The sequence below is a fragment of the Durio zibethinus genome, chromosome 11 (genome assembly GCF_047325235.1).
Source record: "Durio zibethinus cultivar Kanyao isolate XHJ-2024 chromosome 11, ASM4732523v1, whole genome shotgun sequence".
In the NCBI taxonomy this organism is placed as follows: Eukaryota; Viridiplantae; Streptophyta; class Magnoliopsida; order Malvales; family Malvaceae; genus Durio; species Durio zibethinus.
Genome location: NC_143172.1, coordinates 19,696,473 through 19,768,561, shown reverse-complemented (window position 1 = coordinate 19,768,561; position 72,089 = coordinate 19,696,473). Strand labels below are relative to the sequence as shown.

The 72,089-nt window shown below is 29.2% G+C and overlaps 1 protein-coding gene, 1 long non-coding RNA gene and 3 pseudogenes across 5 annotated transcripts; 2 read left to right on the top strand and 3 right to left on the bottom strand.

Annotated features, from left to right (window-relative positions):
• The first annotated feature begins 3,835 nt into the window (after window positions 1-3,835).
• Window positions 3,836-5,523, top strand: LOC111290944 (protein DMR6-LIKE OXYGENASE 2-like). The gene is made up of 3 exons (XM_089768804.1): window positions 3,836-4,140; window positions 4,240-4,561; window positions 5,246-5,523. The coding sequence occupies exons 1-3, from the start codon at window positions 3,842-3,844 to the stop codon at window positions 5,486-5,488; spliced, it is 864 nt and encodes a 287-aa protein (XP_089624930.1). The 5' UTR covers window positions 3,836-3,841; the 3' UTR covers window positions 5,489-5,523.
• Window positions 5,524-14,085: 8,562 nt separating this feature from the next.
• On the top strand, window positions 14,086-16,393 carry LOC111290238 (caffeic acid 3-O-methyltransferase 1-like; annotated as a pseudogene).
• Window positions 16,394-16,560: 167 nt separating this feature from the next.
• On the bottom strand, window positions 16,561-19,316 carry LOC111290663 (metal tolerance protein A2 pseudogene; annotated as a pseudogene). The gene is made up of 2 exons (XR_016346461.1): window positions 19,147-19,316; window positions 16,561-18,030 (listed from the first exon to the last, which is right to left on the bottom strand). The product of XR_016346461.1 is annotated as a metal tolerance protein A2 pseudogene (transcript).
• An 18,321-nt stretch (window positions 19,317-37,637) lies between these two features.
• On the bottom strand, window positions 37,638-51,273 carry LOC111290237 (uncharacterized; annotated as a pseudogene). The gene is made up of 5 exons (XR_016346653.1): window positions 50,822-51,273; window positions 50,290-50,466; window positions 49,620-49,752; window positions 38,302-41,401; window positions 37,638-38,191 (listed from the first exon to the last, which is right to left on the bottom strand). The product of XR_016346653.1 is annotated as an uncharacterized LOC111290237 (transcript).
• Window positions 51,274-64,953: 13,680 nt separating this feature from the next.
• On the bottom strand, window positions 64,954-67,820 carry LOC111290668 (uncharacterized). 2 transcript variants are annotated; one of them, XR_016346695.1, is made up of 3 exons: window positions 67,376-67,820; window positions 67,173-67,273; window positions 64,954-67,022 (listed from the first exon to the last, which is right to left on the bottom strand). It is a non-coding gene; the product is annotated as an uncharacterized LOC111290668 (long non-coding RNA). The 2 variants fall into 2 exon arrangements; XR_016346694.1 differs by having other exon boundaries at window positions 64,954-65,431; window positions 67,102-67,273; window positions 67,376-67,772.
• Between the last annotated feature and the right edge of the window lie 4,269 nt (window positions 67,821-72,089).

The window sequence follows — 72,089 nt, the reverse complement described above, 5'->3', positions numbered from 1 at the left end:
TAGTGGTATCAACGGTTGGCTTTTTGGGTATCGATGGTTTTTAGGATAAATTATTTTACGATAGTTAAATTTTTTGATTGGTAGCTTTTGAAAACTAAAAACTAAGTTTGTTGAATAAAATTTATAGAGAAAAAGAAAGAAAGAAAACCAGGTGGAGAAAGAGGAAAAAAAAAGAAAATAAAAAAAAAGTGCATTTTTTTAATAGGTTGAAACAATTACGTTTTGAAAGACAGGTTTAATTTTACTCACGTGTTAACTCATATATTGATTTAATTATGACTTAACCTATTTGCATTGAAAATATTTTTTTATATTTTATTTTACTTATTTTAAGTCAGATCCTAAATTCGATAATTATGTGATGTATAAAAATCAAATTTAAATACATTAAGATAAAATAATTAATTTACTAATTGATCAAAACATAAGGATTGATAGTATAAGTTGAAACAAGTTGACGTGAAAAAAATGTTAATTGCCTCGTCATTATCTTTGACAATATGGACTTAACATATCAACGAAATCAATGGTTACATAAATAAAAATATCGTATCATCAATTTAAACAAAAAAAATTTGAATCATTAATAAATTGATCAAATTCAAAAATTAATTGAAGTATAGAGATTCAATTTGAATACATTAAATTAGAGAGATTAATTCGATCATTTGACCAAAGTATATGAAAGTACTATACAATTTGATTTTAATTTAATGAGTAAATTATAAATAAAAATAATTATAAATTTTAATTATTACTTATAAATAAATTTAATAATTTTAAATATAATAATATAATACAAAAATAATACAAAAATAATATAAAAGCTTCACGATTTAAAATTAAAAATTTTATATATAAATTTTTAAAAAATTAAAAAATATTTATCGAACAACACTTATTTTTATAAATTAAACACCTATTGTAACATAATAATTTTTATATTTTATAAATATTTAATATAAAATAAATACAATATTAATATCCAAATTATTAAAGTCTAATTATAAAACTTCAATCCTTATCTCTCTTGATCATCCTTTTTATCGACCAACACCTAAATCTTTATCGCTCATTCCTAAAGTTCGGCGGCCTCGTTGCCTTTATTGGTTTATTATGTAAAATTGTCACCATCCGTCATTTTTTTTTTTGTTTTCTGTTTCTTGAGAAGTGCCTTGCCATTTCAAATTCATCAAGCTAATTTTGACTTCTTGTGATTAAGAGCTCTTTTTTTCTTTCTTTAATTTTCTAAGGTTTGAAATAACAAAACAACTTTCATTAATCATTAATCATTAAAATCGCCCACACAGTACAATTTAGACGCATGCCTAAACTTAGAAAGGATAAAACAACGTTCATTAATCGTTAATCAGCTTCTTTTTCGCTATGGAAAACAAATCAACTTCACTGTTTTGCCAATTGACTAGTAAGTTGCGATGTTGTTCTATAATATAAAATAGTTATACCGATATGATCAGGTAGAAATTACAATCAAAGCCTAATGAGTTATCAAAATTTTCAAACTTTGAACCTTGATTAATAAAATTAAAATTTTAATATTTTATAAATAAATTATATAACTGTTGAAATATATTTAATATTGAATATTTTTGTCTGATTTCAAGCATTTTTTGTTGTGCTAGAGAAATGGTTAAAATCACTTAATTAAGTAGTACAAAATCATCTTGCATCTTCCATCAATTTAAATAAATTATCTAAAATATTTAGAAGTTTAACAATTTCAAATTCACTCAACTCATCCGAATTTGTTAAAAAATGAATGAATTATAGTTATTTTTTTCAAAAGGTTTAATGTCATAAATGACACTCAAATATTTATAGTAAAATATTTAATATGATAATTAAATTTTATAAATATTTAATATAATATATGAATTATAAATTTATTAATTAATGTAATACTTGAAAAATTATTTATCTGTCATTTATCATCAATTAAAATTAATTGTATTAAATGTAAGTATAACATTAATTAACAAATTATGTATAGTTTAAATTTAAATATTATATTAAATATTTTTTTATAATTTAAAAATTATTTATGACATTAATCCTTTTCAAAATTTGTTGGCAAGCAGATATCATCTTATAGATTGGATTTTTTTTTTCTATAACGCTGCAAAATCTTGTGAATTTCAAGAAGTGAATTAAGGTCCACAGCCACATGGCAACAACCATGATCCCATGCGAAAATCAGACCAATATAAAATGGCATGGAATTCAGTCTTGAGAACAATAACCCAATCAAGTTTTCTAGTGAAACCAAACAATCAATGACCACTTTCATTTCTACATAAAACCACCAAGCACTAGGTTCCCAGGAGTCGAACTAGCCACGCCATCAACATTTATTTTCACAAAATTGGCAGGAGGCCGGGCCTGTCAAACAATAAACCGCAACTGCTTTGAAACAAATTAAAAATCCTTTGCAAAACAAAATACTGCCAATAATCCCTTATTGCAGCATTGACCGAATTAACTGAATTATTAGGCAACAAAAAATACAATTTTGCTTCCATACTTCCAAATGCACCAATAAGTAAACCCAAAACATGAAAGCCAAGAAACACCTCCCTCCACAAACACATTCTTTCTATTAAGATTAAAGCTAGCTAATCCAATCTCTCAAAGGTAAGGCACCTAGATCAGATTCCCCATGAAGATTGGCAAGCTCTAAGCATATATATGTAAAATAATTTCAACCTCACCATTACACCTAGGACACCTAGACGTGTTACCAATCCTCCCTTTAAAACAATTCTCTCTAGTTAGAATCCTATCATGAGCAGCTAACCAGATAAGAAATTTTTTAAAGATCAATAATTGCCATTTCCAAATTCTAATTAAGAATATTAAACCATCCACATTGCGTAAGCAGTGACAGTTCTCATGAAGACATTTATGTAAAATAAATTACTGCCTTTTTTTTTATCTGCAGGCGCATGGCATCTTTTAAACAGACTTGTTTACCAACAGCATTGTTTGCTCACTAAAATTTCTACCTAGCTCTACCAAAGCTATAGACATTAGGTTCCCGACTCCCAACTCTTGATATTTTTCATATTAATTTCGCTAGCATTTTACTGCCGTAATAATTGACTTGTATGTTAGAAATAATTTATTTTTTAATTTTAAATATGCCTTTTTTTGGGGTTTTTTTTTAATATTTTAAGTTATTCAAACCATTGAAAATAAAAAAATTCAATATTTTATTATCAAATCACACCAATAATGATAAAAAATTAAAAGCATGTGAGGTCAAATTAATATGGCATACCTCAACCGCTCAGCATATAGTAATTAGCTTTTTTGTCTAATCATCAAGGAATCATACACGTTTCGAAGGACATGTCAGTTTATTCACATGGGAACCAATTAACACTCCTGCCTAAATTCCAAGGCTTCATTTTTATTTTCAATTTCATTTCACGTGACATAGCTAAGGTGCCTGGGATGACCACTACGATGGAAACTGCAAACAAAATTGTGATGCTGTAAAAGCTGTCAAATCATTGTCAGAACCTGCAGAAACAGAAGAGAAAAACTACAATAATGCTACAACTACCAATACTACTAATAGATTTCTATTTTTTTTAGTATTTTTTCTCAAAATTTTTAGTAATTTTTTCGTTGTTAAAATTCATAGAAATTGTCAAAATCCACGTGTAGTACTAACACTCCGGATGACGTGAATCTTCTGATGTCAAACAGGCAATGTCATCCTCTTTTAATATCGTCAGTAATGAGTGTATAAATGGGTGCAGAAACTACAAAGTTCTGCAAAGTAAGAACTTCAGGATCCCTGCATATTTCGTTTCCCATGGCCTCCACCAAGCTATTACTGGCAGACCTCGCATCTACAGTTAAACAGGTGCCTTCCAATTACATCAGACCAATCTCCGACCGTCCAAATCCCTCTGATGTTCAGGTATCAGATGTTTCCATTCCTCTTATCGACCTGCAGAGTCAAGATGACGACCCTTTCAAGGCCAACCGGTTGTCAACTAGTTTCAATGTTAAGACGGAGAAGTTTGCCAACTGGAGGGATTTTCTGAGACTCCATTGCTACCCTCTTGAAGATCACATACACGAATGGCCTTCAAATCCGCCATCCTTCAGGTTAATAATCATGACAGACCATGCTAATTATCGAGTGCGAAAACCAAATTTTCATCGTTTTAACGGGGATTGAATATGTCAATATTTGCTTCTTGACAGGGAGGATGTGGCTGAGTATTGCAATTGTGTTAGAGGTTTAGCGCTAAGACTGCTTGAGGCCATATCAGAAAGCTTAGGCCTGAAGAGGGATCATATAGATAAGATAATAAGCAAGCATGGGCAACACATGGTTTTAAACTACTATCCGCCCTGTCCAGAGCCAGAACTTACTTATGGGTTGCCAGGCCATACTGATCCTAATTTAATAACCATTCTTCTTCAGGATGACGTGCCAGGATTACAGGTTTTAAGAAATGGCAAGTGGATTGCCGTCAATCCTATTCCCAACACCTTCATTGTCAACATAGGTGATCAAATGCAGGTGAATTTTACAATTCCTTGTTTGTCAAAAAAAAAAAAAAAAAATAGTGGCCAAAATTGGATTTAGACTGAAAGTTAATGGAAATGAACTTGCTGACTGCAAATACACTTACATCAGCCTGGGAGTGTATAAGTTTCCCCTTGATCTAAGCTCTAGTACAATGAATACTATAGTTTGATTGTCCTTATGTCAAGGAAAATTCACACAACAGTTTTTATTATATTGCAATCGCCAAAAGAGATTAGACTCTCCGACTCATGCAAAGAATGTCAAACCTTTTTTTACTTTTTGTCCTTCCAAGTCAAACGTCAAGTACATGATTTTGGGCTTTTGGCCTAGCAGCATTTAAAGTATCCCTGCTTTTGGTGCATATTATAGCTTGTGGGTTAAAATTTTGCCCAATTCTTTTATAAAGATTAAGTACACTTGGTCTAATCTAAGCGAAGAAAACAGAGTTTAACTGTTGATGAACTTGGAATTTTGACACTTTTTTTGAAGAGGTACTATTACTGCGAGTTGAAGTTCAAGATATTTTCACCTAACCATGTATTTGTTTCAGTGTTTGGAGGTAATAACACAATTGGTAGATGCAGGAGATAAGGGGTCAATTGTGATTTTGACTTTAGAGCGACCGCTGTCCTGGAAGAGCATAAAGCACTAACGAAGTTTTAATTTTTGTAACAGGTCGTTAGCGATGATCGCTACAAAAGTGTGCTCCATCGAGCCGTTGTGAACTGCAATAAAGAAAGAATATCTATTCCTACCTTCTACTGTCCATCACCTGATGCTTTGATAGGTCCGGCAACGGAGTTGATCGACGATGGGCACCCTGCAGTCTATCAAAGTTTTACCTATGACGAATACTATGAGAAATTTTGGAAGAAAGGACTTGCAACAGAATGCTGCCTGGACATGTTCAAAACTTGAATAGCTTAATGTATTGTGATCAAGATTTCATATTTCACATTAAAGTTGAGATTCCAATGGATTGTATTTCTGTTGGTAGTTTAGAATGTGATGAATCTCATATTGAGTAAAAAAATCATTTATATATGGTTTAAAAGAAATCACTTATGTTATTTAAGTAATTGAGCTAAATGTTGGAGTGGGTCAAGTCATTTGGGTTTGTTAAGAGTTTTCCTAATAGATCAGACAATTTTAAAAATCAATGATGGGCACTTGGACACTTGGGATATTTAGGTTTATTTGATAAATAGATTTAATTATTTAAATCTTTATTATTATTATTATTATTATTATTATTATTATTATTATTTATTTCGAAATATTCTTGATTCTGAATAAATATGTTTGAACAGTGAAAAATATGATGGTACAAATAAACATATCTAAACAGAAAAACATGATTCTTTAAATAAAGTTTATTTAAACAATAAAACATGACCATACAAAATGTCATGATTTTTTGAATTGGCTTGATTGGTGACTGTTTATTTATTATAAATAAATATTTCTGCCTGATCAATTTTACTACTTCTGATTTAGAGAGTTTTAAGGCTTTGTTATATCTTATAGGCATAATTGCCTTTAAGATAGTGTTATTCACGCCTTAAAGCCATATTTTCTTCATTCTTACTATTTTTGTTTTTCTTATTTTACCAACAATTTAAAAGCAATTATGGATATTACATCTATTGTTGTCCCTACTGCTACTATGGATTTGGAATCAAGCATAAAGGTTCATTTCAAAATCAAGATGTAATCAGACTTGATTGTTTTAATGGATTAAACTACACTAGGTGAAAGGACAAAATGGTTTTTCTATTGACTGCATTGAAGATGTTTTATGTACTTGATCCAAATTTGAAACCAATTTCAAAACTAACTCCCGAAGATTCTAATGTTATTAAGGCAATAAGAAGCAAACGTGAATAAGATGAACTAGTCTGTCGAGGTTATATTTTGAATTCATTATTTGACCGTCTATATGACCTATACAGAAATATGAAAACACCAAAAAAGATATGGAATGCTCTTGAACACAAATACATGAATGAAAAGAAAAGTACGGATAAGTTTTTGGCTTTAAAATTCTTTGAATTTTCAATAACTGATGATAAACCAATCATGGACAAAGTGCATGAGCTGTAAATTCTAGTTTCTATGTTAAGTGAGCTAGAAATTAAGGTTCTTGATTTACTTCAAGTTGGAGCTATTTTGTCAAAACTTCCTTCTTCTTGGAATGGATATAAGAAGAAAGTTTTGTCTTTAACAGATACTTTCTTTATTGAAGAATTTCATACTCACATACAGATTGAAGTAGAAAATCGTGCAAGAGATACCCTCTTTCTTGGAGGTTACAATGTGAATTATGTGAGTGGACAAAATTCTAGAAAAGCTCACAAGTCTTCTAGTAAATTTCAAAACAATTTTAAAGTCAAGAAGAATGGATTTAAGAAATCCAAATTTAACAAGAATAAAATGTGTTTCCATTATGGAAAGAAAGGACATTTGATTAAAGATTGCAGATTTAAAAATGATGGAATTAAGATTGGTTCTAGTTTTGAAAGCAAGGCAAATCTGGTTGAGCAAGAAATTAATGAACTTGTTGCAATGGTGATTGACATGCAAATTGAAATGATCATCAAAATTCATATGGCTACTGCAAATAAGTCATCTAATTAATGATTAGATTCTAGTGCAACAATTCATGTTTGCAACAACAAAGAGCAGTTCAAGACTTATGAAGAATGCAAGAGACCAGAAAACATCCTTACGGGAAATCATGTTCCTGTCAAAGTGATTGGAAAAGAAATGGTTGAACTGAATTCACCTCAGGACAGAAACTAACTTTATTTAATGTTTTTTATGTTCCTGAGATTAGAAAGAACATTGTATATACAAATCTATTATGTAAGAAAGGCTTTAAGATTGTACTAGAGTCTGATAAAGTTATAGTCTCCAAAAATGGTGTATTCATTAGAAAAATATATTCCAATGATGGTATGTTTAAACTAAGCATTGATGAAATAAATAATGTTTTTTTTTATATTGTTGAGCATTCTTCTTTTTTATGGCATGCTAGATTAGGACATTTAAATTAACAATATATGAATTATATGACTAAGCATGGTTATATAACATACCAAAAAAATCATGACATTAAATGTGAAATCTTTGTCCAAGCAAAAATGACTAAGAAATCTTTTCCTAAAGCTGAAAGAAATATAAAATTATTAGAACTCGTATATTCTAATATTTGTAAGTTAAATGGTTTATTAACAAGGGGAGGAAAAGTGTATTTTATAACATTTATAGATGATAGTTCTCATTATACTTTTGTATATCTAATGAGAACAAAAAATAAAGCTTTTGATAAATTCAAAGAATATAAATCAGCTGTTGAAAATTAAAGGGAGAAAAAAATCAAAATTATTCGACTTGATAGGGGTGGCAAATATTTGCCAGATTCATTTTCTCTTTTTTGTGAAGATAATGAAATTATTCATCAAAAGACAACCCTTTATGCACTCTAACAAAATGGTTTAGCCGAAAGGAAAAATAGAACCTTGGTTGATATGGTAAATAGTATGTTGTTAAATGCTAAATTACCTCTAAATCTTTGAGGAGAAGCACTTTTAATAGCATGTCATATACATAATAGAATTCTTTCAAAGAAATTCTTAAAGACACCATATGAACTTTGGAATCATGGTAGAAAATCAAACTTGGATTATTTTAAAGTGTGCGGGTGCATTGCCTTTTATAAAATACCTTATCCTCATAAATCAAAATTAGGACCTAGAGGTATTAAATGTATTTTTGTTGGTTATGCACAGAATTCAAAAGCATATAGACTTCTTGATTTAAATACTAATGTTATTGTCGAATCTATTCATGTAGAATTTTTTGAAAATAAGTTTATATGTGATACTAAAATTGATATGGAGAAACAAATTAAAATGATTCCTACGACTGAAAATAAAAGAAAAGAAAGTAATGATTCTATTAAAATTAGAATGAACAAAAAAACTAGAAAAGAGAATCTTTTGTCTTCTGATTTTGTTTCTCCATATTCTATAGTATTCCTAGTAGAAAAAAATAGAACCAAAGTGCTTAAGAAAACACCAATTTTACTAAATGTAGATGAAAACCCTAAAACATTTAATGAAACTATGACTTTAAGAGATGTTGCTTTTTGGAAAGAAGCTATTAATGATGAAATAGACTCAATCATGTCCAATAATACATGAGTCTTGGTAGATTACCTCCATGTTTTAAACCTATGGAATGTAGATGGGTGTTTAGAAAGAAATATAATACAGATGGTTCTGTACAAACCTTTAAAGTAAGATTAGTTGTAAAAGGTTTTAAACAAAAAAAAGACAGATTTTTTTGACACATATGCTCAAGTAGCTAGAATAACATCCATTAGAGTTCTTATAGCTTTGGCTTCCATTTATAAATTACATGTGCATCAAATGAATGTTAAGACAACCTTTTTAAATGGTGACTTAAAGAAAGAAGTATTCATGGAATAACCAGAAGGTTTTATTCTTCCATGTAATAAGAATAAAGTTTGTAAATTAATTAAGTCACTTTATGGGCTAAAGCAAGCTCCTAAACAATGGCATGAAAAGTTTGATTCAATCATAGTAGCTAATGGTCTTAAACACAATGAAGCAAATAAGTGCATTTACTCAAAATTTACTAAAGAATATAGAGTTATAATATGTCTCTATTTGGATGATATGTTAATTTTTAGTACTAATATGATTGGCATAAATGAAACCAAAAGTTATCTGATTTTTAATTTCAAAATGAAAGATTTAAATGAAGTTGATACCATTTTGAGAATTAAAGTTAAGAGATATAATAAGGGTTTCGTACTTAATCAAAGTCATTATTTTAAGAAACTGCTTAATAAGTTTAAGTTTCTCTATATAAAAGAAGCCAATACTCCACATGATACAAGTATAAAATTAACAAAAAATTAAGATTATATAATTGCACAACTTGAATATGCTAGTGTTATTGGAAGTATTATGTATGCTATGCATTGTACTAAGCCAGATATAGCTTTTGTTATTTGCAAGTTATCGAGATATACAAGTAGCGTAGTATAAGTCATTGGAAAGCCATAAGAAGAGTTCTAGGTTATCTTAAAAGAACTAAAGATTTTGGCTTATTTTATTTCGGAGATCCAGCTGTTTTGGAAGGATATTCAGATGCAAGTTGGATCACTAGTATAAGTAATAATAAATCCACTTCAGGATGGATGTTTACCCTTGAAGGTGGTGCAATTAGTTAGGCATCTAAAAAACAAACTTGCATTTCACATTCAACTATGGAATTTGAATTTATAGCTTTAGTTGCAGCAGGCAAGGAAGCTAAATGGCTAAGAAATTTATTAATGGATATAGCGTTGTGGCCACAACCAATGACAACCATTTCCTTATACTATGATAGTGAAGCTACTATGTCTAGAGCTTATAGTGAAATTTATAATGGAAAATCTAGACATATTAGTCTAAGACATAGTTATATTAGAGAATTGATAAAAAATGAGGTAATTATCATCATATATGTTAAACCTACTAGCAATTTAGTAGATCCTCTTACCAATGCCATAACTAGAAATTTGGTAAGAAACACCACAAGTGGAATGGGTTTAAAATTCCTTTTAAACACTAATAAAGGTAAACTAACTTTGAATTAGTAGCCTCTAATTGCAAAGTTTAATAGGTAACAATAAGTTATTGTTATGTGTCTATAAACATTAGTCAACCCATTCTAAATATTTGGAATACTAGTGTAAGCCATTGTTTAAATGGAGGATGAGATTGAACTCTTAATGGAGTTTATAATTAAATGTCTATAGCAATGGAGACATAAATAAGAAACTCTACTTATATAAACATAGAAGTGGTATCACTTCAACAAGAAAATTAAAAACTTTCTTGTAAATGTTTATAAATAAGGATAAGCAAATGATCATAATAGTGTTAAAGCGGTTATAAACCTCTGACAGAATATTAAATAAGTATTATATATCTTCAATTTTAACATTAGGAGTTGAGGTTTAATCTGCGAACACTATCAACTTTGTTAGAATTCTAAGGTATATACACTAATTGAAGGTTTAAATCAAAAGATACTTTCTTGTATTCATAATATTTATTTATGTGAAAAAGTTAAAAATTAAGCACCAACATTCCAAATACTTCAATAGAAGCCCAGTTAGAGGATCCTTGTCTCCTTTTCTAGACTTGTATCAGGACAAAGCCGTTATAGATGTCTGGTAAAACACTTTGAGAATGCTTATTGCCTCCATTTTTTTTCATTACGACTTAACATGTCATGATTTCACTTTCCCAAAAATTTCATGGTTAATTCAAAACATGTACCAATTGAAGGATGTAGTTCATGAAAGCTTCCATTTAACAGGGCACATGGGATGAGTACCGTTGAGTAGTGGTCAAGGATGTGAGGTTTTAGGAAATCTTCAAGAGCTCTATAATAGATTACAACAATATGTTTGTGGAAGATATGCTAAAAAGTTACGAAGGTTTTGAAGGGTTGAATTCCTGTAATAACGGTGTTTTGGGATGTTTGACTAAAAATTTTGGAAAATCGAATAAAATAAGAGAAGTCGTAATCAATCTTTTTTTATTAAGTGTAATTGATCAACTAAAAAATTTATCTTTTTAATAAAATAATAAAACAAGATTTAAAATTTATCAAAAAGATAAATTTTAGTTTACGAAAATAAAGTTGGGTTCAGGAATATGGTTATATATGAGAAAGGATTAGCATTCCAGAGTGCCTGTTTAAAAACGGTACTAATTAATCATACGTTATCTTTTGATATTGGATAAAAATGGTTTTAATTTGAACTTTAATAATAATCTCCTTCACTTTTTTTTAAAACAAAATCGATTTTATTAGTCATTTATATAAGAATATTACAAAAATCTTTAAGTAAAAGAATTAACTTAAAATTCTTCAATATCTAGATAAAATTTAAAAATAATTCTTTTTACCTAAGATTTATTACAACATTCTTTAAAAATGAGAATGACATTCTTTGTAGAAGATAAGTGTTAGTGACCTTTTAACATTTAGACAGAGCACCAAAAATTATTTATCCAGAGTGTTATTTTTGTTTTATTTTATACTGTCATATTTTTAAATTACATTCTAAAAAATAATTTTATGCAAAAAAGCTAGTGATAGTATAATTAGCTAACAAACAATAATTAAAGGCATAAATATGCGAAATAAGTACAAATAATAATAAATAGATGCATGTATGCCAATGGATGCTATGCATGAAAATAAAATACAATTTTGACATCGGGTCCTTAGATATAATGAGACTACATTGAATTTTCAACATTTAGGTAAAGTTTAGGTGTGATTATTTATATTTAAAATCTTTTTTTTAATTTTTTTTTGTTTAATCTTATTATTATTTAGGATTAAGGAATCATACAAAAATTTTTAAAAAATAAAATTTCCTAAATACCCTATCCTCTAAGTGGTATTTGGGAACAGACTACTTCATAGAAGATTTTCATACAAATTCTTGGAATTTTGTGATGGTTTTAGGGTATGGCCATAAGTCATGGTTTTCAGGGTCTCGTTTTAAGGTTTTAGGGTTTTAGGGTTTAAGGTTTTTAAGGCTTCGAGTTTTAGGGTTTCGAGTATTTTTTGGTTTCAAAGATTCGATTTTTAAGGTTTCAAGTTTTAAGATTTTGAGGTTTTAATATTTCGAGTGTTTTAAGGTTTCAAATTTTTTTCCTATGAGAAAAATAAAAATTGTCGATAACTTGAACTTCTTCAATTATCTCCGCATGTAAGCAGACTTTTGAAAGAAGTTCAATTTTTATTCTTTTTTTTCCTTAGCAATTTTATATTGATGCAATATGAAACAAATAAATTATACAAATGATAGCTGAAAATTAGAACAATCAATTTTCATATTTTATTCCCATTTACTTATTATCATTTCCTTCCTAAAAATTAAAAATAAAATAAACTTTATTTGTTATATGATTTACTTATGAAAATTTATTTTCTTTATATTTTAAATTTTAATTTAATCTAACTTAATTAATTTTTTTTTATTTTTGATTTTTTAATTCCACATATTTAAGCGAAATTAAAATTTTAAAACACAATTTTGAATTCCTTCCAAATCTAGGCAAGGTTTTCATGATCATTTTTTTCATAAAAATATTGTTTATTTTATTCCTAAAATTTCCTTTTCAAAACACATTTTAAAATTACAAAATTAGTTTAATTTATTTTTATTTAAGAATTTATACATAATTTTTTTATCAAGTTAATCATCCACAAATAAATTTACTTTTAAGAGTATTTATTAATACTTTTTCATTTTTGATTTTTTAATTCCACATATTTAAGCGAAATTAAATTTTTAAAACACAATTTTGAATTCCCTCCAACATCTAGGCAGGGTTTTCATGATCATTTTTTTTCATAAAAATATTGTTTATTTTATTCCTAAAATTTCCTTTTCAAAAAACATTTTAAAATTACAAAATTAGTTTAATTTATTTTTATTTAAGAATTTATACATAATTTTTTTATCAAGTTAATCATCCACAAATAAATTTACTTTTAAGAGTATACAACATTAAATATATGCATGTAATACCATAATAAAATAAAATGAGAGCAAAATATACTCAAATAGTCTTTTGAGCTTAAACTCAATATGATTCAAAATAAGAGAGGAGCTTAATTGGAGGATTTGGAACAAGCTTGAATGGAACTAGTGGGCTAAATCAGGTGAATAGATTGGGTCTGGAGAGGCTAGGTCACGAGTCGAGCCAATTAGGTCTAGGTCGGGTCTTGGTCCAACTGGTTTACTTAGGTTTTTTTTTTTTTTTTTATATATATATTATAAAGTCTCAAGATTTTTTTTAACTCATTCTATCTTCATTTTTTTCAAAAATCCTTTATCTTTTTCAACAAACCAAAGCCCAATTTCTAGCTAGAAAACCTGCCCCTACCATCTTCCCTTTGTCGTCGTCAATGCTGCAGTCAATCAGTGGCCTTTCCTTCCAAAATTTAAGCCATGGTTTCCTTTCTTCATCTTCTTCACAAATCCAACCTTCGTTTTTCCAAAAACAGCCCCAGCAAACTCTATATTTGAGTTGAAATTGGGTAGTTTCAAAATTCAAAAACACCTATCCTCTGCTTCTAAACGGCCTAGGCTTTCAATATGTTCTTTGTCTTCCTTTAGCTTTCCCTACCCCTAAATTTGAACACCTAAACCTATGTAGAAGCCATAAAACCCAAAACACCCCTCCACGGTCACCTCTTATTTCACCACCTTAGGTAGTTTCTTCTTCTTCCTTTCCCTAAGATTTGAAACCCTAAATCCTTATGAACATAACCCTAGCCGAAACGTTACCCCCTCATTTTTTTTTTTGTTAGGTTCCTCACAAATTGTGAGGACTGTGATTATTATTATTATTGTTATTATTATTATTATTATTATTTGTGATTTGGGCTTTTTAGATGCTGATAGAATGGGTGTTCGATGGTAGGTCGGTAATCCTTAAGCTTGGTAATACGGGTGTTGGTGGTAGACAGTGGAAAAAGGGCTGTTTAATGGTGTTTTCAATTTTTTTTATTAGGTGAGAGGTGATGAATGTTGACAATCTTGGTAGCTTGGTATAGACAGAATGAAAGTTAGAATTTTCTTCTATTACTTGTTGTTTAGGTGTTTCAAGGGGGAGGCTCGAGTCTATGGTAATAGTTGTAATGGCAATGGGGCTAATCAGATGGTGATGATGGTGGTAACAACCTTCTCGGTGGTTGTCTCGAGTGGGTATGGTCTTGGCTTTAAGCAGTGGTGGGTATTGGGGCTTTGGTGTTTTGTGTGGGGATTAGGGATGGGTGATGGTTGAAAGTGTGAAGGCGAAGGGCCTTGGGTAGTGTCTGCTTTGAGGGTTTGATGGAAAATGGTTAAAAAAAAATAGGAATAAGGTGTGTCCTTAGTGGTGTCGATTGGTGTTTTGTGGTGTTGTTGGTTTTTTTTTTTTTTTTTTTTGCTATATGTTGAAGGTTAAGGATGGTGAGTATGGAAGAAAATATTGCTCAAATTATTTTTGGTTATTGAGCCCTTTTTTTTTTACTATAAATTCTTTTAGGATTTTATCAAGAATCCCCTAAAAGATTTTCACCCTTTTACCGGTGAATTCATGTTTTTTAAAAAAAAAGATTGAGATTTTTGATTTGATATTGCAGCAATGGCCACTGTAATTCTTGGTTGATGGGTTTAAATAATTCATTGTAAAGGTGCTATAGGTGAAAATTGAAGGGATAAAATAGATTAATTGAAAATTAAATTGGCAATTTAGGAGGAAGAAAAAACAATTCGAGAAAAAGGGAAAGTGAGTGGAGGCTGTTATCATAGCAGCCAACCCTTTGATCTTTCTTTTTTTTAAAAGTAAATGTGTTTGGTTTTTGGGCTTATAAAAACAAATGTGAGTTTTTGTTAACATTTGAGCCTTTTTAAGCCTAATATGAGCACTCAACCTAATATTAAATTGGGCCTTCAAATTGAAATAGACCTAAAATTAAATTTTGGATTTGAAAAATCTAATTTAGATTTTTATTAGGCTCTCTGGCCAACCAATGTAAAACTGAATTGATTTCGAATTTTAGTACGTAATTAATACGAGCTCAATCAAATCAAAATGCTTGAATTGTTTTAACATGATATATTCAAGCCAAAATCGTATATTTTTTTTTAATCAAACTTTCGGACAAAATAAGCGCTTACAAGTCCTTGGTAGATGAAGCGGCGGTGGTGGTTCTATTCTACACTGGATTGTTTCCAAGTACCGTGCCATTAAGGGTATTAATTAATTTTGATTTGCCACACATTATTGAGAAGTCTCCCTCCCATCCAGGTATAATCGTTATTCAAGTTACAAATAGTGAGATGTTAGCACTGCATAGAGCAAATAATATTTTGGCCTTGGTCTGAACAACTGCTTCTTTTCCTTCAAGCAGCTTTTTTCAAAACATTTAATAGCACCTTTAAGTCATTTCCCCTGCTTATTTACATATGCCACATCAACTTCCCTTTAAGGAGTCTGAGACTCCGTTGAGCTCCTTGAACACCTCAGTTACTTGGCTATGAATGGAGCTACAGGAATTAAAAGAAAAAAAAAGGGTAATACTCACTATTAAAATTAACAATTCATAACGCCTGATATTCATTTGCTAAAGTTGTCAAGTTGAAAACTGTTCTACCTCCTTGGCATTCATAAATTTATTTGTGTTGTAGGAATTGAGCATGTGGCAGGAGATATGTTAAAGAGTGTACCAATCGGAGACGCCATTTACTTGATGGTTAGGCAATAGAAATTACAGAATACCCATCAGTCCTCTGGCAATGATCTTTGCCCTTCACTTACATCGTACTTCACATAACTAAAATGTAAAAAGCCAAGTTGATTGATATCACTTTTAGCAATCCAAGGATTTCGTGATTAACACTGGATCTTTGCTGCAGAAAAATGCAGTGGATACTCCATACGTGGACGATAAGCAATGCATAGAGTTACTTAACAACCGCTATGAAGCATTACCGGTCAATGGGAAAGTGATAGTAGTGGATTCTGTAATCCCTGAAAGCCAGGATACCAATCTAAGTTAAACGCGTGTATCAGTTTGATTTGTTCATGATTAACTTAAAACGGAAGAGGTAAGGAAACGACAGAAAAAGAATTCCAGAGCTAGGCAAAAGAAGCAGTCTTTTTTCGTGTTGGAGTGGCATGCTGTGCCAACGGTTTTTCAATCGTTGAGTTTTACAAAAACATGTGAGATATGATTGTGCGTTGTTACTAAATAGTGGACATGATGAATAGCTAGAGTTCGACTTTAAAGCATCAAACTACAAAAGGCTCATCATACTTCTTTACATCTACATTTTGTATTACTGAATCTCAATCATTAAGCTCTATTCTCACTGGAATTTACTCACTTTGCTGTATATGTAAACTTTGTTTTCTATCTAAAATAAAGGGTTTCAAAAAAAAAAAAAAGTTGGCAGAAGAAGATCACCTAGCCTCCCCTTTGGGATGATATAACGAGCTTGCTACGTGATGGGAGATTTGCAAACACAAGCAACATAGACAAGGGTAGCTAGAAATCTTAAAAATAAACCAGCCAAGAACAGTAAAATTACAAAATTTATTGCGCCATGGATTTACTGGCGCTCTATCTGAATAGTCACATGACTGATATTGTATTCTCTCCTGATATGATCTATAACCTTGTTCAATACCATGTCAGCATCAGCTTCACGCTTAATTAAGACATGGCAAGCTAATAACACCTTGCCAACAGTTATAGCCCAAATGTGCAGTTCATGCATGGCAACAACCTCATCCATCTCACATAAACCCTTCTCAAGCCTTGTGGCATCAATTTCTCGGGGTGTGCTCTCCATAAGAACTTCCAAAATGTTCCTTAGCATCCTGATGGTTGTTCCCAGCACAATAATAGAGAATACAAGGGTGCATATCAGATCAATTATTTTCCACTCAGGCTTGTACCAAATAATTGCTCCACCAATCATCACTCCATCTTTGAATGGAATCCCCTAGGACATGAAGATAAGCCCCTTGAACATTGATGTTTCTTTCCTTCTTCCGAGGTGCTCCACTTTCTGAATTTTTTTCACAATCTGAGTAGCTCTTAAGCAGAGGCTCTAGGTGGTCAGCTTCTTGAGTATGATGATGTTCATCATCTAGTTCAGAATTTGAGCCATGATGACGGTGGTGATGATGAGAAGTTATAATTAATCCATGATTATGTGGTTCCTTGTCATGGCTATAACTATGATCGTGGTGGTCATGATCATTCCCACCATGGTGATGACTATGGTCATGGCCATGGTGATGCCCATGATCATGACCCAACAAGAGAGCCATAGCAATATTAACTACTAGACCAAATGCAGAAACCACAAACATGAGAAAGCCTTGGACTTCACCTGTATGGTGGATAAGTCTAGCTATGGCTTCATAAACAAGGATGCCAGCTAGAAGCCATATCATCTGGATGGAAACAAGGGCACCAAGAATTTCAATTCTAAAGAATCCATAAGATTGACGTGGAGTTGCCTCCCACCCTGATGCCCAAAGAGAGAACAAGGAGATTGCAAATGCGGCAACATCTGACAAGAGATGAGCTGCATCAGTTAAGATTGCAAGACTGTTGGCTTTAATTCCTCCACCTACTTCTATGATCATAAAGACAATGCAGAGCACTACCGCCATCAAAAGTTTCCGCGTTGAGGCTGTGCGTTCCTTTGCATCTTTAGAACTGGTTTGAGCATCAGAAAACCCACACACTGCACCTCCACAAATCTTACTTCCACCCAGGCTTGTCTCTGCAGCTGGCACATCTCCACATATTTCAATTATATGCCTTTGTTCAGAATTTTGCACTTCCATCTGAAAACAGCATAAACAACCACAAGGAAGAATAATTTATTAAATTCACAAAGACTAGAACAAAATTGCATAACGGGGGGTGAATTAACAAATTAATTAAGACAGATTAAAAATCTTGTGTCAACAAAATACTGCATTATTTTCACTTCTACAATACTTTTCCATTTCTCTCATCAAGCATGCCATTTTCTCTTAAGCGTTCTCCTTTCCCACTCTTTCCCATCATATGATAAAATGGTACCTTGACCACAACATATAGATGCCTAATAAAAGTTTCAGCGTGTCACCATTTCTTTAACCAAAATGCACAGCTACGTAAACCTTAGATTACTAAATACTTTATTATGCTTCTTATACCTACTTGCTTCAGCATACAAATTTGCAACACACATCTCGACACAACTTTATTAAAATGTGGTAAAATTTGCAATCCTAGCAAGTAATTTATGTGTTGGAGGAATCAAGAAACAACAAAAATAACATCTTCAGCATCAACTGATTGTAAATATTAAAGTTGAGATGCAGGTGATAGACAAAGGGGGCACCATTGATAGGAGGGTTGCATGTCACAATGCAGATAATTTTCAATAATGGAGTTGCCTAATAAGGGCATTAGCCTGTATGCCTGACTTCCCTCTATCTGATTACATATTGCATTGGTGTTTCTCTTTCACTTAAAAGAGGGCCATACGTATTTAGCCTTGAAACCCTTATATTAAAAAGGGGACAAATAACAGGAAAGAAAATACTAAAGAATAAAAAACAAACTCTGCAGCATACAGTACAATTGCAGCCCATATCTTATTTGGATCAGAAAAAACTTCACAAGGCAATTCACAACACATATGTTTACATACATGCAAGCATACATACGCCCATAATAAACTTGTATGTATTCATGTATACAAATACATATATACATGCATGTATATATGATTGTAGCATGTATATATGATTGTAGCAGTTTTAAATTCTAGAATCAAATAAAGATAAGCAGAAACTCAAAGGTGATTATTCAGAATCAATTTCAACGAAAAAATTTACTCATTACTACATTACAATAAAGAATTTTCAGAAGAATCAATTGACTAATTAAATAAAAGAGTATCCAATTACCTTCGTTCTCGCTTTTGATTACTGCAACCTTCTCCTAAGACTACTAAATCCGTAAACGCAAGGTAAAAAAGTTAATTTTCTAAATATTATACAGTTTTATATTAAGGAGAAACGATAATGATAAGAATGAAAAATCAGGATTTCCTAATATTATACAGTTTTATATTGGTTTTGTAAGAAAAACCATATTACCTGGAGACATCGAAAAAAACTTGCCTTTAACACAATGGGTTTTTTAGGATCTGGGAAAAGCAGGGAAAAAAAAATCCAGATTACAAATATTCAATGGAATAAGAACAAATTTTAAAAGAGAGAAAAAAAAAAAAAACACCTTTGATTGGAGGAATCTTTGAGATTGTGAAAGTAGCAGTCGCAATGACTCCACCAGATTAAGAGGTTATTTGCAATAAAAACAAAAGACAGAGTTAAGAGTCTTCATAAATTTGCTGTTATTTTTTTATATAATGTTTGGGGTTTATGGCAAAAGAAATTGTTTTTCTTTCCATCCTTTAGTATTCAATTCTTTTGTTTTGTAGCCATTCGTTGCCAATCATGAACTCTGCCATTCTATGCACAGCGCAGGTAATACGCCAGGGCTCTGGTAACTTATGCCTTCAGTTCCGGTAGTTTTTTCATCTTTTCGTGTCGACATGTTTTTGGTAAAGCATATTCGTTTTCTTAAAGAATAGTGTCCCATTTGATATCTGAATTATTGTAATTTATTAGATTTGAAACCTAAAAAAAAAATTTTTAATCAAGTATTTAAATTATATTTTTGTGTGTTAATTTTTTTAACCGTTAACATCATTAATTTTAAATCCTAATATGGTATAAATACTTAATAAAATATTAATATATATAAAAGTTTAATCAATGTTACATTATTAATGTTATATCAATATTAAAAAAAATTTTCAAAATAATCTAAAAAATTCAAAAAAATTCTATAAAATTTATGATAAAAATAAGTTAAGGAAATATTTTTCATTGAATGCTTGCTAGGAAAATTCATACTAACAAAGCTTAGATGAAGACAAAACTTGAAGTGTTAAACTACCTTTTAAGTGCTATATTAACATTTTTAACAGAACATAACAAAGTGTTCCAACAGTTGCATCAACAGAAGTATCATTTAATAGAACAGCCTTTACAACCTAGATAAATGCAATAGTCTCCAAATTTAAAAAAAGAGCAACTATTTTTTCTAAAACAAAAAAGCATAATAATTGTGAAGAAAGCAAAAACAAACTTGAAATTCTCTTTTAATAGAATAATGATCCAAAATCTAGTATTATAAAAAGGTTATGGAGAAAGGTTTTTGTTTTCCTAGGTAGTAGATATAGTAATCATCATAAAATAAATTTTAGGAACAAGTCGGACACGGAGTAATACATACAGCTTCTAGGAATTGAAACTTCTTTGATGGCAAACCAACTACTGCTGCTATTGAATATACTTCTTTATCTTCTTGTTAGGATCTACACCAAAAACTTAAACCTGATTATTATCAGCATATAGTGTTCAAGATTAAGGCCTGCATCAATGCCAATCTTCAATACTTTTTTAGCCTTTCCTTTTAGTTTCCAAAAAATTTGTGACTTGTAACCTACAATCTTGAGTTCTTGACATATAACAAAATGAGCCATAACTCATAACACATTCCATACATTAAAAAAAGAAAAAAAATCACATTCCTAAAAGGGAAACCACATAACAATAGCCAAACAAAAAAAATTTTAACATTGAAATTGAGATTCAAGTTTGAGTGTTTGTGATGGTTTTTAGGCTAGATCTTTGGAAAGTAAGAGGACTTTTAGGAACGAAACAAATTGTAAAAGATTAGGGGTTATCGGAGAAGCGAAAACCAACAAAAAATTTTTTTTGATCAAATCTTTGAGGTCGATCTAGGCTTCTATGGGTTGTTTTTAAAAAAACTAAGATTAGAACGTGAAAGATGAGGTCAAAAGAAATCGACAAGTGAAATCTAGGTTTAAATTGATACTGGCAATCTATAGTTGACGACGATGGACAACAATCGACGTGGTGGCGAGCCACCAGTTACTGGGTTTGGAAATGGCTAGTAATCTTGGGGGTTAAGAGTGTTTGAAGTTTTTTTTAGAGAAATTTTTTAAATGAATTGAAAAAAAACTTGTTTTTATATATTTTTTAATTTTTTAAAATTTTTTTTAGATTTTTTTGAAAAATTTCTTTTAATGCTGACATGAAATTGATAATGTGGCGTTGATTGGACGTTTTTGACATGTGTCAATATTTTATTAGATGTTTATACCAAGTGTTTAGAGTTAACAGTGTTAATGGTTGGAGTAAATTAACACACGAAAATGTAGTTTAGGTACCTGATTATAAATTTTTTTTTTGTTTAGATATCAAATCTAATAAATTACAATAGTTCATAAGTCAAATGGGATATTATCTTTTTTTTTTTAAAGATGTAAGGTCATGTTTGTAATATAATATTATGATAAGATAAAATGATACTATGAATAAGATTAGATTAAATAATGTCATCCTATCTTATATTTGATATGTAAAAAAATTAAAATAAGATAATTTATTTATTGGATAAAATTATCTTTTCTCAAAATTTATATAATTTAAATTATTGATATAATTTTAAAGAATATAATAGGATATATAAATTTAATTTTGTGAATTAAAAATAATTCTCTCAACTTTGAGAGAATTGAATAATTTTATATCAGTCTGATGATAATTTTTTTATAATTTTATCTCTTTCAATTAAATATAAATGAAATATAATATAAAATAATTATAATATTATTTTATTTATTATTTTATATATATCAAATAAGATCAATAATATTCATTTTAACATATTAATATTGTTGATGCCCATACCAAACGAAGTATTACTATTAATTACTAATTAATTAGGTAGCAAAGATGTATCAACTTCGTATCAGAATGAAAATATAAAACATTATCAGCATGAGACAAGAAGAAATCGTCAAAACAAAATTATGAAAAATTTGAAGCTTCTTAGGTGGCTGACAAAATCACCAGACATTAGATGACTAATGTGGTTAATAAAGTGACAAGTGACATCAATCATGACATGACAAATGCTGCTGACATAGTGACAACTGACACCAATCACCACAAAATATTTCACTTATATTTTTTTATCTTTTTTTTATATTTATTCAATTATAATAAAAAATTATGTATATCACATGTAATATTAAATTTCATATAAAATTTTAATTTAGTTATATAATATTAAATTATAATTAATTAAATATAATACAATTATAATATATATGTTTTCAATCCGACATGTAGTCTGAGAAAATGCTTTGTTGTCACATTTTCCACGTGGCTAGTGTTTTATCATAAAGGCACTATATGGTCAATATCTTAAATTGATGTGGCTAGTTAAATTGCTAATTCCACTATCTAAGATATTTGTTTAGCACTAAGAAAGTTTTTAAAGAATTCTTTATTAGTTATTTATATGGAGAGTTTGGTATAAAATGGTGGAAACGTGGATCCCAATGCCAAGTTACAAAATTGCCCGATGGCTTGTGGAATGACTATCTTAAATGTTGAAAGGACATGCATGAGGCATACAAGTAATTGTAGCAAAGGCCCTAGTTTTAAATTTAAATGCCTTGATATGATTAGCTTGATATTAGGGGGTGAGAAACATTAGAGATGAGTAGCTTAATATGATTTTAAATTTCCCTTTGTTGAAGGCAATGATATTCTTATAGCAATTTCTGGTGTCTAACCTCAAATGACAAGCTCTTCAATAGAAATTAACACCTTCGATGAAAAACTGAGAGATAGGAAGGGATTACAATTATAGTTGCTCTTTAAGCTACTTAAATTAATTTTCTCCAAAGTTTTCATCTCGAAAGCAATGGTTTCTAGACTCTAGAATGCATGTTTAGGCAAGTATTTATTTGTATGCTCGACAATAGGGAGCCTATGTGATGTAGCAGAACATTTCATGGTTTCAGGCTTTTAGCTCAATCAAAAAGCTTCTTGTGTAATACCCCAATTCAAATGATAATTGGATTAAACTAATACCAAAGTTAATCAGTTTATTAAGAGATTAATTAGTAAAAGAACAATGGCTAAGGTATTAAATGAAACAAAACCTAACTATCATAAAACATAAAGAAAATAAAAGTTCATTTTTCTCATTCTTTAAGGTTAAAAAACATGAAAAATCAAGTTGGAGAATAAAAATCAGAGGCTACAATCGAGTTAATCTTTTAAAGGTGAGTATATGTCATCTTTTTATTTAAAAAATATACTATGTTGGTTGCTATTATTTGGAGTTGAAGTTCTGAAAGAAAAATAAAAAAATTATGAAATCTTTCATTAATCTTCATGATCGATTTAGGTAAATTATTGGGTTTTATTTACTTCATATTATTAAAATTTAATGATAATTATTAAGTGGATTTTAAAGGTTAAAAGTGGAGAGTTGGATTTTTAAAAATTAAAGGAGAAATTATGTTTTTGGATAGGATGCTATTATCAACAATAGTGAATTAAAATAATATTTTATATCAAGGGATTAGATATTGCTATGACTATTATATATAGTTGGAAAGCATATTGAATCTTCTTTCTAATGAAATAAACAGAAGTCAAATTCGAGTTTTTTTATAAAGAGTTGTTTAATTTTTACTTAAGGATATGCAGGCTGTATGGTAGAATCATCAGGGTTGAATAACGAAAATTTTCTTAAATTTTGTACAAGGAATTAAGAATTATGCCATAAATGTTTGAAAATATTATTGAGTCTACTTTCTAATGGAACAAGAAGAATAGAATTTGGAGTCTTCTATGAATAAATATATAATTTTTATTAGAAAAGTATATGTGCTGTTTGGTAGTAGCATATGATGTGGATTGCAAAATTTATTATAATTAATTTACAAGGAATTACAAGGTGAACCATATATGGTTAGAAAGCTTATCAAGTCTAGTTTCTAATGCATTAAAGAGATATTCATTCTAATTTGGACATATTAAGATATAATCATTTTAATGAAAAGAGGTTAGGCTGCCAATATTAGTTAGTTGAGTTAACATTTATATAACTTAGTTGTTTTAGTATATATGATTTTAAAAAGCATTGACTAACTTCTGATATGTTGAAATGATTTTGAATAAGCCATTAATTATTTTGGAGAAAAAACTAAGTGGTAAAATTGAAAGAAGGTTAGTAGAATCTCACACACTTTACTTGTTTTAAAACTATGTATATATGTATGTGTATAAAAGAGTAAATGTTTTATTTTCTTACTTTTGATATATGAAAATAAGTTCAAGCATATGATTATTTTGTGTTTTTGCTATGTAAATGATGGATCATGCTTATGAATGAAATAAAAAAATGATTTATGTTTAATGAACGATTTTATGATAGCTACATTTTTATATCCCTGGAAAATGGGATCATTGACACTAGAACTAGTTCTACAACCCTAGTTAATGGGTAATAATAGTTAGCATATACATGATCATATGGCTCTACTAATAGGTTATAGTAGTTAGAGTAAGACTTAAGTTAGCAGGTTATAATAGTTAGCAATAATCATAATAATGAAATTATCGATATGACCAATATCACGGGTTATAGTTGTGACTGTAGCTAATGACAAACTAATGATAATGATGATTTATGATGATGATGATGATGATGATTTTTAAAGATTGATCCATGATTTGTATGTAAAAATGATTTATGATGATTTCTAAAGATTGATTAATGGTTTGGTTTGATCACGGTATTCAAATGACAGCATATGTTGCAATGATTTAAGAATTGATATGTTTTAATGTTGATTTATGATTTATAAAATATTTTACATAATGATGGTTTCTGAAATGTTCTGATATTATGATTTAATGAATTTTTTGAATGATCTATATGATATGTATGAAAATGATGTTTAATTTCATAAGGTATGTGAGCCTATACTTTACTGAGCTGTGCTTTGCTTATTCTTTTTTTCTTTCTCCTTACAGATGAGTAAATGATAGATAAATTTGGTTAGTCTTATGAGAAGTTAAACGATCAAAATAGAAAAAGATTACTTAGTCGTCAGAGACAATATTGACCAATGAGATATTATTAATAGTTTTGTATTTTATATAGTTTGTATTTGGATATGTAAAGATATATCATTAGTTGGATTAAAGATATAGATTTTTCTTTATTTAGGAATATTATAAGGCTTCGTATTATTTTTGAATTTTACTTCAAGGTAACCTGGTCGTATTGTATCTTGGTTTCAAGATATGACATAAAATGGTATCAGAGATTAAGTTACAATTTTTGAAGAATTTTTAAAAGTTAGATTATGATGAGATTTTCTTTAAAAGCTTAAGTTATGATTCTTGGAGGTTTTTTTTTTTTTTAGAGTTCAGATTTTGATCTTTAAACTATGTAAGATATTAAAGAGCTTATATTATGATTTTAAGAATTTTCTAAGAACTACGAGATTATGATCTTTGGAGATTTCTAAAAAGTTAAATTATAATAATTAGATTAATGATGATTTTCTAAGAATGTAGCTTATCATCTTTGGATTGAAAGAGATATTCTATGAGCATGGTTATGATTTATATATTATGTGGAGATTTTTAAGAATTTAGATGATAACCTCTGGATAATGTGATGGTTTTCTAAGGACATAACTTTGATCTATAGACTATAGTGGTGAGTTTAAATAAATGATTCTATTAATTTTGGAGTAGTTAAAGTTTCAATGAATTTTAAGAAATCAATGATTTAATGAATTCTTGATGTAATTATTTTGGTCGACATTTACATATTTTGCTTTTGGATCTTGTGGTTAGGAGAAAGTGTAATTACTTTGATATAATGCGATTTTATAAGTTGAAGAGATTTTTTATGAGACTTATAATGAGACATATTTTATGAGTTAAAGACTTATTTAGGAGAACGATTTGATCATTGAAGATCTTATGGGTTTGAAAAAAGACCTTTGACTTAACGAGATTTTGAAGTTATTTGATAATCTTTAATCATGAATTAAGATTATAATATGAGTGTACATTGTTGGAAATAAAATTATAGAATATTGGAGTTTGAATGAAATGATATTTTGAAATTTTGAAATAATTATTTATGGGTTATAGTGTTTGAGAATTTGTCTTGATGGATTTAGTCTGAAATATGATAATTGTGGTAAATAGTTTAATATACATAAAGAAGGATATTCACTTGATTTGATTCTACATTTTGATTAAAAAAGTATTTAAGGTTTGATCATGCAAGTTGAATGTTTGTATAGTTAATTTGAAGTTTGATCATTAAATTCCTATTTGGGGTGTACTGATTTTTTTTTAATGGCTAAAGTGATTAATTTGTGGTTAGAGTTTCTAATTGAAATATACTATTGGATTCCTTCAAATTTTATATTTATAGAGAACATTGCCAATTGTGGTATAAAGCTGTGTACTTAGCAATGAATTAAATTTGTGGATAAAAATTAAAGTTGTGGTTATCTAGATGATTTAGTAAAAAAGTTGATTTTGAAGGAGTAATCGATTTACAAAAAAAAAAAAATGTTTTGGTTAAGAATGATTGTTTGAAATCTTACAAGTGCAAAAGATTTTATGATCAAGTCTTAATAATTAGTGATGATTTTGTGTACTTGTTGATTTCTAAGCATGTATTCAATTTTAAAGAAATTTGAGAAAATTTTTGAAATAATGTTATGCATTTGGCTATTGTTTATAACTATACTTTTGGTGCAAATTCAAGTATTTAGAGTTCTTATTGGTTCAAACTTTATAAGAGAGTTTTTTTATGGATTATGATGCATAAGTCTTGATCTTGACTTGGAGATGATAGCAATATATTTAGTAAAAATAAATTTTGAAACATTAAAATATTTGTGAGAATTGGGGAGAATCAGCTGTTTAATGATAATTGGTCTATTAAATTAGAAAGAACAATATTCAAAATTAGAGAAACTTGGATAACTAGAGATTTATGTTTGAATTTACATAGTGTAAATTGATGAATATGATTTATTGCATTTATTTAATATGTATTCTAATGGTTAATTACTAGAAAATTTCATATTATTGGTGAAGAAGAAAAGAAAATTAAAGTACTATGTGATTTTTTTTTGTGATTAAAGGATTTGTTGATACTGTTATTCAACTTTAAAGTTGTATATGGTTATGAATACCCAGCATAAAGTGAATTACATGAAAATTTGTGGACATACATTTTTTTTGTTATAAAACAATGTTATGGAAGTTAATTTGTTAGAATTTTATTGAAAAAAAAATATCAGAGTGTGCAATGAAAGCCTGATTTGATTTAAGTTCTAATTTTTTATGCTATTATTAGTTGAGAAAGTGATGAATCTTTAATAAATAAAGACTAATGGATTATGGGTAAGAATATTTTGTTTTCTCTTTATTTTTTGACGCTTTATCATTAATTGTTATTCTTCTAAGAAGTGCTTATGTCATGACTTGAAGAGAAAATTTTTAAAACAATAGTCATAAGATAGACATTCAATTATTCATTTTGAGATTTTGTATGGAAGTAGATCTAAGTCTTAGACTTATTGGCATACGGAGAAAGAAGAAAAACTTTTATTTCTTAAATTTATGGAACAAATAGTTGATAAATTTTGGTTTATTAAGCAATGGTTTAAAGTAAGCAAAAGAATTATGTCAAAATTTGGAGATGAGATTTGTACCTTCAAGTGGTTAATCATTTGTACTCAAATATATCATCATTAAAAGTGTTACAAAGATTATAAAGTAAGGAAGGTTAAGTTTGCATTATTTAAGGATATTTGAAGCTTTTGGTAAAATGAAAAAAATTCAATATAAAGAATCTTGCCGCCTCAAATATCTATTATACATATTATATTACAAATATATGGAGAGAGAATATGTTTTTAATCTAAGCTATGAGGTTAGCTATGAGTATTTAGGAATTAAGGATGATATAAATTTTAGCATATCGAAACTATCTTATTCGAATGGTTGATTGGAAAGAACAAGTTTTGAAACTAAATTGTTACGTTATAAAAGTCTAATGCAATAATCATACGGCAAGAGAAGTGATTTCAGAGATAGAGGAATAAGATATGGATATAAATCAAGTTTTGAAGATGAAACTTTTTATAAGGAGGGGAAAATGTAATACCCTAGCCCAAATAATAATCGGGCTAGACTAATACCAAAGCCCATCAGTTTATTAAGAGATTAATTAGTAAAAGAAAAAAGGGCTGAGGTATTAAATGAAAGAAAATCTAGCCATCATGAAACAGAAAAGAAATAGAAGTTCTTTTTCGTCATCTTCTTTAAGGTTAGAGAGCATGAAAAATCAAGTTAAAGATTCAAAATCAGAGGCTATAATCGAGTTAATCTACTAAAGGTGAGTATATGTTATCTTTTTATTTAAGAAATATACAATGTTGGTTGCTGTTATTTGGAATTAAAGTTCTAGAGAAAAATCAAGAAAAATTTTAAAATATTTCATTAATCTTCATTATTGATTTGGGTAAATTATTGAATTTTATTTACTTCATGTTATTAAGATTTAATAATGATTATTGAGTGAATTTTAAAGGCTGAAAGTTGGGATTTAGATTTTTAAAGATTAAAGAAAAAATTATGTTTTTTGATAAGATGTTATTATCTACAATATATATTAAAATAATATCTTATATCAAGGTATTAGATATTGCTATGACTATTATATATTATTGGAAAGCATGTTGAATTTATTTTCTAATGAAACAAACGGAAGTCAAATATGAATTTTTTATGAAGAGTTATCTAATTTTTACTTAAGGATATAAAGGCTATATGGCATCATCATTAGGGTTGAATTACAAAATTTTTTTAAAATTTTATACAAGGAATTAAGAATTGAACCATACATGTTGAAAAATTATTGAGTCTACTTGTTAACGAAACAAGCAGAATTGAATTTGGACTCTCCGAATAAATATGTAATTTTCATTATAAGATATATGTGCTATCTGGCAGCAGCATATGATGTGGATTTCAAATTTTATTATAATTAATCTACAAGGAATTATGGGGTGGGCCATATATAGTTAGAAAGCTTATCAAGTCTAGTTTTTAATGCATTAAAGAGATATTAATTCCAATTTGGACATATTAAGATATGGTCATTTTAATGAAAGGAGGTCAGGTAGCCAATATTAGTTAGTTAAGTTAACTTTTGTATAACTTAGTTGTTTTAGTATATATGGTCTTAAAAAGAGTTAATTAATTTTTGATTTGTTGAAATGATATTGAATAGGCCATTAATTATTTTGGGAGAAAAACTAAGTGGTGGAATTAAAAGAAGGTAAGTAGAATTTCACACACTTTACTTGTTTTCGAATCAATGTATATATGTATGTTTCTAAATGAGTAAATGTTTTATTTTTTTATTTTTGATATATAAAAATAGGATAACTATATGATTATTTTGTGTTTTTGCTATGTAAATGATGGAACATACTTATTAATGAAATGAGAAAATGATTTATGTTTAAGGAATGATTTTATGATAGCTACGGTTTTACATCCCTAGAAAGTGAAATCATCGATACTAGAACTAATTCTATGAACCTGGCTAACAGGTAATCGTAGTTAGCATATACATGATCATATGTTTCTGCTAACGGGTTATAGTAGTTAGCGTAAAATCTTGACTAGCGGATTATAATAGTTAGCAATGATCATAAAGATGAAATTATCGATACGGTTAATGTTACGGGTTATAGCAATGATTGTAGCTAATGATAAACTAATGATAATGATGATTTATGATGATGATGATGATGATGATTTTTAAAAATTGATCCATGATTTGTAAGTAAGGATGATTTATGATGATTTCTAAAGACTGATTAATTGTTTGGTTTGATTATGATATTCAAATAACAACATATGTTATAATAATTTAAGAATTGACATGTTTTGATATTGATTTATGATTTACTAAATGTTTTACATAATGATGTTTTTTGAAATGTTTTGACATTATGATTTAAGGAATATTTTTGAATGATCTATATGATATGTATGAAAATAATTTTTAATTCGGTAAGGTATGTGAGGCTATACTTGTTGAGTTGTGGTTTACTTATTCTCTTTTTTCTTTCTCCTTATAGATGAGTAAATGATAAGTTTGGTTAGTCTTGTGAGAAGTTAGAATATCAAAATGAAAGAGATTAGTTAGTCATCAAAGACAATGTTAGCCAATGAGATATTATTAATGGTTTTGTGTTTTATATAGTTTGTATTTGGATATGTAGAGATGTATCATTAGTTGGATTAAAGATATGGATTTTACTTGGTAGATTATTTTATTGAAGAGTTTTAGAATAGTTAAGAAAGAAAGCTTCGTATCACTTTTGGGTTTTACTTCAAGGTAATATAGTCGTGTTGCATCTTGATCTCGAGACGTGACATTTTGAGAGTAGAGCCTTTATGCCACAATGCTATTAAAGTCCTTTTAGTTATAAATGAGTTTTTTTTTTAGGTGAAGAAGCATTTCAAACAAGTAAAATATGATGTGTTGGGAGATGAAGAAGAGGAAGATTGGAGCAGGTCCTAAAGTATTAACTATAGAAGCAAGTGGTGGTAGGTGGTGAAGCAAGGTTTAGTAGATAAGAGAGTAAAACTGAGAAAATAATTTAGGAAGAAAGAATTGTAGAAAGAGTTGTATGAATTTGTCAAAGTCTTTAAAAGTCCTCAAACAAGTTGTGGGAGGTTTTATATATAGGTTTTCAAAATGGGAGTTACATAACATGAGTGTTGAATATGAATAATGGTGAATAATGGGAGAATTGTTTGTTACCAAAGATATTAATGTATTCTTTAATGAAAGCTTAATTAGCTTTTTAGTGATAGTCATAGTAAATATAAAAGTTCACTATCTATTCTAAAATAAAAAGAAGAAGCACTTATATTTTAGGGAAAAGTTAAGAAAAAATCTCTTAACTATCTCCGTATCTAATCTGCCAAGTCAAACTCTCTTGAACATCCCAATAATGGAATTAACCTAAGAATCCTATCATATTCCATGGTTATTTTTACTTATTATTTTGGTAAAGTAACATTCAGTGAAGTTTCTTTTGTAGAATAAGTCTTAATGATCAAATTTTGGTGAAAGAGTTTTCGATAAAGGTGTTGATGTTGTTTCTTAAGGAAGTTGTTCCAAAAACAACTATTCCATGAAGTTGTTGTTCTATGAAGTAGTTGTTAATTGAATAGTTGTTCCATGAAAGAGTTATTCCTTGAATAATTGTTCCGTGAATAGCTGTTATGTGCAAAAGTTGTTTCATAAATAACTGTTCTATAAAATAATCTTCACTAAAACAATCTTATCATCTATTCTGATTTATCCTCAACTTTAATAACTTTAAAAAAAAATTATAAGAATAAAATATTAGTAACCAAAATAAAGTATCTACATTTTGCTCCCTATATAAGAATTCTTAGAATAAGAAGGTCTTATGCACTAATACAATTAAAAAGTAAAATTAAAATATAAGATATATTTATTTTCATAATTTTAAAGACAAATGATATATGTTTGCACCTTGTATGAAAATTCTTAGTACAACAAGTTTTTATGCTCTAGTATAATGAAAGAGTAAAGAATGAATAATTTATGCCTCATTCAAAAATATGCATATTTTGATTGCACATTACGCATGGGTGGGTTCATTGGCGCCTGTATGGAATTTCTTTGATAAAGATCAATGAATGTTCCATGTATAAAATAAATAAAATTTAATGTTATAAATGAAAGAATTACTTTTGAGACAGGTAATGTGTGAAAGTGTAAGCCATAATATTAGTGCTTCTCTAAAAAAAAAAAAATCAAGTGAAACAAGTAATGAGAGTGTTTCTCTAAAAAAAAAGACAAGTAATGAAAGTGTTTTGCAAAAGAAAATAGAAGAACAAGTAATCCGAGTGTTTTTCTAAAGAAAATAAGAGAAAAAATAATGAGCATATTTCTTTAAAAAAAAAAGAGAATTAGTAATAAGAGAGTTTCCTTTAAGAAAAATAAGAGAACAAGTAATGCGAGTATTTCCTTAAAAAATAAAAGAACAAGTAATGAGAGTGTTTTCTTTAAAAAATAAAAAAAAAGAAATATGAATATTTCTCGAAGGAATAGAAGAATAAGTAATGAGAGTGTTTCCCTAAAAAATAGAAGAATAAGTAATGAGAGTGTGTCCTTAAAAAATACAAAAACAATAAGAGAATAAGTAATGAGAGTGTTTCCCTAAAAAATAGGAGAACAAGTAATGAGAGTATTTCCTTAAAAAATAAGATAACAAGTAATGGGTGTTTCCTTTAAAAAATATATAAGAATAAGTAATGAAAGTTTTTCCCTAAAAAATAATAGAATATGTAATGAAGATATTTCCTTAAAAAATAATAGAATAAGTAATGAAGATATTTCCCTAAAAAATAAGACAACAATTAGTAAAGTTGTTTCCGTTATAAATAGAAGAACAATTAATGAGAATGTTTACTTAGGAGAATAAGTAAATTGAATACTTTCCTAAAAATAATAGAACAAGTAATGAAAATATTTTCCAAAAAAAATAAAATAAAATAAGTCATGAGAATACTTCTCTAAAAGAATAAGAGAACAAACATTGTTTAGGAGAACAAGCAATGAACATCAGTTTTATTTTTCTAAAATAAATTAAGATAGCTAAATGGCACATGAGAAATTGAATCACTTTTTTTTTTTTAAGAATAGTTCTGGTCAAGAACTGTTCCTTAAGATGATATGCTAGCAATTTGAGATTTTTTGTTATAACTAGAAGAGCTTTGTAGAGTAATGTATAAGAATCACTTTTTAAATAATGATGAATGAAATATTCTTCATGGAAAACATTTCTTGGAAGTGAGTTCAAGGAATACTATTTAAAGCAAATATTTATTTTGAATGCTGGGAAACTTTTCTTAAAACAATATAGAAGGAGTTCTTCGAAGAGCAATTTGCAGGTACATCATAATTTTTTAAAATATATTTTAGAGAATGCATAAGAAGTGATTTTTGAAGTAACATGTTGAAATTTCTTTTTTTTTTTTTAAGTAACAAACATTTTTTAGGTAGATTTTCTTTGAATTGTACATAAATAAATAAGATATATTTGTTGACAATCACTCTTTGAAATGTAAGAAACAATCCTTGTAAAAATGTAAGAGATGTACTTCTCAAAAATTATGAGTGAAAATACTTCTTGGAACAACACATGACAAGTTTGTTTTTAGAAATCATCATTTAAATGTAAAAAAGCATTTCAATATGGAAGTATGATGAGAGATACTTTTAAAAAAGTGATAAGTAATGAGAAGTGTTTCATGATAAGCATTTCCTAAACATATGCATGAATATTTTGAGAATACTTTTGAATAATAAGAAATAACTTTTATAAAAATAAATGTGGAATACTTATTAAGATATCGAGAGAATATATCGAAAGAAATTTTTTAAAAAATGAGAATTACTTCTTCGAATAACGCATTAAAAATATATTATAGGATAGTTCATGGAAATTTATTATGAAAAAAACTTTTAAAGTTATGCATGAAATTCTCTTCTTAAGAAATACCTTTTAAAATGAAACACAATTATTGGCTAGGCGTTTCTTAGACAATTAGCGGCAAAAATAATTTTTTATGATGTTATGTATAAAAAAAGCTTAAAAATAACACATAAAAGCTGTCTTATGATGTTAAATAAAAAGCATTGTTTTAAGCTTTTCTTGGAGAAATATAAGAAATTCACTTTTTTTTTTTAAATCTTGAAGCGACGTTTAAGTATGAGTGAAACAGTTTTTAGGATAATGATGATTTATTTGAGCTATTGCACAAGAAGTTTTTCACAATAAAAAGAACACAAGAGATTTCAATTGTTAATTGATTTCTTTTGGAAGAACTTTTTTTTTTATATAAAAGTAAAGTAGTAGCAATGAGAAAGTAATAAAGAAGACTTTAATGGTTAATTTTTTTTTATGTAATTGTATATAAGGTAATGTAATAGTAGAAAATACTATATCAATCAACTTCATTTCAAGAAAAACTTGTATATGAAAGCAATATGAAACTTTCTCTTTTTAGAAGAGTGACATAAGAAATTCAAGAGATCACAACATCAAACTTTTGTTTATTGGGAAGAACTTACAAATGAGAATGATGGAATGCTACGATATTTTCTCTTTAAAATATTTGATATGTGATATTGACAAAAATAGTACAAGACCATAGGACTTTTTTACTAGAAGAACTTGTATGTAAACCAAATAAAATAGCAAAGATTTAATATATTTTGCTTCTTTTAGAAATATTTTTTTTTTAGAAAAATTTTCAAGTTTGGAATTAACTATTCTTTCAAATTTGTGTCATGATATGTATGCACTATGCATTTTTGCTCCACTGTATTCCAAAGAGTTTTTAAGTGTTTCTTATGCAAATTATTTTCATAACAAGGTGAACTTCTTAGCATATAAAAATATATGATATAATAATATGTATATGATGTAGTGCTCATGAGATTTTTTAATTTTGATGTTCGAAAAGTCTTGATAGTATTAGTATTTCATTGTAATTGTAATATCTCCACTTATGAGGTAGATAATGTTTATAATAATAATACTAATATAATTGTATATGTGGCCAAAGAGAACTCTTGATTTCATCTAAGGGAGATAAGTTCTCAACCCAATACAAAGAAGATGTTCAATCCAAATAAAAGCAATGAAAGTATGGTCAAAAGTATCAAGAGAAATGATTTTCATCATAGTACTTAGGAGATTAAGGCTAAGAAATAAGCAAAAAAGCTGTGGCCAATAATTGTATTTTCAATTTATAAGAAATAGATAATTGTCAACTCAATAACAAGGGAACTCACTTGATAACAAGTATAAACAATAAAGTTACAGTTAAGGAATGAGTGTTATAACTGTGGCCAAAGAAAAATTTTCGATTTGGATTCTCAACTTAATACTAAAGAGGTTTACTTGATAGCAAATATCAACAATAGAGTAGTGGCCAAAGAATAAACGATAAAGCTATGACCAATGAGTGATTCTCAATTTCATGCCAGGGAGGTGAATTCTCAACCCAAAAAGAAAGAGATCAAACTCTACTATGTATTAAGGAGATAGTTTTTTTCTCAATTTGGTACCAAAGAGATTAATTTGATCTCAAAACATGAATTATTAAATTGCAACCAATAAAAGTGGATTTAAAATAGTGACTATATCAACTTTGTATCTTAATTTGATTTTGAAGATTAATGTTATATACAATTAAAGAAAACTTTCAACACAATTTAGGGTAATGACTTTTAGTTATAGAAAGGTAAATATTTTTATCACTTTTGTAATATTTGATAAAGGAGTATGCATTAGAATAGACATTTGTTGATTTTGCATTTTGTTCACATTAACATTTTTATTAATTAATTGAAATTCTTAAATCTATATGCACTATATAATAATAATAAAGAAATGATTAGGTAGTTGAAAAATAGTAAAATGTGAAGATTAAAATATTTGTAACTAATTAAACTTTTAATATGATAGAATAAACATTCTAACTAAATTATTGCTCTACCATTGAGTATTCTTATGGCATTAGGATTTTCATATCTAGCAAAGATGCTCATATCATGTCTTTGGAGAAGTTCTATCCAATGCAATCACTTCACCCCAGTGGAGTCGCGAAAATATAAATAGGTTCTTTGTTAAGGTAAGGAAATGTTGCAAACAAGTCAAACAAGATATGCCTAGAGATGACGAAGAGGAAGATTGGAGCAGACCTTGAAGTATTGAGTATAGAGGCAAGTGTTGGTAGGTGGTGAAGAGAATAAAGCTAAGAAAATGATTTAAGAAAAGATAATTGCAGAGAGAACTATATAAATTTGTCAAGGCCTCTAAAAGTGTGGAGACCCGTACCCAACCTGCGAGGTATTATCCGCTTTAACTTGAAAGTCTAACGATTTTGTCTTACAAAAGATACCTCATAGATTTAGGATTAAGTCTCAACTTATATATCATTCCTTATCCACACATTTTTTCAATGTGGGATTGGAGGCATTACAATCTCCCCAACTTTAAAGCTTGAGGTCCTTATCAAGCCGAGTTTAACCACATAACCAAGATCACACCAAACGTTAGGATTCTAGAGGTGGCTTCCCATCATGTAGCACTTAGTGACTCTCACGATGTAGCACTTAGTTCTCGTAGACTGGTGGTAGCTCTAATACTATTTGTGGAGACCCACACCCAACTTACGAGGTATTATTCACTTTGACCTAAAAGTTTCACAGTTTTATCCCACAAAAGGTGCTTCACAAATTTGAGATTAAGTCTCAACTTATATATTATTTCTTATCCATATATTCTTCCAATATGAGATTGGAGGCGTTACAAAAAATCCCTAAATGAGTTGTGGGAGGTTTTATATTTAGGTCTTTAAAATGGGAATTACATAACATGAATATTAAATATGAATAATGGTGAATAATGGGAGACTTGACTGCTACAAAATATATTAATATATTATTTAATGAGAGTTTAACTTTATGGTGATAGGCATAGTGAATATAAAAATTCACTATCTATTATTTTCATATTTGATCCACCAAGCAAAGCTCTCCCAAACATCCCAATAGTGGAATTAACCCAAGAATCCTATAATATTCTTAGGTTATTTCATTTTTTCATTCGGTGAAGTAACATTTGATGAAGCACTTTTTGTGGAATAACTCTTAGTGAAGCAACTTTTGGTGAAAGAGTTTTTAGTAAAAGTGTTGTTGTTGTTTTTTCTGGAAGTTATTACGAAAATAGTTGTTACATAAAAGAGTTGTTCATTGAATAGTTGTTTTATGAAGGAGTTGTTCCTTAAATAATTGTTTAGTGAACAGTTGTTTTATAAAATATTGTTTCATGAATAACTGTTCCTTAAAATAATCTTCACTAAAACAATCTTATCATCTGTTTTAATTTGTTCTTAACTTTAACAACTTTAGAGAACTTTATAAAAATAAAATATTAATAACTAAAATCAAGTATCTACACCGATAATACGTAAGGTTTAAGAAAAAACCTAGTGTTTCAAAACAAATGGGTTTAAAAAATTATTGCTAAAACTGATCTTTACTTGGGTTTAAACTTCAAAGATGGGTATTAACTATTCAATCGAAGTTTCTTATTATTATTATTATTATTTATACAGCTCCAGTCCAGTTTTGTTAAAATAATAATAAAAAAAGTTATGTATTCATGGCAGAATTTTCAGTTGCTATTTGATTCTAGGACGATGATCTAGTATCATCAACAAAAGTTCTTCTCGTGATTAATCTGACTGTTTGGAGTTTACTTTGTTGAGCTAATATATATTCATCTTATCGTAAAGAAGAATACAGTCTATGAAAGTGCATTGTCGTACTCCGTAAGCAAAAGCAACTTTAGGGGTTTGGGACTTTGGATTGGGCTGTTTCTGATTGAGAGCCTCTCAACTACGGTAAGAGTTAACTAGCTGTAGGCTGGTCATGCCACTACACTGCTGTTTGACTTGCATTTCTCAAATATAATGGGAATCTGATAAAATATAATTTTGCAGTAAAAACTGAAACCTAGGTTTTATGTGTTATTTACACTTGTTTCATGCTTATCATTTAGTCTAATTAGAGACGCCACTACATCCCTCATGGAGGGTCTTGTATCAGCCATAGATTGAGTGCATTAACGTGCCAGTTCCAGCAAATCGAGGGCCTTTTGTTGTTCATTATTGAGCCAAAGGCTGATCTCCTGATCAAGGAAGCAAATGTATTCTTCGTTTTCCAGTAGGTTCTTTCTAGTCCACGAGACGATATCTAGGCCATCCTGGAAGCAAGGGTCTACAGGCAATTTTCTGCATAGAATCTCCAGCAGAATTACTCCATAGCCGTAGACATCGCATTTCTCTGTCAATCGAGTTGAGTATGCATTCTCTGAAGAGAGCCACAATCGACCCAAAAAAAAAAAAAGAAAGCAATTTTAGAAACTCTGTTTCTACTTTGTAATGTAGAATTTTTAAAATCAATTGAAAATATGATGCAACCTGGTGCTAGGTAGCCAAATGTTCCAACAATTGCAGATCTTGTGGAACTTGAATCCAGGTCACAGGCCAATTTTGCCATTCCAAAGTCTCCAATCTTTGGTTCGAATTCAGAATCCAATAGTATGTTATTTGACTTGATGTCTCTGTGGATAATCGGTGGCACACAATCGTGGTGAAGGTAGGAAAGGCCATGAGCTATACCAAAAGCAATACGATATCGTGTGTCCCAGTTTAAAACCAAATGAGGTTGGCTTTGGTGTAGCACATCAAAAAGTGTCCCGCCAGGCTTAAAAGTCAGTTACGATGAATCCAAATCCATCTCTAATGCAGTAACCTGCCATTCCCAATATATTCCGATGCCTAATTAAGCCAAGAGTTCTTATCTCAAGTCTGAAATTTGTGTCAGACAAACTCACTTTCTTGACAGCCCAATGGTTCCTAGAGTTGGAAGATTCTGTCCGGTAAACTGTTCCATGTTTACCTCTCCCAATGATATACTTGTCACTCCATCCCTCTGTAGCACGAATAATATCTTCGATTTTCATATTCTCAGGTAGATCTTCAGTTCTAGATTGTCGCTTATGGCGAAGTGTTTGATCAAAGGAATGTTTCTTTTGAAGGTGTCTAACCACCAATATATAGATCATCGCGCAAAGCAATGCCACGGAGACCACCACAGCAATGATTACCCCAGCCAGCACCCTTCCGCTGCTGTTGCCTTTTCTATGTTCCTGACAAAAACCAGTTTCATCACCCAGCGGGCAAAGTTCTGGGTTTCCGACAAATGATCCATGATATGAAGCTATGATCCTCATCCAAGCAGATGGTAATTTTCCTGTTAGGTGATTGAATGATATATTCACGAAGTAGAGGGAGATCATGTTGTTCATATCTGTTGGTATCTCACCAGAGAAACTGTTGCTTGAGAGATCAAGGATCTGTAGCTTGTCTAGTTTGCCAAGGCATGCAGGGATTTCACCAGAGAGCCTATTGTTGCTTAAATTAAGAACTGAACTGAAATGGTGAAGGTTACTCAAACTGCATGGAATGAGACCTTGAAGCATGTTACCTCCAAGCTGCAATTCGAAAAGACTTTGGAGGGAAGCAAAAGAATCAGGAATATATCCAATGAGTTTGTTCTCTTGGAGTAGAAGGTTTTGCAATTTGGGCAATGATATTATTTCTGAAGGAATACTTCCTGAAAGATAATTGGTGCTAAGCTCCAGTTTGATGATCTTTTTGCAATGACCCAACTCCGAGGGAATGCTTCCTGTAAGTCTATTAGAAGAAACCCCTAAAATTTGTAGATTTTCAAGCTTCCCAAGCTCTGGAGGTATAAAGCCACAGAGCCTATTCCGTGGGAAATCAAGCATTGAAAGATTGGTCCAGTGACCAAACACCGGGGGAATCCTTCCTTCAAGCAAGTTTCCCTGGACCTCCAAGAAGAAAACTCCAGCGTTCTCTTCCAAATCTTCTGGTATAGGTCCTTGCAAAAGATTGTTACTAAGGACCACCCTTCTGAGGGATGAGCATTTTCCAATATCAGTAGGAAAGCGCCCACTGAAACGGTTGTTCCCAATGGCCAAAACTGAAAAATTACCTCCAGCACATATTCCGTAAGGAATTGATCCATTATGGCGGTTCCCCGATAAATCCAATCTGACCAGAGAAGGAAAACTTTTCCGGAGCTCAAATTGCACCTCCCCAATGAGATCATTGTGAGCCAAGGATAGAAATCTCAATTTCTTTAAATGAACAATTTCAGATGGGATTCTACCAGTCAAACTGTTGTTATACAAAGCCAACTGCACCAGGTTGCTCATCCTACCAATTTCTTGTGGAATGTGGCCTTAATATGATTGTTGAATAGAAAAAGAACCCCAAGATTTTTGAGATGCAAACTTCTGGAGGGATACTTCCTCCAATGAACTTATGCTGAAGCCCTAGTTCGACAAGTGAACTGCAGTTTCCAAGCTCGGGAGGTAATGAGCCGTTAAGCATGTTATTGAAAATAAATAAATTAGTTAAACTCGTAAGATTTCCTATCGACTGAGGAATGCGACCAACCAGATTATTACCTGAAAGAGCAATAACCACTAGCTGATTGCATTGAGCAATCCTCTCGGAAATAGTTCCATTAAGCTTGTTCCCTGAGAGAATAAGCTCTTTTAAGTTTTCCAGACTCCAGAAAGTGCCTGGAATTTCCCCTTCAAGATTGTTTTCATCAAGATACAGAACTTCAAGTTGCAAAAGGCTCTTAAAAGTTTCTGGCGGAATGCCCCCTTTGAAATTGTTGTAGGATGCTATAAACATAGTAAGGTTGTAGCAGTTTGCAATGGTCCGTGGCAAAGAACCCGAAAATTCATTCTCGTGAAACCAAAGATAAAAAATTCCACATGAAGGTGGGAAATCAGTTAATGAAACCAGTGAGGTTATTCGTGTTCAAATAGAGGAACTTCAAATTTTGTAGAGAAAAAATTTCACTTGGAATCTCTCCACTTAGAAAATTGTTATAAAGTCCAATATATTCTAGAGAGGTGCAAAGACTTACCTCAGGGGGAATTTCACCAGAGAGGGAGTTATAGCCCAAGTCAATCCTTCTGAGCCACTTCGACATGAAAATTTGATGAGGGATTGACCCTTCCAAGTCATTATCATTGAGAAGAATGGTATTAAGTTGGCCACAGTTTCCCAGCATTTGAGGTACGTTACCACTGAAACTGTTGCCACTGAGGTCAAGAGAGAGCATTCGCTTGTGGAGGCAAAGATAAGGGACGGAGTTGTTTAATATACCGGATAGCCCAAACCCTGATAGATTCAAGGCTCTGACCTGAAAACTCTTTTCGATGTAGCAAGACACACCTGCCCATTGGCAATGAGACTTTGGAGTATTGGATTGATTCCATGGTAACAAAAGTTGACTGTGTTTTGGGAGGCTGTCAAGGAACTGGAGAAGGTAAATTGCAGGTGGAGATAATGAGGCTGATGAAACTAGGAAAGGAATGAGTGAGAAGATAACATGATACTGGAATAACAACATGATGTTCTCATTAAACATACATTCAACCTCTGTTGGTGAAATTGATTTGAGTCTTAGATTCTATTCTTTTAATCCACTAATGTTTTGATGTTTTTTTGTTAAACTGTTTTTTAAGGGTGATATATGGGTGCTAGGCGGCAGCACATGTATGCTGAAACAAGTTTCAATATGTCTGGTTGTTTACTTTTGGATTACAGCGTGTAAAAATTACTTGTACTCAAAGAAAAGCTGCTACAAGGGGCTATTTTGACAAAGTAAAATAATGGTGTGGTCTAAAGTGTCGAGGGGTCCATAACGCCCAATAAAAATATGATGGTGTTTTTTGGGAAGTCGAAACAGGAGGCCAGCTATAATTTCCGATAAATGTATGTTTTTGCACATCTTTTCCTTTTACTGTATACCTCGAATATGATTAAAAAAAAAATTGGACAAAATGCATTCCCCCATATGATGAAAATAAAAGTTAAACATCCTCTTTGAAAGAAAAATGGCCAATATCTTGGAGAACAATACAAGTTGGCTTCTCTGGCATGATAATGGTTTTAGACTTGGTTGTTAATCAATCAACAGGAAACCATCATCACTCTCCAAACCTCCAACTTACTACTATGATTTAGGAAGAATAATCATGTCTCAACTCAAATATCAATGAGCCATATATTGTTACCTACAATCCAAGCCAGTGGTACATTTCAATTTGAAGAGTAGGTAGAGGTGAGTAGTCGATCAGTTCGGTCAGTTCGATCTGAAAAAATTAATAATTGAATTAATCGATTTTTATTTTATCAGTAACCGAATTAACTAACAAAATTTTAATTAATTGATTTAACCAAACCAACCAAAAATCAGCTCGATTCGATTAGTTCGGTTAAATAACAAAATTTTTCATCATTTTTTCTCTTATTTTGAATAATTATTTAACTACAAATTCAATCCAATAAAACTTAAATTCACGTACCATTTAAACTAAATCACTAAAGAATTTAATAATTTCTACAATATTTTACAAGAAAAAAGACAAATAAATACTCATCAAACTTATTTAATCAAAATAAATTAAACAATAAGTTTTAAAAAGTATTACTCTAACGTATATGAAATAACAAACAAAGCCATCAGTACATAATAATTGTCATTTCAACACATAAACAAGTTTTAAAGGGTCAATAAGCCAACTTAAAAAAGCAAATCAAGCAAATATGCTTCTCATAACTTTGGTGCAAAACATAAAAGACATTTTAAGTTGGCAAATTGAGCTATCAGCTCCTACAAAACATAAAACAAGCTAAGGACACTTCGAGTTGGCAAATGGATATAAAAGTTCATAAAAAATATAAAACAAGCTAATTAAAGGACATTCCAAGTTCTAACAGCATTCTTCATACATGAACCCCATAATTTTGGTGCACATCTTTCATTATTTCCTAAGATGTTAAAGAGATCAAAACCTTAATTAGTTGTCAAATAATACAATAAATATTTTTTAAATGCATATATTCATAGAAATTAATAATGAAATTACCTCAAAAGGTCCATGCACCTTTTTTTTAATCAATTACTGGATCTAAGGTAATTTTTGACGAATTTAAAAATATATAAATAAAAAATAACAAAAGTAAGCTTTAAACAAATAAAAAATAAAAAAATAAAAAATAATAATCTTTAAAAAATAAATGATGGTATAAATAAAATATTACCTAAATCCATTTTGTCAAGCTGTGTTAAATCATCTTCAGGTTGAAATGAATCAAGATTAAAAGATCTATGTAACCAATCTTGAGCACAAATAAGGGCTTACACAATTTTAGGAGTTAAAAAGCTCCTATATCAAGCACACAACCACCAGTGCTAAAAGTATTCGGAAGCAACTGTGGATATAGGAATTGCCAATACATCACGAGCTAGATGAGAAATGATAGGAAACTTATGGCTATTAAGTTTCCACCAAGTTAAAACATCAAAGTCATCACTATCATCATTATCAGGCTCCTCACTCAACTATTTAGCCAATTCTGATTTATGTTCATCTTTGCCAAGTTCAATCCTATAGCTCTTGTACTTGAACTTAAAGCTTTCTTTCTTTTTTGTCATTCCATTTCCACTTTCATCATCGGTGGGCTGTGACATTTGGCTCACTTGACTACTTTCACCAACTTGCTCAGACTGAGATTCTAACATTCTTTTGTATTCATTAAACAAGTCATCTATTGCTTGTTGTACTTTTTTAATCATCAATGAAGCTTCATCAGAAGAATACATTTTCATAAAGCAATATTCAACAAAAGGAAACTTTTTTGAAAGATCAAGAAGAGAAGCAATATAAACTAACATATTCATCTTCTTTATATTTTTCTAATACTTATTATATTTATCCTTCATTTTCTTTGCCATTGCATTCAACTCAACAACAGGATTTAATTGCCATTCTCGAAAAGTGGAATAAACATCACATATATCATTAAGAAAAGTATTAGATGTGACATAAGAAGTACCTGAAACTTTCACGGTGAGATCATAAAATTGTTGCAAGAAAAGGAAAAACTTTTTAACAATTGCCTAATCATTTTGATCGGGCACCCTATCTCCCATCAAAAGCTCACCTCTATAATAAGGATTAACATCATCAAATGCATCAAATGTCCTTTCAAACTTTTGAGCTGCATCCAACATCAAATAAGTAGAATTTCATCTAGTGTTAACATCCAAACACAATAAACTTTTACTATGAATATATTCATTCACAACACACTCTTTAAACTTAGCTAACCTAGAAGGTGATTGTCTCACATATCTTATTGCCCCTATAACACGAGCAATTGTTTCATTCATTTCTTTCAATCCATCACAAACAATAAGATTAACAATATGTGCAATGCATCTCAAATGAAGATATTTGCCTTCCAAAATACTAGTTCCAGCATTGTTAAATTTTTTCCTCAAATATGCAATTACAACATCATTAGAACTAGCATTATCAACTGCAATAGTAAAAATCTTGTAAGTCCCTCAATCACGTAAATATTTTTCAACCGCCTTACCAATAGCTTCACCTTTGTGATAGAAATGGGATAAAAATTCAATATCTTTTTGTTTAGTTTCCAATCTTTGTCTATGAAGTGAGCCATAAGACATATATAATTGACCCTTTGTAATGAGGTCCATGTGTCAGTGGTAAGAGACACTCTTGTGGAAAATGATTTCATGAATTGCTTCAAATGAGTTTTTTCATCAATATAAAGTTGATAACAATCCTTAGTAATTGTCCATCGTGATGGTACATGAAATCTAGGACATGCAATTGGCATGCAATACCTAAATCCTTCCGACTTCACAAATCTAAATGGCAACTCATTTAAAATGATCATTTTAGCTACAGCTTTTCTAACAACATCTTAATTAAATTTCCAAGTGCCTAAAGATTTCGCTCCTCCTGATGACAACACCAATTCTGTTTGAGTACTATCATCCTTACTAACACAAGAAAGCTTTTTACAAGAATTCATGTGATTCTTTAAAGTAATGGTTCCATTCTTTTTAGGATTAGTAAAAAATTCTCTGTCACAATAATTACACCTAGCTTTACGATTACTTCTGTCACACCTCGGACCAAGACATAACACGGCCATATTGCTTTGAAGTAAAACCCCAAAGCAATACGAAGCCTAATCCATAACCATTGAAAAATTCTCAAATATAATAAGGTTTTCATTAACTAAAATAACTAAATAACAAGTCTCTAAAGGTTCAAAGTCGAGTATTACAACTATAAGAAACAATACTTCATAAAATCTTAATTTCTAAGTAGTTTTTCAATGCTCGATTCTTCTAGCTTTTTCAAGACTAATCATACTTATCATTTATAACATCTGTAAAAGAAAAGTAAAATAGAGAATGAGCAAATCATAATGCAGTAAGTAAATGCTCACACAACTTACCGGATCAAACAACTTTTTTTATATACGTATTATATAGATCATTTTAAAAAGCATTTACCAACTCATAATGTCAAAAATAATTCAAAAATTAGCATTCTATTAAACATTCATAGATCATAAATTAGTATGAAAATATGTCACAAAATCATGGATCAATTTATAAAAAAAAATCATTCATCACAAACCATTATTATCATGCATTTATCGTTAGCTACGGTCATTGCTATAACCCGTGACATTGACCGTATTAGCAATTTCATCCTCATGATCATTGTAACTATTATAACCCCCTAGCCAAGGCTTTACACTAACTACTATAACTCGTTAGCAGGGTCATATGATCATGTCTTTGCTAACTACTATAACCCGTTAGTCAGGGCCGTAGAACTAGTTCCGGTGTCGATGATCCCACTTTCCAATGATGTAAAAACGCTGCCATCACAAAATCATTTTCTCATTTCATTCATGGGCATGATCCATCATTTATATAGAGAAACACAAAATAATCATATGCTTGATCCTATTTTCATACATCGAAAATAATGAAATAAAATATTCATTCATTTAGAAACATACACATATACATATATTCGAAAACAAACAAAGTGTGTGAAATTCTACTTACCTCCTTTCGATTCCACCACCTAGTTTTTCTCTTTCAATAATTAATGGCCTATTCAAGATAATTTCAACATAATAGTTATTAATCAACCTATTTGAGACCGCTTATACCAAAATAATTAAGCTAAATAAAAAATAACTCGAGTAATTAATTATGGCAACCTGGACTACTTTTACTAAAATGATCATATCTCAAGATATCCAATTCAAAATTAAAGTCTTTTTAATGTGTTAGAAACTAGACTCGACAAGCTTTCTAACCATATATGCCCCATCTTGTGATTCCTTGTGGATTAATTATAACAATTTTTGTAATCACATCATATGCTACTGCTAGATAGCTTGTATACCTTTTTCTAAAAATTACGTATTTATTCATAAGAAACTCTAATTTTAATTCTGCTTCATTCATTGGAAAGTAGACTCAATAAGCTTTCTAAACATATATGGCTTAATCTATAAGTCCTTGTACAAAAATTAAGGGAAATTTCATAATTCCTCCCTACTGCTGCTATTAAGCAGCCTGTACATCTTTAGGTAAAAAAAATTGGATAACTCTTCATAGAAAACTCGAATTCGACTCCTGTTTGTTTCACTAAAAAGTAGGTTCAACATGCTTTCCAATGATATATAATAATCATAGCAGTATTTAACCCTTTAATACAGAATATAACCTTAATCCATCACTGCAAACATAAGGTTCATATCAGGATTCATACAAAACAAAAATTTTCCTTTCTATTCCTATCAAATTTCTGTTTCAGCAATAACTTCACATTACCCACTTTCTCAACACTTAATTTGACCTTAATTAAAGCCTAAATTATCTACACGAAGAGAGATAATAGAAACATTAAAATTTTTAGGGTTTTTCGATTACAAATCACACCTTAAGACATAACAATTAATACTCCAAAATTGAAAGAGATTATTTACTCACCTCTGACAGATAATTCTTCTTGTAGATTTGTTCTTTCCCTTCACTTGAAATCCTTCAATTTATCTTTTTTGTATAAGAAACAAAAGGGTGAATAAGTTTGTAGTTTTTCTTTCCGTTAGTTATCGACTGAAAACTGAATAAGTTAACTCTATTAACAAATTTTGGGTTATTTATCAATAGGTCATCTATGTTTCTTAGTCTTTACTAAAGAGTCCCCCCACTTATTATAAAAAAAACTTTAAAATAACATCTTTTTTTTAACGGGTATTACATTTTTCCCAACTTATAAAAATTTTTATCCTCGAAACTTGATTTACCTTCATTTTTGAATAACCGAAGATGTCATTTCTTCATATCATCTTTCATTTCCTAAGTTACTTCTCTTGGTGTATGATTGCTCCATTGAACTTTTATAAAGGGAATAGTTCTATGCCTAAAGACTTGCTCTTTCCGATCAATTATTCGAATAGGATGTTCCAAGTATGTTAAATTTTCTTGAACTTCTAAAGGTTCATACTTTACCACATGGCTTGGGTCAGAGACATACTTTCTCAACATGGACACATGAAAAATGTTGTGCACACCAAATAGCTGAGGTGGTAAGGCTGTCCTATATGCAACTTCTCCTATCTTATCAAGAATTTTAAATGGACCTATATAACGTGGGCTTAACTTTCCTCACTTCCCAAACCGCATAACACCTTTTGTGGGTGACACCTTTAAAAAGTTAAAATCCCCTTGTTGAAATTTCAACTCTTTTTTTTTATCTGCCTAACTTTTTTTACGATCTTGTGTTGCTTTAAGTCTCTCTTTAATCACCTTGACCTTTTCTACAGTCAGTTGCATTATTTTTGGCTCCATAAGTTTTTTCTCCCTAACATCATCCCAACATAAAGGAGATCTACATTTTTTATCATACAAGGCTTCAAAAAGAGCCATCCTAATGCTGGATTGGTAACTATTATTATAAGTAAACTCTACTAAAGGTAAGTAATCATCCCAACTACCTTTTAGATCAATCACACATGCTTGAAGCATATCTTTCAAAATTTGATTCGTTCTTTTCGTTTGTCCATCCGTCTAAGGGTGAAAGGCTGTACTCAATTTCAAATTTGTCCCCATAGATCATTGCAAGCTTACCCAAAACTTAAAGATAAATCTAGAATCTCTATCTGACATAATACTCACTAGAACTCTATGCAATCAGATAATTTCATCCATGTACAATTGTGCTAGTTTATCAAGTGGAGTAATCGACTTGATAGGTAAAAAATGGGCTGATTTAGTAAGTCTATCAATAACTACCCATATTGCATTATTCCCTTTAGATAACCTAGGTAATCCTATCACGAAATCTATAGAGATGTGCTCTCACTTTCATTCTAGTATCTCCAAAGGTTGTAACAACCCTGATTGTCTTTGGTGTTCAATCTTAAATTGCTGACACATTAGACATTGAGACACAAGCTGAGCTATGTCACGTTTCATGTTATTCCACCAAAAACTTCTTTTCAAATCTTTATACATCTTAGTGCCTCTAGGATGTATAGTGAATAGAGACCCATGTGCTTCTTCCAAGATCTGTTCAAGATCATTTGATACACATAATTTGTTCCCAAAACATAATATGCCATCCTCGTGAAGCTTAAACTTTGGTCGCAAACCATTCTGCACATCTTCTTTGATTCTATCTAACTCACAATCTTTTTTTTTTTGTGCTAATTTTATCTTTTGAGCCACCAAACTAGCCATAACAGCACCCTTTCCCTGTATAGTCACCCAATTTGTTGTGCATCTAGTTTTTTTAATAATTTTGGTTGCGAAGTAATCAAAGCAGCCATATTCCCAATGGACTTTATACTAAAAGCATCAGTGACTATATTAGCTTTGCTTGGATGATAATTGATAGTCAAATCATAATCTTTATTAGTTTTAACCATCTTTTCTGTCTCATATTCAACTCTTTTTGTGTGAACAGATACTTTAAACTCTTATGGTCTGTATAAATTACACAAGGCTCTCCATACAAACAATGCTTTTATATTTTCAAAGCAAACACAATGGTGGTGAACTTCAAATCATGAGTCGGATAATTCTATTTGTAGGGTTTTAATTGCTTAGAAACATAAGCCATTACCCTATCATTCTGCATTAACACACAACCTAACTCATTCTTGGAAGCATCACTATAAATAGTAAAACTACCAATATTAAAAGGTAAGGTAAGGATAGGTGCTGACACCAATTGTTGCTTTAGCTCTTGGCAACTCTGTTCACATTTTTTAGTCCATTCAAATTTTACTCGCTTTTAAGTTAAATGAGTTAATGGCACAGCAATTTGAGAAAATACCTCAACAAATCTTCTATAATAACCTGCCAAGCCTATAAAACTTCTTACTTCTGTCACATTTATCGGGCGAGGCCAATTCACCACTGTCTCAATCTTTTTTAGATTAACTGAAATCCCATCTTCAGAAACAACATGGCTAAGAAAAGTAATACTTGTCAACCAAAATTCACATTTGTTAAACTTTGCAAAGAGTTATTTGTCCCACAAGATCTGTAATACAATCCTCAAATGTTTCTTATGTTCCCCTTCACTTTTAGAATAAACTAGAATGTCATCAATAAAAACAACAATAAACTGATCTAGATATTACTTAAAAATTCTATTCATCAAGTCCATGAATGCAATAGATGCATTTGTTAATCCAAAAGGTATAACAAAAAATTCATAATGGCCATACCTAGTTCGAAAAACAATCTTGGGTATATCACTTACCTTAATCTTCAACTGATGATATCCATATCGTAAATCAATCTTTGAAAAGACCTTTGCTTCTTGTAACTGATCAAACAAGTCATCAATTCGAGGAAGAGGATATTTGTTCTTCACAGTCACTTTATTTAATTTCCTATAATCAATGCACAAGTGCAAACTCTCATATTTCTTTTTAACAAACAACACAGAAGCTCCTTGGGGTGACACACTAGGACGAATGAACTTTTTTTCTAATAGTTATTAGAGTTGTCCTTTTAATTCACATAACTCATATGGAGCCATATGATAAAGAGGCTTAGATATTAGTCCAGTTATAGAGATAAGATTGATTTTAAATTCAATTTCCCAGTTATAAGGTAAGCCAGGCAAATCCTAAAAAAAAACATAAAAAAAATCCTTAACAATCGAAATATCTTCTAATCGTGAGCCTACATTCATTTAAATGTCTTTCACATAGGTGAGGTAGCCTAAACACCTTTTTTTTAGAGATTGCATGGCACTTGAGATCGATACAATCTGACACAGAAAGCTCAAATGATCACCTTCATATACAAGTTTTGGTTATCTTGGACACTGAAACACTGCTCTCTTTTTGTAGCAATCAATAAATACATAATGTACAGATAACTAATTCATCCCTACAATCACATCAAATTCTAGCATCTTTAACTGCACCAAGTCTGCTAGTAGTTCACAACCCCTTATATCTACAACATGATTCTTATAAACAGTATCAGCACACATAATTTTTTTCATAGGAGTAGCAACATATAAAGGCTCATTCAACTTTTCAAGCTCAATACTCAAAGATACAACAAACTTGATAGATACAAAGCTGTGAAAAACACTGGAATCAAACAAAACATTAGCATAGACATGATTAATAGAAACAGTACCTATCACCACATTATCACTTGCATTAGCATCCTGACGAGTCAAAGTGAAAACTCGAGCACTTTTTTTTTTGTGGTTGTTCCATTGGTTTAGCTTTAATAGCATCATTATTCTTGTTTGGGCAATTTTGAACAATATGCCTATACTTCCCATATTCAAAACAAACTCATGCTTTCCTAAGACATGGTCCAGAATAAAATCGCTCACAAAAATAACATTTCTCGCGCTTAGTACCAGCTTTTATCCCTCATTTCTTATCTCAGTTTCCTTTGACATTTTTCTGGCGATTACTCTAATCTTTCTCAAACCTCGAGCATTTCTTATCAGCCCTCTCTTGCTCATATCTTTTCATGTCTGACTCAATCTTCAATGCTCGCTGTAACACATCTTTGTAACTATCAATTATGTGAGAAGACAAACAAGATTGAATACTTGGCTTCAACCCATACTTGAATCGTATCGCCTTATTCTTATCTGAGTCAATGATGCGATTGTAGAAACGTCTCAGCTCATTAAACTTGTTGGCACACTCTAACACAGACATATCATGCTTTTGTTGCAACTGTAAAAACTCATTCTCTTTTTCCACTTTCATTGACTCTGGAAAATATTGATCAAAGAAAATTTCTTTAAACTTTTTCCAAGTCAGAGGCTCATCTGAATCTTCAAATGTGGGATTTATAGTATCCCACCAGTACTCAGCATTTTCTTTTAGTTGAATGATAGCCAAGCTCAATTTCAAATCTTCAAAGATTTGCATCGTCTTAAAGAGTTTTTCCAACTCTTTAACCCAAGCTTTTACAACCAAAGGTCAGGGTCAACTTCAAACTGAAGTTGGTTAACCATTCGAAATCATTCATAAGTTGTCTCACATTGTTGCAGATTCTCTTGTGTTCGCTGCTGTTGTTGTATCAAATTAGACACCACCTGATACATTTCGGTTAAATCATCATGTGTTACCAGAGCATTGGAGCATTTTCAATATCAATTTTCTCATCTCGAACATTAGTGGTTTTAGATTCATCCCTTCTCTTGTCAGTTTTTTTCCTTTGACCAACAAGGTCTGCCAATGTCTCATTTTTACCATTCATTCTTACCTAAATTAATACCAATAAAATAGTTCGTAAGCGATCAAAACAAAATAATCGAATCTTATTAGCATAAATGCTAAGAATCTTTAAGTTCTACACTAACTATAACTCAGTGCTTTCCTTTCTTGGATCTGAAATCTTGGCTCTGATACTACTTTATGTCACACCCCGACACAGAAACATAACACGACCATATTGCTTTGAAGTAAAACCCCAACGCAATATAAAACCTAATCCATAACCATTGAAAAATTCTCAAATATAATAAGGTTCTCATTAACTAAAATAACTATATAATAAGTCTCCAAAGGTTCAAAGTCGAGTATTACAACTAAAAGAAATAATACTTCATAAAATCATAATTTTTAAGTAGTTCTCCAATGCTCGATTCTTCTAGCTCTTCTTAAGACTAATCATACTTATCATTCATTATATCTGTAAAAGAAAAGAAAAATATGAAGTAAACCACAGCTCTGTAAGTAAAAGCTCACACACCTTACCGGATCAAACAACTTTTTTTTATACGTATTATATAGATCATTCTCAAAAACATTTACCAACTCATAATATCAAAAATAATTCAAAAATTAGCATTCTATTAAGCATTCATAGATCATAAATCAGTATAAAAACATATCACCAAATCATGGATCAATTTATAAAAAAAATTTATTCATCACAAACCATCATTATCATGCATTTATCGTTAATTACGGTCACTGCTATAACCCATGATATTGGTCGTATCGACAATTTCATCCTCATGATCATTGCTAACTATTATAACCCGCTAGCTAAGGCTTTACGCTAACTACTATAACTCGTTAGCAGGGCCATATGATCATGTCTTTGTTAACTACTACAACCCGTTAGCCAAGGCTGTAGAACTAGTTCTGGTGTCCATGATCCCACTTTTCAGGGATGTAAAAACGTAGCCATCACAAAATCATTCCTTAAACATAAATCATTTTCTCATTTAATTCATAGGCATGATCCATCATTTATATAGAGAAACACAAAATAATCATATGCTTGATCTTATTTTCATACATCAAAAATAATGAAATAAAATATTCATTCATTTAGAAACATACACATATACATATATTCGAAAACAAGTAAAGTGTGTGAGATTCTACTTACCTCATTTCGATTCCACCACCTAGTTTTTCTCCCTTAATAATTAATGACCTATTCAAGATAATTTCAACATAACAGTTATTAATCAACCCATTTGAGACCGTTTATACCAAAACAATTAAGCTAAATAAGAAATAACTCGAGTAATTAATTTTGGCAACTTGCACTACTTTTACTAAAATGACCATATCTCAAGATATTCAATTTGGAATTAAAGTCTTTTTAATGTGTTAGAAACTAGACTCGACAAGCTTTCTAACCATATATAGCCCATCTTGTAATTCCTTGTGGATTAATTATAACAATTTTTATAATCCACATCATATACTGCTATCAGACAACCTGTATACCTTCTCCTAAACATTATGTAATTATTCATAAGAAACTCTAAATTCAATTTTGCTTATTCATTGGAAAGTAGACTCAATAAGCTTTCCAAACATATATGGCTTAATCTGTAAGTCCTTGTATAAAAATTAAGAGGAAGTTTGTAATTTCTCCCTATTGTTGCTACTAGGCAACCTACACATCCTTAGGTAAAAAAAATTGGATAACTCTTCATAAAAAACTCAAATTTGACTTCCGTTTGTTTCATTAGTAAGTAGGTTCAACATGCTTTTCAACGATATACAATAATCATAGCAGTATTTAACCCTTTAATATAGAATATAACCTTAATCTATCACTGTAAACACAGGGTTCATATCAGGATTCATACGAAACAAAAATTTTCCTTTCTATTCCTATCAAATTTTTGTTTCAGCAATAACTTCACATTACCCACTTTTTCAACACTTAATTTGACCCTAACTAAAGCTTAAATTATCTACCCGAAGAGGGATAATGGAAACTCTAAAATTTTAAGATTTTTCGATTACAAATCACACCTTAAGACTTAACAATCAATACTCCAAAATTGAAAGAGATTATTTACTCACCTCTAACAGATAATTTATCTTGTAGATTTGTTCTTTCCCTTCACTTGGAATCCTTCAATTTATATTTTCTATATAAGAAATAGAGGGAAAATAAGTTTGTAGTTTTTTTTTTTGGTTAGTCGTCAACTGAAAACTGAATAAGTTAACTCTATTAACAAATTTTGGATTATTTATCAATAGGTCTTCTACATTTCTCAGTCTTTACTAAAGAGTCCCCCCACTTATTATACAAAAAAAAACTTAAAAATAACCTTTTTTTTTTTTTACAGGTATTATACCTTCCTTGTTAACAAATTTAGTAAAGTGGTCCCATACCTATGGCCATGGCTTAGATGCTTGTCTCATTACTTTGAAATTTGCAGTTTCACATTTTGTTACCTCATCATGTGCAAAAAATTAAGAGGCCAATTGTGTTTGATTAGGTGTAGAATCCAAAATCATATCATTCACTTCATTTGACATCTTCAAAAAAAAAAAGTGATCAAATTATATCCTAACAATAAAAAATAAATAATTATATTATATTAAAATAATAAATAAAATTATATTCAAATAATTAAACAATAATAAAGTAGTGATCACACAATTATTGAACACATTGGATATTCAAATAATGAAATAGTCTGTTGATCAAACTATATATTAGTTGTTTGTTTTATTAATGAACAATTTAAGTATCTAGCATAGTTTAGGCTAATTTATTTTACCTTTTAATTTAAGTATCTAGCACAATTTAGATTAATTGGTTGCTTGTTTTAGCTTTTATGATAACTCAGTATTTAATGTCTAAAGCCAAAAAGTATAGGTAGGAAATAAAAAGTCAGGAACTCTTTATTATGTCCATTATTGACAACTCAAAATTCAATGTCTTTGGATGTTACTAGTAATTTGTAGGGATTATAATTTTTAACCATTCGAAATTTGATTTAAATGATTCATAAGCTTTACATTAATCATTAATTATTGTGAATTCTGATAGTTGCATTTATGTCACTAAATAATTCAACAATTTAATTCATTTATAAAAAAATGAAAGATTATTAATTTCAATGATTTAGATTTAAATTATGATTACTTTAAATATAAATAAAAAGTAAATTTTCAAAAATTATATCCAAATTAAAAAGGTATGAAAAAATAAAAATATATTTTAGGGAATTGAAAGAGTACAACATTTTTCAAGAGTTTATTTTATGCTTTGATAACAAGCACTACTAAGAACCATGATTCCTAAGAGATTTCACTTAGAAGAAAAAAGAACACCCAAACCAATGAAGGAAGTCGAGACTATTTGAGGTTTACCAAAGGTGCTGGAAAGCTCAAGAAAAAAAATGATGCTTCTATTTCATTCTGCCAAAAGTACTGAAAAGCACCAGCAAAAAAAATGGGCTTCTATTTCATTACTGTGGGTACACCCTGGGGTTTGTTAATAGACTAAACAAAAAAAAAAAAAGAATAGATGGTCTAAAGAGTGCATGAATGAATAGGACAAACCATCTATTCCCTTTTAGGATAGTAACATGGGTTAGCTTAGTGGATGGATTCTCCCCCACAAGTCCTGTGGTTTCGTATCCATAAAACAAGATGAGGATAGAACTTTCCAATGGTCAACAAAGAAAACTAAAGCATGAACCTTCTTTTTTAAGGATTCATCTACGTATAGGGTAGGTAATGATTGAAAGATAAAATTGTAGGGATCTACCTATATGATCGATTCCTTAATACGAATTAGGATAGAAAGATTCTTTTTTTTTATAGTCTTGAAAGATAAAATCATAAACCATTTCCTTAAAGCATCTCTGATAAAACTTCACGCACCCTTACACATTTCTGCCAAAGCCTAGGAATGAAAATAGGGCTTTTATTTCATTACCATGGGCACACCCTAAGGTTAGGGTTTGGGTTGGTACCTCTTATGCTTTAACTTAGACCAGACAAGAAGAATACAGCCCTAAACAAAGACATATATGAAAAGATTTTACCTACTTCTCACTAGCTTTAAGAAGCAAGAAGAAATTTATCCTATCTTGGTAATTGTTATAATATCATGGTAAAAGAAAAAATAAAGGTTATCCAGATTTAGGAACTTACGATGGCATCTTGGGCAGCTAAGAAAGGTCGATCTCTACAACTGTCTGATCTTGTGCAGTAAATTAAAGGGAGCAAGAGATTAAAAAGGAAGCAGTCGAGCAAGAGACTAAAAGGGAGGCAAAGATGTAAGAGACTGAGGGGAAGCAAACAGCAAAGAGCAGAAATGAGGCACAACGTGGGTGGGTGGGTTAGAAAAAATAAGTTAAATTTAGGGTTTTCTTAGGAGAATTTTCATATTTACCCTTAGTTATTATAAGATCGATTAATTTGGTTATCAATTTTGAAAATCAATAATCGACTGATTTAACCGATCTCAAAATTGACTACAATCGAAAGCTGACTAAACTGAATCGAAATGACCATATTTAATTAATTTTAGTTCGTTAAATCAATTTGAACTGATTTTTACTCACCTTTAAAAGTAGGTTGTCAAACTCTCTAAGTCTTTTTATAAATATACTAATAATATACAGAGATTTTGGCTTAGCAGCATTGAAATTTAGAAGAAATGGGCCTAAAAGTTTGTTAGTATTTTGGATCCTCTCTGATTTTGTTCTAATATGGCCTAAAGTCCATTCAAATATAGCCTGATTTTATGGGCTTTGTTTTGTTCTAAAAAAAAAAAAAAAAGACGATAAAAGCATATGCATTCTTTGATTTGCTTTTATTTCAAAGCGTTTTAGGGCCTACAGGCCTAACCCAATAGTATTTGGTTTCCACTTTTCAAAATACAAATACAGTTGGAAGTAGAGACCAACTTACCGAAGCTGAGACCCATTCAACTCTTTCCCATGTCTAAATTATGTATTGTCAATATTTTACATGACATGAATATATGAATTATTAAATTTAATTGTATACTTCTCAAATACTGAAAACACATAGAAAATCAGATAAACCTTGCTATCTTTGACAACAAATTAAGAATAATAAAATGCTTAATAGCTCTAAATTAAAAAAGAAAGAGCAAGACTTTTCCTTTTTTGACGGTGGTAGCTAAAAAACTGATCAATCAAAACAATCCAAAGGCGGTCCATGCTATCCTTATTCTATTGTTCCTTGACAGAGAGACATGTCTCCCATGCATTATCTTTACTCAACATTATATTTGTTCGCAAGAAATGGATTTTTTTTTTACATGATCTAAATCAAACATTAATAAGAGAAATAAGGTTTGGTTAGCATAAAGAATCCCAACCCTTTCCATTTAAATGTACAATTAAATAATTCCATTAAATGAGCTCACTCACAACATATAATTAAAATATAGTTTGGTTAGGCCAAGAAAACTAGAGATGGAAGGAATGTGGTTTGTTTGGTTACCCTTGTTGAGCTTAAACCTATACCATTTATGAAGGATTCTTTCATTGTAGACCATAAATCTCTATTCTTTATGATACTGAAACCAATTACCATCTCTAGTAGTACATATTGCAATATACTTAGAACATTAACAAAGGTAGGATACAAATCTACCCTAGAGTAACACATCAATTTAGAACTTATCATTACATATGTAGTGAAGAAAAAGAGAATAAAATGGGTAGATGCTAGAATGAAATGTGGTGTGATTATCTAACATTGGTGAAAGTCAAGTTATTGACTTTAAACAAGTGCTTCTTGGGAAGCAACCCAAGCATTTAAAATTTCATCTTCTTTCCTTTATGTTTTAGATTTTAGCTTGTTTTCTTTATTTTGTAGTTACGATAAAGGTGACAAGAAAGACCTTTAATGATCACATTCATGGAGATAGTAGAGTTTCTTTTACCCTTATGCACTTTAATTCATTTAACTTACATATTGAGGGCAACATGCTATTCAAGTTTGGCGGTTATGAAAAATTTGCTCAAAATTTTTTCAAAATTTTTCAAAATTTTTTCATGGATATGTGCTTTCATTGTTTTTGCTTAAGTCATTGCTATGTTTCTTTTGATTAATTCTTCATAAATCCAATGATAGGTAGAAAATGAGAACAAATATAGTTTTAGGAAAAGATTAAGTAATGTGTGAAATATAAGATTATTCCTTGAATTAGCGACTTTTTGGTTTTGAGTTTTCATTTGTGAGTTGTATTTTGATCACTAATTTGAATTTTTTATCTAATGAATGATTATGTGAGTACAAAATATTTTTCCATTGATTTTTAAAGTAGTGTTTAATGTTCTTGAATTTGATTAGCTCATCTCTTAAGGTGATATCCTAGATGATATATAATTAGAAAAATAATATAAGCCACTTTTGGATCGATTAAGTTTTTCAAGCTAACTTTGATAAAATTCTTCCATAGTCATCCTTTTGGGCCTAATGATATTTTTTTTATATTATGAAACCACATTATTAACCTAAGCCTTGTTCTTATACTTTCTATCTTTTGGTTCCTTACCCTATGTACATTAGGATATTTATGCATCATTTTTTAATTATGCATCAATTGGGAGGAAATGTGGAGGTAGGAAAAAGAATGAAAAAAAAAAAGAAAAAAATAAAGCTAAAAGTGGCTTGTGTTTCAAAAAATAAAATGAAATAAATAAATAATTGCAAAAAAGAAAAAGAAGAAAGAAAAGGGAATAAAGTGGTGAAAAAGAAAAAAAAAAAAAGGGTAAGCAAAATGAAAAGTGTGGGAGTGATTGTTTAGATAAGTTCTAATCTTTTTTCCATTGAATGCTTATGTTGAACGATCCTAGACAAAGTAATGTATAATTAAGATACTTGAATTTAAAATATCTTTTTATCATTTCTTGACTTTAGCCTTATATTACAAACCTAGAAAAGTCTTAATTAATCTTTTATTATTTGTCTATCTACATTAGTAGAAAGAGATGAGAAAAGCAAACATATGAAACATTGTTCACTCTTTATAGATGCCTTGTTTTAACTGTCATGTTTGCATAATCATCATTAGATTATATATAATGATATGAATGAAATGTAACTTGCAGTGGAACTTTAATCAGGAAGAAAAAAGAAGCATATTTTAGGAGATTCTTGTAGTTAGCCAATGCTTATGATTTTCCTCTAGCTATATTTGTTAGGAAATTAATGAAGAATATTGTATTGAATGGATAATTGGATACATGTGATGATTCTTGCACAATCTTATTTTGCTTATTGAAGACAAGCAAAAAGCTAAGTTTGTGGTGTTGCTAACTGCAAGCTTATATATCGCACAAGTAATAAAGTGGAAGAATTAATTCCGAATATCATCTCTTTAAAACTATTATGGTATCTAGAATTAACAACTAAAATCACACACTCTGGACAAATCTAACAAAAATTAAAAAGCTTGAAAATTTAAATAAATATTAAATTTAAATTGTATATAATTAAATTGCATAAATTTAAAATGCATGAAAAATAAATTATATAAAAAGTAAATGAGCACATGAAATTTAAAAACTTGAAATTAAATTACAAAAAAAGTAAATTTCATAAATTTAAATATCATAGAAATTTAAATTGCAACAAATTTAAATAACATAAAAAAAATTAAAGTGCTTCAAAAATAAATTGAACGTAAAATTTAAATTGCAAGAAAATTAAAGAGCAAGCAAGTAAAGATGATCTTAACCAATATAAAAAATAAATAGAAAACTAATGTATGTACAAGAGCTAAACATCATGAAATTTAAGGTAATTGAATTTGAAAATTAAAGGAAATTTTAAATGAGCATTTGAACTTAAAGAACATGGAATTAAAACAACAAAAAAACAGCAACCAAAAAGGAACTAAAGAGTATGGAATTTTAAACCGAATAGAACATCAAGACAGAATGAAAAGGCAGCAGATACATTGATGAAAATAAATACAAGAAAAATTGAAAATAAAAATTGCTAATGAATGGTCAAGTCAAGAACAGCCCTCATGGATGATTTCTCATCCTCGTTGCCTTCTTTAACCATCCTTCTATTGCCATAAAAAAAAAAAAGTAACAACAATAAAGCTAAAGAGGAATAAATAAAAACACCTAAGAAACTAAAAAATAAAACAGAGGAAAATCACGTTTAAAGCTCCCTAATTTAAATCCTAAGCTAGCTAAAAAGTAGAACAAGAGATGAGATAAAACTTAAAAAGCTAAAAAAAAAAAAAATTAATGGGAGAGACAACGAAACCGTAACCAAGGCTGTTGCCGCTCAATGAAGATGAACAGAGCAGAAATGACGTTCCAAATTAAGTGCGGTTCCCCTTTTCTCCCCCTTGTTTACAGCAGCAAAATGGTCTTTTACAACATCTTCCTAGGTTTTTTTAATGGCCAATTGGCCTTGCACTATAGGGCCAAGTCCAGCAGCAAAGGTGGCACCAAATCAGCAACCAGTGACAGCATGCAGCAGCGTCCCAGCTGGGTTCTTTTGGTGCGATTCTCGTTTTCCAAAATTCTGATAGTGCTAATGCCTTTGCAAAATATGGTCAGGTCAGCAACTCAATTGTCAGCACATTGCATGCCAAAAATTGGAGAAACGTATACAACATGTAGACAAGGATCATGGCGGTAATTGCTTCCAGCTGTCTTCCTCTTTTTGTACTTATGCATAAGTCAAGCTTTCTTCATGCAAGAATGGCTAGCTGATCCGTTAATATTTGGCCAAGTCAGGAGATATGTGGCAGCAATTTATGTGCCAAAATTTGGAGACCCCGTATGTAAAAAGTGGAGTAGACGCTTCTTCAAAAGCTTGGAAGGCAGCTCATTCATGCACCATACACTATCCTGTTGTAGCTCATGTTTTGATTTCCTCCATGTAACACATAGAATCGAAGCAGCTCATGAACTTGAATTGCAGTTTCTTGTGGCTCTCTAATAGCTCATTACATGATTTGAATTAATTTTTTACGCATAAGATAATTAAATTAATTTATTAAGAATAAAGTAAAATTAAGTAAATATCACAATTAATCAAGTAAATTGATAATAGTTTTTTAAAAAATAAAATTATCACACCCCCCTTGAACTTTTGCTTGTCCTCAAGCAAATAAAATCATGTTAAAGCCATAATCAACTTCCTAAAAATCAATTTACAATGATTTTCACAAAAGATTTCACAGCAACTATAGCTTTAAAAAAATCATAAACAATAGCTAACAAAAGATTTTATTAGATATTTATGTATTTCAGTTATTTAATTGACAATAACAATACAAAATATCTAAGTGTTTGATGGAATAAAAATTAAAATACCAAAGTGAAAATTTTATTTTTTAGGTATTAAACTGATAAAAAATTTATAGTATAAGAATCATTTTATATATTAATTATTTTTATTGAAATTAAAGGATGTCAAAAATGAAAATAGAAAAACAAAAAACAATTGCTATGACATGAAAGAAAGACTGAAAAAAAAATGGATATGCATTACTGCATTCGTGAATTTAAGTGAAATTTCTAAAGGAAAATGTGCACAACCACCTTTAACTGTCAAAAGTTTGGATAATTTTGGCTACAACGGGTTTCGAGCATGGAAGTGTGAGTGAGAAGGTGTGTGATTTTTACTGTGAAAGCTATACTGTTAAGTGCAAAATGTTTACTTAAATATATTAAGTAATTTTTAATAAAATTAACTTAAATGTATTAAGTTAATTTTTAAAATAGGCTAAAATAATAAAAATAAGCTTTTTAACGGCACATACCTTTTATTATATTATATTTTTTTAATTATTCTCATTTTTATACTATTTTAATAAAATAATATATATTTTAATCTTTTATTTGTAAAATAATAATTTATCATATCTTAATCCTAAAGTTTTTATTTTAAAAATGCATATATATATATATATGTATAATTTGTGTGATTCATAATATAAAACAAAAAAAAATCTAATGTGTTTGATTTATAAATTATGAATTATCATGGTTGAGTAAATATGTAAAGTATAAAAATGTTTTTCATGATAAAAATTAAAATATCTATAGGTCATGTTTGGTATACAAGATTATGATAGGATAAGATAATATTATGAATAAGATTAGATTAAATAATATCATCTTATTTTGTGTTTAATGTATGTAAATATTAAGATAAGATAATTTATTTATTTGTCAAAATTATCATTTCTTAAAGTTTGTACAATTTAAATTATTAATGTAATTTTTAAAGGTATAATTGAACATATAAATTTAATCCCCAGATTAAAAATAACCCTCTTCACTCAGAGAGAATTGAATAATCTTATGTTAAAAGGATATTAATCCTTGTAATTTTTATCTCTTTTAAAATACAAATTAAATATGATATAAGGTGATTATTATCCTATTCTATTAATAATCATATGTATCAAACATGATCATAAAATGAATTATCTTGTAGTATCTTTTAAAATATTGAAAGTATATCATTATAAATCTAAATCAATGGTGATGATATATGATACAATAAAGTTGAAGATCTCTTGACTCATTATCTTAAAATAGAAACAAAAAATATAATATTTCTATCGTTGATACCTTAGGAATTGACTCAAAACAATTATTCAAATATCAAAATAAATAATAAAATAAGTATTTTTTTCTCTATAAATAATAGTACTTATTTTATCATAATTAAATTGCATGATCTTAGCAACTAATTCATAACAAAACAAATTATTCTAAAATATATGAAAAATGTGAAAATAAAAAAATAATATTTCTTGATAATAAGTTAAAATCATGAAAAAACACCAAGAATAAAAAAAATACAATTTTAAGAAAAAGATATCCTAATAAGTTATATTTTAATGTAAATTTTTTTGAAAAAACAAAAAGAATTTAGTAAATATCTATGAGTGTAAGGTTGGCAACAAATCGGGTCGGGATAGGTTTTTGCTCACCTCAAACCCGACTCAACTTTATTTTCATAAAACCAAAACCCAAACCCAACCTAAAAATTTTTTTTATTTTTTTCATACCCAAACTCGATCCGACTTGATATTATATAAGCTATACCCGATTCGATTCAATCCCGAAATTAATAAAATATTATTTTTAAATATAATTATATAATTATATATAAAAATAAAAAATTAAATAAGTAATAAAAAATATTTTTATATAATATCAGATCAGATTGAATCAGGTTTGCCTAAAACCCGACTTGATCCTACCAGTAACTTGATTTTCAAAAAAAAAAAGAATCAAATCTATGAGATTGGATCGGGTCAAAACCCATTGGGAATGAGTTGCGCTACCAACCCTATATGAGCATAACATCACTCTATAATAATTGATCACAGTTCCAAAACAAAATATGAAAGAAAAAAAATTAGCAAATGAGTATTAAAAGAAAAATGAATTGAAATATATATTAATTTTTTATAAAAATAAAATTATAAAAGTAATAGTACACCTTTCAAAGAAAAATTGTAAATTGAAAAAATAATAATGGTGTAGCACATACTATTTATAGATTTATTGCATTATAATTAAAGTGTATGTATAATTTACATTGATAAAAATATTTTGAATTTAAAAACATAATAAGTGATATTTATCTTTTTAAAATTTAAAATATTTAAAAAATAAATGAATATAAAAAATTTATGAAAGAAAAAATATTAAATTTTAAGATTTTAAAATAAAAAAAGATATATCCACATAACTAATGAAATTTGAATTAAATAAGGTTATTTTTAAAAATTTTAAATTTATATTATAATTTACTTTTTATTTTAAATGAGTAATTTTACCTATTTAATTATTTTAAACTTAAATTGATTGAAAAAATATTGATAATGTAAAACCAACATTTAAAATTTTAAAATCAAAATTTATTGTAAAAAAAGTTAAAATTAGAACAATGATTACTGTAAAAGAAAAAAAAAATTAATTGTGGATATAATGATAAATTTTTATTTTATATATCTGAATTAGTTTTTCATTTAAAATTTAAAAATTTTAAATAATTAAATAATTTTTTAAATATATATTTTTGTAATTAATCTAAAATTAAAAATATCTTATGAATTATTATAAAAAGAATTAGAATTTTTTTTTTCGTATCAAAAAAAATATATTCGTATAATCGATCACATCAACAAAATTTTTTGATAATAACATATCGAAAAGTTTTTGTTAATGGTGGCCGACAAAAAAACCGGTCATGACATGACTAATGGTGGCTAACATAGTGACAACTGACACCAATCACTATAAAATATTTGGTCTATATTTTTTTTTATCTCAATTTTACTCTCATTTAATTATAATAAAAATTATACAAAAATATATCACATATAAATATTAAATTTCATATAAAATTTTAATATATTTATATAGTATTAAATTATACTTAATTAATTATAATACAATTATAATATATAGGTTTTCAATCCGACAGTCAGCCTGCGAAAATGCATTTTTGTCAAGTTTTCCACGTGGCTAATGTTCCATCATAAATGTCTCAAATTGATGTGGCTGGTTAAATTGCTAATGCACTGCCTAAAATATTTGTTTAGCACTGAGGGAAAGTTTTTAAAGAATTCTTTGTCAGTCATCGTTAGGTATTTATATGGAGAGTTCAGTATAAAATGGTGGAAACGGGGATCCAAATACAAAGTTACAGAACTGCCTGATGGCTCGTAGCATGGTTGAGCAAACGGTTCATTTTCAACCCCCAATTCAGGATGGAATCTTGTTTGTTTCAATTTTCCACAAAATGGACTCAAGCTCATCGAAATTGGCCCTCAAGAGTCAAGATATGGTAGAGACTTAGGATGCCTTTGGATTTGATCTTACCCCCAATTGCTATGGGAGGTTGTATTCAATTGTACTGGACAGGAAAAACATGCGTTTGGGTTTCACTGAACAGCAAAATTAATCTCAATTGGTCACTGTTTATTTTTTGTGCAATGGCTCATCAAACAGTTCATTAATTTTTTTTTCTCTTCTTTAACCTTTAGCTTTTATTATAAATACAAACATAACCTTAAACTTTAATTTTGTTCTTTCTTTTTTTTTTTATTTCTTTGTTTAAAAGTTTTTAAATAATTTTTTAAATTTAATATAATAAAAATATTATTTGATATATTATTATTATTCATTTTTAATTATTTATTAACATAATTGTTATTTACTATAAAAATAATTTTTAAATTTTTATTAATTTTATAAATATTAATTATTAATATTTGTTATTATAAATAAATTTTAATCTAATGTCTTTAAAAATCATTTTTTTTCTTATTATAATTCATCTTACAATTACTATCGCTTTTACATTCAAACATATATTTTATCATTAATTTTAATTTCACCACTACAATAATTAATCTCATTTTCACCACTATTTTTGATCCCACTAAAATCAATCTCATCGGCCATAAACATTATCTTTCATCAGACACTAAGCTTGTATACCTAGAAGAGCAAAACTGATTGTATAAATATTACACATCAAGATTTTCAATGAATTTCATACATAGGTGAGTGAAATAGCAGTAAATATTGCTACAGATGACAAAGCACGCAACCACACAAGTTCCTTCTCCTTTGGTTCAAGAACAGGTGGGTCTACATCGGGTCTACATCGATTCCCATATTAGCAGCAGTCCCAGCTATAATTCTCATGGCTGATTCAATAGTCGTACAATTCAGGTCAGGTACGTTTTCAGCAGCAATTGCACGTAATTGGTCAATGCTGACCTTCCCCACTTTCTCTTGTTTCAGGTCTTTAGAACCTTTCTCCACTCCTGAAACACCACACAATATTATCAAACTGCAATTATTATTCCAAGAATGATCTCTTCCAAATGGTGACAAATGTTCTATAGAAATTATTCTCCTACGTCTTTGGTCAATCACAATTTGGTTCTAACATAGTCATCATCATGGACAAGTTTACCAGGCATGTAATCAACTATGTACCACTACAGCAGCTATTTCTGGGCAAGATTGTTACAACTTTCATTCATCTTGATCAAATGCTACATAGCTAAGACGATCAACCAAAATGTACCATGTTTGTATGACTTACAACTTGAAATCTAATCATAAATTAACTGGCTGTATGGGCCACAGAATGAAGATATATCCATCAACAAGTAAAGAGTCAAACACTTTTGACAAGGTCTATGTTCATAGAATCAATTCGTGTTATATCAGACAGAAGTTTAATTTCACTTTAATGAAGCAGAATTTGCTTCGATAGAAGATTATGCTCAGGTTTGAAATCAAAACAAAATACCACCAGTTTCCAAGTTTACTTTTACTTTGACATGATCCAAATTTGTCTTTATTACCAATTAGAACAATCAACACAAAGCGAAGAAGTGAGTTAGACTGACAGTGCATATCAATATACAACGACAAAGGAAGTGAGGTTTACTTAGAGGGACAAGACTGGTGACATCTATACAAGGCATTATCTCTGAGCATCAACAACAGTGTGAAAAATCCTTATACAATCTCTCTCTCACTCAGCACAAATTGTCCAGCAAATGGCGCAATATATGTTTGACTCCAAGATGCAAATAAATCTTGACAAATCTAGCTGAACATAAATGAAGACTGAATTATAAATGTTACCATAGTGGCACCTACAAATTTGGACGTACAACATCTCTGCTGTTATCTAAAATTTATTCAATTGCTGCTTCTTTGTCATTCCATAAACCTTTTCTTTCCTTTTCTTTTTTTTGAAGTCATTCCATGAACCTAAATTCTCAATACAACTACTAATGTTGTTAAAGTCAGTGCAGCGACCAGAATGCCAAAGAACCACTCATAACACAATGTATGTTTGGTTGCAGTTACCTATCTTATCCCATGATAAAGATTTCAATTGGCATATCATAAACAACAACCATTCTTTTACTAACTGCATTAAATTTATGGATGTACTAACCTGAATATCATCATATATTTCCAAATTCCAACAAAGGGTATTTAACTTCCCAAAATGCACGAGTACAAATTATTGTGCAGAATCGTTGTTAACAGCTTGCTATACATATAAATTCATAGTTATTTAAGTTTCCATACCATTCAAAACATTGGCTGATTCCAAGCCCTTAAAGAAGAAACTTGCCATAATACTTCAATTTAACTATTTTACCCAGAACAAGAACTAAAATTCAAGCATGACAAATGGAAAAAGCCAATGCCAAATTAGAAGACATGGAATTATCCCTCATACCAAATATCCAATGGCCTAATGTATAAAGAAAATGTAAAAGAACAATTTTGATTACTAATTAGTGAGTGGTAACAAAGAAGCATTCCTGCTGCCTTAAATAACAAAACAGAAGGGGGTGTCTTTAGAATGAAGGTGAAGCTTCTATCCTGTAAAGCAATAAACAAAACAAAACACGCATAATTTTCAGCAGTAGTTCAAATTGAAGAAATGAAGAGAGAAACCAACATCACAGATGGTAATTTCCACAGGGATAACGTAACCAGCTTTATCAACAGTTCTAGTATTGTAATCCTTACAAAAGGCCATAATATTTACACCCTTTGCTCCAAGCGCAGGTCCAACAGGAGGCGCCGGTGTCGCCTTACCTGCCTCCAGAGCCAACTTTTCAGTCCAACAACTGCAAAGAAAAACACACACACAAACACAAAAGCAAGAAATGTCAGGAAATAGGGAATTGGGTATCAAAGATAATGAAAGAAATATAAGAATTCGAATAAACCTTTCTTGGCTTTGCCACCGGGTTTAGGAGGAGCCATGGCGATGACAGTTAAGAATCTTGGAGTGGAAGAGAGGAGTGGGGATTGTTTTTAGTTTAAGAATTGAAGAGAAATATTGGGGTTTGAGGATAAGTTGATAGGTGAAAGACAAAGAGAAGAGGAAAGCTTGACATTGTCAATGTTTCTTGGACAATGGGAAGAGCTGAGATGATGGCGAGTGGACAAAGATGATGCCATCGAGAGGGAGAGAGGAAAGACAGATCACTAAGAAGAAGAGTGAAATTTTTTTTTGGATAAAACCAGAATCCTTTCTTCGAAGACAACGACCTATCTTCACCAGGCTTGGAGTCGGAGCTAAATTATGAACGGGCCAGGTTTTCACTCAGACGGACCATACTATTATTTGGAGCTCACTTTTTTCTTTTGGATACTTACTTTTGGGCCCACTGCTCTTCAATTTTGAACGGGCTAGGTTCTAACTATGACCAGACTATGTATAAATGCCACAGATTTGCATTTGGGGCTGCTGGGCGTCTGTCACATGGTTTACCACGTTGCAGTTCTTTGAATTTTATTTTTTATATTTTTTATGCTATTCACCTAATTTTTTAAAAAAATTTTAAGAGGTAAGATTCATATTTTTAAATTTTTTTTATAGGACACACACCTTAGTGTTTTGTTTTTTAATTAGTAGGGCTCGCAAAATTTTTTATTTTAAAAAATTTTTAGAAGGTGTGAAGTAACATTTTTTTATAAAAAATTTTTTGAACGTGGGATTCATTTTTTTTAATTAATTAATTTATTTTAATTTTTTTGTTTTTAAATTTCGGGGCCCAACTGCTTTTTTTTTTTCAATTTTTAAAAAGTATGAGACCCACATTCTTTTTTATTTTTGGTTGTGAGATCCTTGGTTTATTTTTTCTCCCAATTGATTTTTTTTAATTTTTAATTTTTTATTATGAGACCTGCATTTTTTAATTTAATATAAATATTATATTTATACATAATTAAAATTTAATTTATTAGTGTGTCTAACTATCTTATAAATTAATCATGTATATAAAAAAAATATATACTATGAGCGGCATATCATCTACATTATTTTTTTAAGGTTTACACATTTAATCTTTTTAATTTTTTAAATAAATCATTTTTAAGATGTGGAACTCATTTTCAAAAATTTTTTCCCTGTGGGTTATTTTTTTAAATATAGGACGCATTTTAACGATTTTTTTATTTTAATTTTTTATATATTTTATTATAATTCTTTTTTCAATGCGATTAATTTTCTTTCAATTTTTTCGTCAAACTCTTTTTTTTATATATTTTTCTTTGTATCACGTGTAATTTTTTATTTTTTTTAAATGTTTCAAAGAATCTTTTACATTTTTGGGAACTAATTTGGTATCAAATTTTATTAATTTTTTCCTTTTTCGGGAAGATTTGATAAAATTTTTAGTTATTTTTTTTTATCTTTTTTGTATTAAAAGTGTATCGTGTGTTTTTTTTAACCTTTCTCTCTTTTTTCTATTTTGTATATATTTAATAAATTTTTAGACTTAATTATTTATGACTAACTTGATTTCAAGATGCGTCACACGTTAAGTTATTTGATTCTTTTTCTCTTTTGCCTTTTTAATTTTTTTTATTTATTTATTTTATTTATTTAATCAAATATAGATATATGTTTTAGAAATTTAAGATTCATTTTATATTATTATTAAAATATTTTTTTCGTAGTTGTTTCTTATTTATTTTTAGCAAAAAAATATATTAACAAATAAGTTGGCATCACATTTGCATTTGATTTTTCGTTATTTTTTTTAGATTTAATTTTTTGTTTTGAGACTCATTTAATACCACAGGCATGTCGTGTGTATGCTTTTTTATTTTTTTCTCTCATCTATTATTTTTTATTTTTATATTTAATGAGTATTTTAATAAATTTAATTTTTTATGACCCCTTTGATGCTAAATATATATCACATATCAAATCATTTGCTTTTTTTTTACCTTTTTTTTAAAATTTCTTTTATAGTTAATAAAAATTTTAAAATATTTTAAAATTTCTAAAGAAGTGGAGTCTGTTTAATATTATTAATTTAATATATATTTTATATATAATAATTTGAAAAAAAAATATTATGGAAGTTTGTTGTCACATTGGTATTTGATTTTTATTCCATTTTTACAATCTTTTTATTTTAATTTTTTATATAACTTTATTTTTATTATTTCATTTCATTTTATATTTATATATGCATTATATTAATGAAGAGGGATAAACTTATACAGTATAAAACTTTTTTAGTTTTACATATTTTTTTAAATTATTGACTTCAATAGATCAAGGGATGGGATTAAACTTTTTTTTTTTTGTTTGTCTTTTTCATCTCTTTTGATTTGTTAAAATCAATGATTAGAAAATTATGTAAAACTAAAAACATTGTATATAAGTTAATCCTTCATCTATATTAATAAGATCGTTATTTAATATCTTAATTTAATAAATCCACTTTTTTCATTTTTTCTTTGTTTTTGTTTTTTTATTAAATTCATTTAATAAAAAAAAGGCAATTGTGGTGTCCATATTACAACTCAATTCAGCTTTTTTCTTTTTTTTTTTTAAATTTTTTAATTAGATCAATTTTACAATAAATGATATTGATTGATAAAGATGTCAAAACAATCTATATTCAATAGATTTAGTCTATTTTGATTAGATAAAGTGTAAACACATATTTTGTCCACATAAAAAAAATATATAATAAAATAAATTATTAAAAAAAAGGAAAAAAATCATGTCAAAAAAATAGTTTAAACTCTGGTAATTGAAATCAAGCTACTAGAATGATTCATTTTTTTTCTCTGCCAAAACCTAATATTGTAGCATGAATTAAGGAACCATGAAAGTTTTCTTGAATCTTAGATTATTTGAGATTTGAAGACTCAAAATACTCTATAAAATCAAAGTAGAACATTATGGGTTCTAAAAAAAAAAAAAAAAAAGAAACAAGAGACACAAAAGCAAAAAAAAAAAAAAAACTCGAGAATGAAATTCTCAATCTAAGAGATCTAAGAATTTTTTTTTTTGAAAAATTGTTTTTAAAAAAGTGTTTAGAATAGAACAAAGAGTGATTTGGGAATTTTTTTATAATTAAAAAAAATTTTTTAGGCCGTCAGATTCTAGGAAAATTTTGAATTTTTTGACAATTAATGAATTTTTCGACAGTCGTTTGAAATTTCGGCCATCGAAATTTGGAAAATACTCTGGAAATTAGGTATCTTTGAATTTTACAACATCGCCACTAGTGCATGATGGCAACTAGCCAGAATCTATGCTTCATGGTGGCTGACGGAGGGACTGTGTTTTTAGATAGAGAAAGGCTATAGGGATAGAGAGAGAAGAAAGAAAAAATAAAAAAAAAGAAACAAGCTTTTTATAGGCGCACCAAAATGATGTCATTTTAGGCATCCTGACTCGCGCTTGACTCGCACAGGATCCGCACACGAGTCGCTAGGTGACCCAACCTGTTTGTAAGTTTTTCTTTTTCTATTTTATTTTTATTTTTACTTTTTGATTTTATTTTTGTTTAAGATTTTTATAATTTATAGAATTTATATATATTTATTTATATTTTTTCATATTAAAAATAAATAATTATCAGTAACAATAAACAATAAAAAAATAAATACTAAGATTTTAATCAAATAAAATAAAAAGAAATTAATAAAATTGTTTAAATGAATCTTTTAAATGTAATTTCTAGAGAAAATTGAAAGAGTTTGGTTCTCTTTAATTATTGTAAGTAAAAATAAATTTTCAGATTTCATCATAGAGTTAGAATAATCTAAAATTATTTTTAAGGTTTATTTAAACAATATAAAAATAATAAAAATAAAAATAATTGATATTTTGAATAAATATTTTTAAAAAATATAACTTTAAAAAAAAATTTGAAAGAGTTCAATTGTTTTTAATATAAGTAAAAGATTAATATTTTTAGATTTTGCTCGTGAGTTGAGATAATCTAAATTTTTTTAAACAATAATAAAAATAAAAATAAATAGTAAATAATAACAAAAATGAAATAATAAAAATAATCACAATAAAAATTAATTAAATATTTGATTAAATCTCTTAATTATCATAAATAAAAAATAATTTTATTTAGGATCTCATCAGAAAGTTGAGATGATCCTAAAATCTATTTAAAATTTTAAAATTTTGTCGAAGAGTCGTGATAATCCTGAAATTTGTTTAATAAATTTGGATTTCATTAAAGAGTCGAGATGTTCCTAAAATCATTTTATTAAATAAATAAAATATCATATGATGAGATTTTAAGAATTTTTATGAATAGTCAATTTTTTTGAAATATTTTCTAAATAATGATTTTCTATAAATTCCGTCAAAGCGTTGGAGAATTTATAGAATGTGAAATAATAATAATAATAATAATGTTAATTTCACAACAAAGAAATGTTTTTTTTATAAATAAATTTTAAAAAATTAAATTTAACTATAAAGAAGATCTATTATCAAAATAAAAAGATTATACATGTTTAATTGGTATCATTTTTCGAACGAGAGATGTAAGGGTGCTAATATCTTTCTCACTCATAATTGTATTCTCAGACCTAACCCTGATTTCGTAGACCAAAATCTTTTTAAGTAAATCTTAATTAATTTTAAAATTTTTATTGAAAGATCAT

Bases quoted from the DNA above. Each gene is read 5' to 3' on its own strand.
- LOC111290944 (XM_089768804.1), top strand. From the start codon at position 3,842: ATGGCCTCCACCAAGCTATTACTGGCAGACCTCGCATCTACAGTTAAA. The intron at 4,141-4,239 runs GTTAATAATCAT...GCTTCTTGACAG, and splicing joins TCAAATCCGCCATCCTTCAG to GGAGGATGTGGCTGAGTATT. The intron at 4,562-5,245 runs GTGAATTTTACA...TTTTTGTAACAG, and splicing joins ACATAGGTGATCAAATGCAG to GTCGTTAGCGATGATCGCTA.